At 46.5% G+C, this 72,089-nt stretch overlaps 1 long non-coding RNA gene across 1 annotated transcript; it reads left to right on the top strand.

Moving 5' to 3' along the window:
* The first annotated feature begins 37,709 nt into the window (after nt 1-37,709).
* On the top strand, nt 37,710-68,062 carry LOC144753780 (uncharacterized). Its single transcript, XR_013594529.1, has 3 exons — nt 37,710-37,820; nt 67,125-67,271; nt 67,896-68,062. It is a non-coding gene; the product is annotated as an uncharacterized LOC144753780 (long non-coding RNA).
* Nucleotides 68,063-72,089: the final 4,027 nt, after the last annotated feature.

Genomic DNA, 72,089 nt, shown 5'->3' with positions numbered 1-72,089 from the left:
TTCATTTGGCAAAAACAAACTTAACTTAAACTGTAACTTTCTATTCCCGCCCACGCATTAGACTTAGGTCAGGTACACGGGGTAGGCGTATTTAGAAACACCAGTTGAGTACGTTTAGTCAAAATGTATATGTGTATGTAAATATATTTTAATCATTTTAAACATCATATGGCTCAGAAACCATATCAATGTTTTTACAGTATTATTTTATACTATTGCTTCTAATGTATGCACTTTACTTAACTATAAGTATTGCAATAATATCGATCCATTTCTCTTGTACGAGAAAAGAGACTGATCAATAAATAACATCTTTTATTGAACACGCCCGTCTCTTCCTTTTCTCTACATTCTGATGAGACTAAGAATGCACGTACTGACTGAGTAAAATAATTGCCTTGTGCTCACACGACTCTCGAGATTGACTCTTGATTAGGGGAGAGCAAAGTTGTCATGTTCTATGGTTGTCAGAAACTAAATCCCTTCTTGTCTAATCAGGGGAGTTAATCCTTCCTTGAACATTCGAGAAAGTTTCTAGCGAACTCTGAGCTTAGCTGGCAAACCCAAAAATTAAGTCTAGTATCGACAGTAGTAGACCTAGTTAACGTCTGGCCTAGGCCTTTACTGCTGTAGGTACTATTCCAATGCGCAGAGCCTATTGGGAAAATAGGAGCTACACTACATGGCGCCCAACGTGTTTGGAAAGGGCGATAAAACTAACGTAAGACATTTAGAGTAACTCAGTCGTGCTTTCTCACTCAGACCCCTTTTCCCAAATACTCCAAAGACGTCTGGAGTGGGTGAAAGGTTATAATATCCTCCAAAACCTCGCAGGAGGGAACTCCTATGTATGGTTCTTGGTCTAGTCAACGTTGAAGGATAAAACAGTTCCAGAATATTGTGCACCTAATCTCTGTTTCCATAAAGAAACCTGATCTGCAAACAAAAATAATACCATCCTGTCAGTAAAATGGGAGACAGCGATGGAGAAAGAGAGGCAATTAGATTAGCTACTGAAATAGCAGCAGCTGATACTACAGCACTCGATGCAGACCCGGATATAATACACATCCAGGTCGCCAAAAGGAGAGCTATAACTCTAAAACTTATAGAAAATGGACTGACACCTAGAGGTGGTACAGTCATATTCGTAATCGAGGCACACGAATATCGGCAGACAGAGGTATACTATACATGGATACATTTTCCAGCAGCAAATGCTGTAACAAAGTACTTCCACTATTACAAAGTAGAGGAACCTCCTGAAACGTACACTCCTTTCGAGGAGGTGGAAGTACCACTCAAATTCCAAGAGCATTTGCTCTTATTTGATGGCGCCCTAATACATAACAATCACATTACAAGGCTCGGTCCTTTAGGAAGACCAGGAGCAACGTGGCCGGTCCTAGCCGGATACACACCACATCCAGACATCGAAAGAATGCCTGCAGCAGAGCTGTTAATACAGCTAAAACAACTACTAAAAATTCACAGACAATTAGTTCAGTATGTAATGCGGACTTCAACAATTCAGCCAGCGATTAAACTTCCACAGCTGACCCCTCACCAGGGGAACACAAATAAAATTACACCACAGAACATCCAATCCTGCCTAGGTAAAGTTCCAGCTAAACGGGAACAAATACCATTCTGGTTGGCACAGAAAATTACCCAAATAGAGGCGGTGTTTCCTGACACCACCCCGCTGGAAAAACACAGGATTCTGACTATATGTCTCCCAATGGGAATCGCACCACACATTGAGGACTGTGACACTTGGGGTACAGTCTTTGCTTCCATCTATACGAAAACGCACGGTGTTCCATCCATTTCGGTAATACCAGATGTGCTAAAACAAATTCAAGATGAATACGGTCCAGAACCTGCTTTAACTCTTGGTATGAAATTACTGAAAGACTTCAAGCAAGTCTCGGCTATATTACTAGCCAACATAAAAGGTGAAGCAGCAAACGTGGCGATCCGCCAGAGGTTAAAAGAGACAGATATAGCAGACCAACCAGCTGAAATTGCCAGAATCATAGAAAAATCCTATGAAGAACTAGGCAGAGATAGTCTAGGTGGAATACCAGTAAAACCGCAACTGACTACAAGTCCAGAAAAAATATTTTTTAATAATAATTCACCAAAAAAGAACTGGGATGGAAATAAACAATCCAATCCTAAAGAAAAGAAATTCCAGTCCAGAGGAAGGTCTCCTAGGCGAAGAGAGAAATCTCCAAACCCGAGACAAAGGTCACCTCAGAGTGAACCCTCTGGGAATAGATATAACCTTAGAAATAGGGATAATATTAAAAAACCTGATAGATATCAAGACATTGATACACGTCCCTCTCAATCTTTTCAGAATTCCTCGCAGAAATCGGAAAGAAGAGGACGATCAGAAGAGCACGCCAAGTCCAAAGACAAGGAACCTGCTCAACTGAAAAAGAAATCACAATTTCCAAAAAAGAAGGTAGCCAGTATCAAGGTAGTTAACAATGCCGAGAATACTGAGGACACAACTGAAAAACGGAGAATGGGCTCAGACAATGCTAGACAGCGCAGCAGAGGTGAGCATAGCTCGCAAAGTCCTTATGAATCATCTGGAGACAGTGGACACGAATGAATACCTTCAAGTGGAAACTGCAGATACCAGAGTTAGCAAGCCCCACAAAATATACGAGATAACATTACGTATAGAGGGAGATAAGACTAGGAAAATAAGGGGACTATTTTGGGATAACCTCTCCAAGGGTTATGACATCCTTCTAGCTGAAAAAGACTGGCCACCAGAGTTTGTCAGGGAGTGCCCTCATGGCGAAGAAGTAATTATGCCTGCCTTCTCGAATCAAATGCCGATTCATAAAAAATATACACTTGCTAGAAAGTGGGCAGTGGCCTTAGCACCTGCTTTATATAAAAATCATGTAGGATGGGATGAGGATTCTCCTCCTCACAAAATCCAGTTAAAATCACAACCAACTGCACAAAGGCAGTACCCAATTAAGCAAGAAGCTAAAAAACAAGTAAATGAAATACTAGATCAGCTAGAATACCAGGGGGTGATTGAAACTTGCACCTCACAAATGAACAATCCTTTGTTTCCGGTCTCCAAACCAGACAATTCATATCGCCTAGTTTTGGATTACCGACACCTTAACACATGTTGCAAAACTTTTGCAGTGCAAAACTCACACAGTGCTGCACTAATGAATAACATAGTGCGCAAAAAATACAAAACAACCTTGGACATCTCCAATGGATTCTTTTGTCAAAACATAGCACCAGAGAGCAGATATTTAACAGCTTTCTCAGTAAATGGCACTCAAAAACAATTCTGTCGGTTAGCCCAGGGGTACAAGAATAGCCCGGGGGTATTCTCAGCGAGAGTAACAGAATTACTACAACAATATGATGATGAAGCATTATCTTATGTCGATTACATTTACTTAACAGATGATGACTTGGAGACTCACTTGAAAAGAGTGAACACCATAATACTTGGTTTCGCTGCAGAGGGTTACAAATTCAACTTCAAAAAGTCCAGAATTGCCCATCTGAAAATCCAGTACGGAGGATATGAATTATCAAGTATTGCCTGGTTAACAGTCTTTTAAGAAACTAGAAGAATTAAAAAATCTAAAATATGAAAAAACGTATCCTCTGCCAATCGACATTCTGCCTCTACGACATTACGCCTGTGTAATCTATACAGACGGACATGCTCAACCCTCCGTTTGGGGAGAACATGCATACAATCCCACATGTGAGATTACAAAAGAAGTGTGGCACGGAGGTAAACTAAGACCTCTATTAACAAAATCACACTCAGTAGAAACTAATTCAGAACTACAAACTGAAATAATAGCTTTGAAAATGGCGCTAGATAATGCGGATCGCGAATTCCCGACACTTATAGTGTCAGATTCATATTTCTGCGTCAAAGCATATAACAAGGATTTGCAGACATGGATTCAGAACGGTTACAAAGATGACACAGATGCACCAATAAAGCAGAGATTGCTCTGGGAACAGGTAGCTCTTTTGAAAAAAGAACTACCAAAGACTCACGTGACACACTCACTGAGTCATCAGCGTGATGGCGTTCACGTTGTAGGGAATTCATTGGCTGAAACAGCCGCAGCGGCAGCCAGTAAACCGGCTCCCGTAGATCGAAAAAAGCGTACATTAAAATACATTGACGGCGAAACATTGCTGGCAGTAAAAACGTCATCAAAAGGCGACTGCTCGGCGTTACCGATCAACTATCCACTCAATTACACATACATCATAGATGCAAACTCCATTCCTTTTGCTCGAATCCCTGGAGTGGGGGATAGAGTGATTCCAAACATGGACAGGAGAAACTTGTTAATCGCAGACGCACACATGGGCGAGGGTCTCAGACACCTTAAATTAAAAGATTCTCTGGAAGAATTACAATCACGGTACTGGTGGCCAGGCATGAGCCTGCACTACACCATGTTTGTAAAAAACTGCCCAAACTGCAACAGAGATCGCAGTGGGGAGAGAAGCAGTTTAATACCTCGTCGTATCAAGGCAGATAACATCACCACTAAAAAGAATGGCTTGCGATTAACATATACAGGCTAGTTCCCACTTATAATGTAGATCCACAGCACTCGGCTGACGTCCGGACTGTTATACAAGATTTGCGAGTCTAATTGGCATATACGCTAAGAGCATGCTACGTTCGACCATTTTTTTTTTCCTTTTCTCAGGCAATCCAGCCTGGGGGGGGAAAGAATGGCCAAATGAGCACAGCCCAGCGGGAATCTTCTCACTTCCTTCCTGAGGGTATGGGATGGTGTAAAGAAAAAACCAAGACAGAAAGCAATCTATAATAGAAAGGATATTAGGTTCGGGAGCTGGGTGGGTCAAACATCTAATAAGTGTCCAACGTAGTCTAAATAACTTGCCAAGAAATTCTCTGAAGGGATTCAGTCCGTACGAATTATTATTCGGAACTAGGATGTTGATCTCTGACCTTGATAGTCAGACTTCAGTGGTAACAGAAAAAAGCTTTGATGTCAAAGACCGCTTGGCTATTTTGCAGGACTTAAACAAAACAAGAAAAGACCTGAGCAACATACAGTTGAAAGAACAGCCAACGACCACTGAAGAATCACCACCTGTCCCAGCAAGACCTGTCTGGATTCCAAAAGTCGGGGATCTAGTCAGGGAGAAGATCGCGGTAAAGAAGGAATTTGGGCCTTCTTACAGAAAAGCAGTTCCTGTATTGTCTGTCAACGGGACAAGATCAGTTGTACTACCGCCACTTGCTGGAAAAAAGGAGAACCGAGTTGTATCCATCGACCTGGTAAAACCACAACATGTGGCCGATAACCAACAGTAGGCCAAGTGGACTCCCAATAAGTAGCAGAACACCAAGGTTTGCTACCAGTACAGAGGTCCTATCAAAGAGGCTCATCACATTCGAAACGCCTACAGAAGAACAACAAGGACTATGCAACAATGCAATAGAACTTAGACCTCTGAAAACCCAAATAAAGACATTTAGCAGAGACACACCAATCTATACAGAAGTACCAAGTGAAAATGCGAGAAACAAAAATCCTGAACCAATTGGAACAATTGACAGAACTGCATCCGGTTACTTCATCAACTTCGATGATTCCTCTGAAGGCTTCAGCGAACAAAAGACACAGCCATCATCAAAATCCTTTAAAGACAAAGCTAAGGAACTTTTGAAACAACTGAAAGAAACATATCTAGTTTCTCCATGGATTGAATTTTGGGTGGGTTTTGGTGCATTTATCCTCATACTTTGGCTCATCATGGTATTTACCTTGGGACGCTTCATTGAGGGAAAATATGCTAAAATGGACACAGCAAGTCAGAACATCAACTTGGTCATCAAACCACACACATCTTCACACGTCGAGAAAAGAGAACTTTCTTCAGAACTTTCTTCAGCCAACTTCACAGCAATTCCAATATCTGGTGGGGTAGCCTGGGACAACACTGACTATGAAATTTATGGTCCGGTCGAGATCCTGAAATATCCACACCAAATCAAGATCTCCTTGAGTGACTTTGCAAAACCAAACTCATTTGCTGATGATTGGGACTTTGAAAGTATAAACAATATGATGTCTGACTTAGTAATGTCTGCTAAATTTACAAAACATGATTATTTGCAGGGTTCTACAAATTATGACAGCATGTACTGCTATAACCATTATGGTAACCATTTCTTGCATAAATCTGCACAACCTAGAAATGTTTTAAATTTTAATCAATGGGAACATTGTGCAACACCTCCAAAAGGGAGCCCTAGAACCTTGTATGGCAAATATTCATATTTTTCAGGTTTTAACATAACTAATGCTGAAACATTTTATTACAAACAGTCAAACAAGACAGGGATGAAAACCATGATAACCAACACAAAATTGATATATTCAGATTCTTTCTTTGAAAAAATGAATACTTTTGGATTTGATTATTGGGACAAACATGTTGATTTGAAAAGTGTTTGGGGTACAAAAGAATGGCAAGTACAGGGTATAGAAGCTTTGTTTAGAGCCTGCATGATCCCAGAACAAATGATATTTTTAAATGACACCGTTCAACAAACCACCTGTCTTGGCTTAGCCAAAATCAAAGATTTAAATAACCTGTCTATTCCAAAGCCAATAATGTTTAGCAATAACTCTGAAACAGATGAAGAAATAGACATAAACCATATACTTAACCAAAACAGAACACATCCTGATTGGAAACAATGGTTGATCTGGCCCACAGATACAAATAACTGTCAAGATAGATTCCTGAATAAAACACAGGGTTTCAAAATGACCAGGCCAGACCCTGGATATCCTCAAAGACATCACCCAGGGATAATAACAACCTACAGTGTGGGCAAATTATGCCTTCAATGGCTACAAACTTCCACACTGCCTGAAATTAAGCAACACCTAACTTTACTTACTGATGGTGCTGACTTGCGTGATTTCATAATGGGACCACGCAAACAGCGTCAAAAGCGTTTCATAGCAGCCTCTGTATATGCAGCATACAATGAGGCCTGGAAGGTTACTCAAATTGAGACAGCAGAGAGAATACGGGAAATTGACCGTATTAATTTGGAAAAATCACTTTCTGTAGTGGACAATGGGTTAATGACTCTGTCCTCCAGAATTTTTTCATTGGACAGCATTGTGTCTTCAGCAATCGATATATTATCGCAAGACTTACTGTTATTACAACATGGTCAGTCACAATTGCGTTCTATTGTACAGCTTGGCTGGACGTTACAAAATCTACGTTCAGGCTATGTGCCTTGGCGTTTAATCAACACAACGTCACTATTCCAAATCTTTAACCTTACTGATAGACAAATCGGTATGGCGCAGAAGGGTGCTGATTATACAATCTTGAGCATTGAAAAACTAGAAAGATTACCGTTGACAATGTCAGAACGACCTGTCAGTGAATGGATAATCCACGGAATCATAAATATTCCAATCTCAACCTTCAGGTTTCAATACTGCCAAAAATATATACAGGCTGGCATGTACGAGAAATTGGGAAAGGGGTACCTTAAAACAACATGGAACCTGCCCTATTCACATGCATGTGTCAGTAACAAAGGACAGAAAGTGTTTCTTAGTGGCAACAATTGTGCTATGTCACTAAGCGGCACGCTTCTGTGTAACGGTATTAGTTTGCACGGAGCCTGTGAAGGGAATTCATACAACCTTTCATGTCACCAGCAAGGCGCACCCGCAACTGAAATAGAACCATTCTTTCAAAGACTCTATAATGGGAGTTACATTCTTATTGTAGACCGCAGATGCTGTAGTCTTATGCCCGGGACTCCTTATCTCGTCACTACGACGGCGAAGGTCAAGTGCTGTGGACGTTCTTTGTTTCCCAGCTCCTTTCCAGACAGGGAGGCAAGGGCATGGCCCGGTTTGAAAATTACTTCTATTCGAATAGACACTTTAAGCAGAATGAAAACAGTGCTTCTTCAGACGCCTACAAGGCTCACGTCATCTAAAGAAACGTATGATCTACAAGTCGCAAGGACGACTGCAGAGATACATACATTATTATCAACTAATTCCCCCGTACATTTCGCGGAAATCCTGAGCGAAATCTTAAATATTTCTGATACCACTGGGGTCTCAAAGGTATTTAAGACAGTATTTTCGATGGCATTAACACCATTCAAAGCCATACTGGGTATTTTTCCAGATTTCGTCCATTCGATTTTTGGCGGACTTCCCTTGATCCTGGGACTAATTGCAGGAATCCTATTCCTAGTCCTTATTTTTCGTTATGGCAACCCATGTCACAGATCAAACTCTCGCGACAATGGATGATACGATCCTAGCCATTGGATACCGGGACCGGATATCAAAAATCCTGGGACTATCCCGGCTTAGAGACCTAAACATGACTTGGTTTCTATCATTTCGACCAATGTGGCAAAGGTGTGTTTTACCTGTACTAAGGTGTCTGCTATGCGGAGAAGAATGCGTGTTAGACACCTGTCTGACGCTACAATCGGATGCGCCGGTGGATGCAGATACACTGTTGGTTCCTACCAAGGTTCACGCACTGTGCTGCCCTCAAAGGCTGCCAATTCTGATGACGGCATTCCTGGAATCTTCACCACTGCGATTGAAGAGTAGTGAAGTTCAAGATGAAAGCAGCATCGAACAGGTACGACCTTCTGTCAGCAATGCAAATCAGAATGTCAATGGAGACAATCATGCGCATGAATGCATGGTTACCCCTATTTCCGACTTAGAGGAACTTTCCCATGAAGCTGTTGACAGTTTTTTCGAAAGCCTGAATGATATGATGTTCTCTCCGGAACAGAAATAGAGACTTTTGAGTAAACTCGCACACGGCGTTCCCTGAATTCGGCCTTCAACTTTAAAAATAAAGTCACATGAACAATTACAATCCAGTTCACGGACAGCAACTTTTTTCAGCAAGCCCCTAAAATATTTTTCTATATATTTTTTCCCGGGACACTGATTTTCTGCTTAAAGTAAGAGACTATTCCTAGAGAACTAAGATTTCTATTTTAGATACTTTATAGACTTTATAGACTTTAGCTGCCCGCTGGTATGTTCGCAATAGATTTTATGTGATGAAATGGTTTCGACTTTTTTTCTGTATAGCCATATTAAGAGCCATTTCATGTGTATTTCTCATATGCCAACAAGCAATAATGCATAACAATGCGTGTTTACTTTTGCATTTAATTCATAGCTTAAGTGCATACAATATATATGACTGCAATTTTTCAGTATATTTGAAAATTTCGAAATGCATTTATGTATTTTGGGGTGGTAAGGTATACACTATACTCTATAGTATGTTGTACTATGTTATACTATGCATAGATTAGTAGATATGACCATAGTTAGCGTGGAGTGGGTGTCGTGTATTTCTATAGGTTCTGATTCGATCCCCCTATTCCTGACCCTATTCTGGTTAAACTTACTAGCTAGTTAACTAACAGTCAGCCCATGAGGCAAGAAAACCCCCATGATGCAGATACCGTTATCTGACGCAGTCACACTACGGCACAGGAACGTGTTATCTGATTAGGTCATAACGCTTGAGATCTAATTAGACAAGCGACATTCCTCCAGCCCCTGATAAGACATACGACGTTCTCATAACAAATCAAACCTATGACAACCTGGATAATCCGTGCGGCCATTGTTTTGATTTCACAGAGAACTTTAGTAAAGAATGTGCTAACGAGCAAGTCGTATGACATCTTTATTGACGTACCTATGTCCATCCTTACGTCAATCTCGGCACCTTTAAGGTATAAATATTGCCGACCTTGCCCTATGCAAACACACGCGTGGTGACAAGACGGAGCAGCCATACTTGCCGAAGCCGAGAGCAGAAGCAGACCCCGCAGGCAGCAGCCCCGCCTTCCTGACGCGCTGAGAGACGCGCTGCTATCTCAAGCCGAGAGACCCAGCACCGGCGCTTCCGGGTAGCCCTCGCAGGCAGCCTGGAATATCGAGAGCAGAGAAAGAGATACCATTCCTCATTCATCCTAAATTCCAGGTACAGAACTGAATAACCCCTCCTAGAGAATTCTTTAGTTATTCATTTGGCAAAAACAAACTTAACTTAAACTGTAACTTTCTATTCCCGCCCACGCATTAGACTTAGGTCAGGTACACGGGGTAGGCGTATTTAGAAACACCAGTTGAGTACGTTTAGTCAAAATGTATATGTGTATGTAAATATATTTTAATCATTTTAAACATCATATGGCTCAGAAACCATATCAATGTTTTTACAGTATTATTTTATACTATTGCTTCTAATGTATGCACTTTACTTAACTATAAGTATTGCAATAATATCGATCCATTTCTCTTGTACGAGAAAAGAGACTGATCAATAAATAACATCTTTTATTGAACACGCCCGTCTCTTCCTTTTCTCTACATTCTGATGAGACTAAGAATGCACGTACTGACTGAGTAAAATAATTGCCTTGTGCTCACACGACTCTCGAGATTGACTCTTGATTAGGGGAGAGCAAAGTTGTCATGTTCTATGGTTGTCAGAAACTAAATCCCTTCTTGTCTAATCAGGGGAGTTAATCCTTCCTTGAACATTCGAGAAAGTTTCTAGCGAACTCTGAGCTTAGCTGGCAAACCCAAAAATTAAGTCTAGTATCGACAGTAGTAGACCTAGTTAACGTCTGGCCTAGGCCTTTACTGCTGTAGGTACTATTCCAATGCGCAGAGCCTATTGGGAAAATAGGAGCTACACTACAGTCCATCATCTGTCGGGGAGTGGAAATAAGACACTATGGGGTAACCTACAAGGAATCAAAAAGCCCCCTCCCTCCAACCGCCCAGGCAATGAAACCAGTCAGTTAGCTGGCCCTTCGTAGCTACAACGTTCAGCCTGGTTGGGATTTGGGACAGTTCCGCGGAGACAGTCTCAAGAGCTGACTGCTGACCCTACGTGATCTCTGTAGGAGGAGACCTTCTGGGCCGATGTCTTCGGCCCTGAGGGCGCCATCGAGGGTTAGTGTCATCCACATCCGTTTTCAGGTTCTCATCGCCGCTCTCCTCCGTGGGTTTCCCAGCAATCGGCAAGCCTCCGACAAGGAACTAAGCTGGTACCGTTTATTGCCCAAGCGAAACACCAGGCGGAATGGGTGGCCCCAACTATAGGGGATGTTGCATTTCTGTAGGTGAGCAGTGATGGGCTTGAAGGTTCCGCGCTTTTGGAGGGTGTGAGCTGAAAGATCCTGATACAGGACTGGCGTCCGGTGACAGAACTTCAGGGGGTGCATTTGGAGCGCTTTTTGGAGGATATCTTCTTTGGTGCTGTAGTCCTGGACGCAAACCAACATGTCCGACGGTGGAGCTGACGGGGCCCACGGAGGGCCCACTCTCTGTGCTCGTTACAGGCGTAGTTCTGTTTCGAGAGGTCTTGCCAAAATGTGGTTAAGAAGCTCCCTCGTGTACCTGAAGAGATCATTCATGTCGGCTTCTAACTTCACCCCTCTAATCCAGATATTGTGGCGCCAGGAGCGGTTTTATAGGATCTCGAGGTGCGTCTGAAGGTCTACCTGCTGGTCATGAATTCTCAGAACCTCCTGTTGCAACGCCGCAAATTCTGTGTCCCTCCCGTCGCTCTTCTCTTCTAAGTCAGCGCTCGTTTGCCTATGCCATCCATGTCTCTGCGGACATCCTTGATCTCCGCGGTGAACTCTCGTTTGAGTGTGTGGATGTCTTCTCTCAGCGCAACGAACATGGATTCTAGAAATGCTTTAGTAATCGGTTCCGTACCTTCATCCTCTCGGGCGTTGGGCGGTCTGCTGCCGCCGCCATGTAGCAGCCTTCTGGTTAGCCTGCACTTTCGCAAATAGGTCCTTCAGATTCTTATCTTTGCGCCCTCGGGAGGAGGACATGTCGTGCTCAGAATCGAGTTCAGAGGAGACCCTAAGTCGGCGGGGGAGAGTCCCGTCTTCTCCAGCGTTCTCCCTCAGTACACCACATACAGTACAATAGCTGGGCTTCTCTCTTCCCCCTGACACTGGGTGCCTATGTCTTGATAATGCCGCTACCAAGGCACTGAAGCCACTATCTCTGTGAGCGCCGGGTCCACGCTGACCAACTTCTCCCCAACGTACGGTGCTGTCGAACCTCGTGGCATGGAGACTGGAAGGTTAGGTCCTCTCGGCTATAAGGTCCACCGTGGGGTGCCCGAATAGGTCCCTTCAGTGTGAATCCGTACCGCAGCCTCGTGCTAGCAGGGGACCATGGCCCCTGGGCCCCTTGCAACTTTCTACTGCTGTCTCCCTCGCTGCCCCTCTCTGCCACGTACGCATGTTGTCCAGCAGCAAGAAAAAGAGGGGGGGACTTGCCTGAGGCAGTCCACTGGCTCTGTGGAACCACGTCGGGACCCGCAAAGCTGGTCTTCCCTCCACCGAGGCCTCGCAGGGGCGCTCCGCTAGGCCTCCGGGCCCTCAATCAGCAGCTGTCTTGTCCGTGACCCCCTTGTTCGCTCCTCTGCAGGTAATGGGCGGCACCCCCCCTGTGCCTCCGCCGGGTTCAGGGTCCCAAACCACACGGTGGTCTTACTGAAGGAAGCTGCTCACTATGTCTGTTTAGGGGGACAGCCAGCCACCAGGCCTGAACCAGGCCGCAGGTCTCTTCTCATGGCATGCCCTCACTCTATGCTCTTCATGTCAGCAGCTGCGCTGCGCCCCGATCCAGAGCGCCGTCCGTAGGGCACATCTTCCTCACTGCCGGTGGAGCAGGGGATCTCCCGTGCAGGCCGTGTCTCGGACCGGGCCTGGAAAGCAAGTTTGGCGTGCGTCACTCTCGGTCCCGAGTACCTTAAAGCCGGTAGGAAGCGGCCGCCCATCCCTTTGCCGTCTGTGTGGTGCACTCCAAGCTGTGGGCAGCACCGCCGATCTCCTCTACAGCCGCGCGCCACGGGAGGGCACAAGAAACGCTGACGGACCCTCTACCATTTGGCATGCGGCGGGAGCCCGCAGCTCTCACCCAAGATGGCGGACGGGGCGTTTGCTTCTCACTCTGCAGAAGGGTTCTGATTGGAGAACCTCCTCAGCCCCGTCCGCTGCTAACCCTCACTCCGGGGCCCTAAATCACTCCAGCCGGCTCTTCCTTTTGTCGGACCTCTCAGGAATCGCCCCTCCGACGCCTGGGACCCCTTCAGCGGCACTGCTTCTCTTCAGGCCCCTCTGCACGGCCTCTCTGGCATATCGCTCCCTCAGTTGCTCATCTTGCAATCAGCCAAGAGGGATGGTTGTTTCACCCAATTCTTCCTGCATCATTCCCTGGTCTGAGCCATTCAACAGACCCACCACCAGTGGAGTACTGTGTTGGTAAGTGAGGGATTTGCATTTAGAAGTTTCTATCAGAAGAACAAGTTACTTATCTTCGCTAACACCTTTTCTGGTAGAGGCTCAATTCTAACTGCAAATTGCTCCCCAACCCAGCCTCATCCCCGTTCTGTGGAATGAGATCTTATACAGTGGCCCTCGATGTAACATCTAGGGTGGGACGAATTTAATGTGAACCCTCACAACGCCACCTATTAACATACATGGGAACTGATATAAAAAAAAAAAAAACGGATCCAGTCTGGTGCCTGGAGAAATTCATAAGGTGAGGAATCTGCGTTAAATAGCGTCTGCCAGAATTTGTATGTCCAGGATAGGCCTAGATATCTGTGCACAGATTAGTGCAATACTAGGACCTCAAAATAAAAGTCAGGATAGTATATACAGGCAGTCGGTCACTCGGGGCAGGGGAACATGCCTGTACACTATTTAGGATACATTCCAGTCCCAACCAGTAGGTCGCATAATGCGCTTGTGCGCTTAAACAATATAGTTCGCAGTCTGGGGCCTCGAAGCCCCCTTGAGTGAACGTCAGTGTCAGGGTTTCCCACTTTACCCTGGGTTGTCGACCGCCCCAATGCCAGGCGTATCATCTGGGTTTTAAGAGCTCTGAAAAAGTAGGGCCCCAGCGAGAGGGGGATATTAATAAATAGGTACAATAACTTGGGTAGGATCACCATTTTCTTTAGGGGGATCCTTCCCGCCATGCATAAGGGTAATGCTATCCATCTCTCTACGGATTCTGTAATGTGTGCAATCACCCTGCCGTAATTGGCACGTAGAAGTTCTGGGCCATCTCTGGTCATCTTTATACCGAGATATCTAACTTCATGAGGGCACCATTCTATGGTATAATCTAAGGGGTAGGGACATACAGCTCCTGTAAGCGGAAACATTTGATATTTCTTCCAGTTTATTCTGATCCCTGATAGCTCACCAAACGCTATAGACTCTCGCAAGATGGGATTAAGACTGATCTGGAGTTTTCGTACGTAGAGCATGATGTCGTCCGCATATAACGAAACTAATACATGTCGGGTGGGAGATTCAAGGGCCCATTCACGGTGTAACTGCCTGAGTCGGGCTGCCAGGGATTCGACCACCAAAGCAAACAGCAGCGGCGACAGCGGGCAGCCCTGACGGGTACCCCTCGTGATCTGAATCCAGGGCAAGCTGGCGTTGTTTATTACAACCCTAGCGCATGGTTGCATATATAATAGCCGAATCCAGGCCAAGAAGCCCTTTGGCATCCCCATTTGTCCCAGTATGTCAAACAGGTAATCCAATTCTACTGAGTCGATCGCCTTGGTAGTGTCGAGAAATATCGCGGCCACCTCTAGGTCAGGATCCATATCCTGAATTGCAGCGAATAGGGTGCCCAGATTATGGGAGGTAGCGCACCCTGATACAAAACCTGCCTGATCAGGTAATACTAGCACCTGCATAAGGAGGCTCAGCCGATTTGCGATCATTTTAGCCAGTATTTTTACATCGCAGTTGATCACTACGGCCCCTCGCGGCGGGATGCCTGGCTTTCACCTTGTGAATACCCTGCCGGGGTATCTCACAGGGGAATACCAGGACGGGTTCCCTAAGCAAGCGCCTTGAGACCCCTGGGTGATTCGTGCGCTATATAAATCGAAATACATTTACATTTACATCATAGACAGAGGTCTGTATGAGTCGCATTTATCCACAGGCTTCCCAGGTTTAAGTATAGAGATTATGGTGGCCTCTCTCATAGATGCCGGCAGTTCCCCCAATTCCAGGGCTTCTTCATAGACTTGTTTGAGTATTGGTGCTAGGCACTCTATGTAAGTTTTGTAGAAAACGGTGGGCAGGCCGCCAGGCCCAGGATCCTTGCCAGATCGAAGCTGCATAATTGCAGCTCTGATTTCGTCTAGTTCAAACTCAGCGCACAGAAACTCTCTCTGCGACTCTCCCAACCATCCTAAGGCAATAGGCTCCAGGTAGGGCTGCAGGGATATCGGCTTTTGTCTGGCCGATGTATATAATGTGATGTAGAAACTTTTAAATGTTTGGAGAATGTCTGACGTGCCTTTTACACTCCCTCCGTCAGGAGTTTGTACATCCTAAGACTTAGCCCAAAAATCTGGGCTTTCGGATAGTTTCTGCGAGTGCCCTTCCTGGCCTCTCTCCCTCCCCATAGGGGTGAGCTTTAAAATATTTTCCTCTGAATCGGCATTTTCTGTCCGCTCCTTCTTGGTATTCAGTGATCTTTTCCCTGAGTGCTGCGTGGTTCTGCAGGGATGGCGATTGCGTTATGTCTTCTTTGACGCGTTTGAGTCGCCCTCTAATTTGGTGAGCGTCTGTCACAAATCCCAAAGCACCCCTCTTCCCTTTGCGATACTCTGTTCCTGGACCGTAACCTCAAGTGCCTCCCATACCGTTGTTACATGTTCAACCGAGCCAAGATTTCACTGGAAAAAGTCTTGTATCTCCTGCTCCCTCTCTGCTTGGAATACCGTGTCCAAGAGCATGGAGGGATTCATGCGCCAATTTATGGATGGGGTGTGTGTAATAGGTGGCGAGATACACTTATGCACAGGGGAGTGATCAGAGTAGGTGCGTGCTAGATGTTCCACCTCGGTCAGCCATACACGAAGTCCCCTAGTGATTACCCAGTAATCTAAGCACAACCAAGTCTTATGCGTGGCTGAGTGGCAGGTACCTTCCCTTCTGTCCGGGTGCATATATCTCCAGGCATCTAGCAACTCCCAGGCCGCAATAATGTCCCCCATTTGGCATTGGGAGTGGGTGTAGTGTTGTGGTTGTGGGTTGCATCTATCAAGAGTGGGGCTCATTGTGATATTTAAATCCCCTCCCCACAGTACATGTATAGACCCTATATCTACAATCTTCCCCCAAAGTGTAGCACAGAACACAGGGTCGTCACTATTAGGGCCATAGCAGCTGACCAACATCACTGAGTGAGATGCGAGCACTCCCCACGTTAGGCTAAACCGGTCCTGCGGGTCTGACAGTTCTCTCACGGGTACATATGGGGTGTTTTTGTGGACCAGTATGACAGAACCACGTGAGTAGGATGCAAAGCAGCCGTAACCCGCCCATCTAGCCGCGAATCTCTGTGGCTTCTTGGGGTCGAAATAGGTTTCCTGGAGCATTGCAATTTTGTATTGAATGCCTATCTAGGTACGCTATTATCTGTCTACGCTTCCTTGGGTCCCCCTGTCCCCAGATACTCCAAGTCAATAAGCGTATCTGGGTTCGCGCCGTGTTTATGCATCTGTGGAGGTCGGTTTGTCATGTATCGTCTGTCTAGTATCGGCGTGTTCTTCTCAGATGGTTGCGCAGCGAGCAGGTTTGAAAGTGTGTTTGAAAGTGTTGTGTAGAATGCCAGGAAGCCCATCTTGTACATCACCCTGGGATCCTACAACATCAATGTGTCGCCCTCAGAAATGTCTAACCAAAACTTTCCCCGGACCCGACCCCCCTCCCACATCGACATCCACAACCTGTTGTGAAAAAACAATCCTGCCCACCCCACCCAATTGAACTGTAAACCCATTTTCATGAATGTCTATACCTTAAACGTGGGGTTCAACCGGTGGGGTAGCATCAGGGGGCGCATCCACCCGCTGCCCCTCCTCTGTAGTGTTGAATTCAGAGAGGGCGGGTTGCCCGGTAAGCAGTATAGCTTGCTTACACATCATTATTAGCAATACTGTACATTCATATACATTGATGTGGTACGTGCTATTTGGAGGCAGTTCAGATGCAGTCATCAATCTGCTGGGCAAACACCATGTAGCAGTCCTTCCCTCTAGGTTTGAACTGTCGCAATGCCTTTCTCAGGAAGTCCAGTCAGTCATTGTCCAAGGTCTGAGATGATTGTCTTGCTTCCGGGTCATCTGCTTCCAGGTTCGATCTTGATTTCTTCACCTTCAGCAGGTAATCCTCCACCTGCTGTGGGTTAGTGTAGAAGTGCTGCCTCCCTTGGTGGGTAATCCCCAAGTGTGCAGGATACAGCATAGCATAGTCTATCTGTGCCTGGATGAGTTTCCGTTTCACCACCGTGAATTTCTTTCTGGCCTCCTGGACAGCCATGAAATTAAATAAGCATTTATATAGAGCATTGCTACCCGGAAGCATCCCAGTGATGAGCAAAACTAGAGACAGGTAGCAGAATCTAAGGAAAGAGAATGGTCTTTAATTGTTTACAAAAGCCAGGTGGTTGGATTCCTTTCGCAAGTACAAAGGCAGAGAGCTCCAAGGTTTAGCCGCATTATACAAAAACAACCGGGCTCCACTTCTGGCCTTGTTAATCCTTAGGACCTCCACTAACTGGAGCTCGTCAGATCGCAATTTCCTTTTGGATTTATATGGGCAGATCATCATTGAGTTTATTGGGGGCCCAGTCCCTTGCAGGGCTCTGTGGACCACGCAAAGGGCCTTAAAACTGATTCTCCCCTGCACTGGGAGACAATGGAGGGAGTGAAGTGCAGGTTTCGCTGACTGACAATTGGAAACTCCCATTAAAAGTCTGGCTGCACAGTTTTGAACCATTTGGAGCGTTGCCACTACTGCCATAGGAGCGCCCAAATGTAGGGCATTAGCAAAGTTAAAGTATAAGTGATTGGACTAAAACTTTTTTTTGCTTGAGAGGGAAGAAGGGGCAGCACTTTCCGGGCCATTCTAAGCAAGTTGTAGGACTCAAGAAAGCTGGACAAAGTCTGGTTTATATATTTCTCAGTGATCTTGCTGATCGTTGGGAGGAGAGAAATGGGCAGATAGTTGCCCAAATCTGCAGGATCAAGATTGGGGTTTTTAAGTAGGGTCTTCACCATGGCCCTTTTCCAAAGGCCATGGCCATGGTAAAATCCAGATACAGAGCTATAGTATGGCCATCGTACGTCAGGGGTGAATTTGAACTTGCCAGTCTCAGTGCCACATCCCCGTCTCTGTAGTTAAGTAGTTTGGCTATGATAGACCTGGCTAGGGCTCCCGGAGGGGGTGGGGGATGGTCCCAGAGATTAATGTGCACTCTCCACCACCAGCAGACCCGAGAAGGCCTCTGGGCTGAAGAGCCCCCGTAGCATCTCCTCCACATACTTCTCCATTTTACCAGTGTAGGCACTCTCTGATATTCCCAAAACATGGATATTATTGCGCCAGGATCACGCTTTGAGGGCTTCATTCTTAGCTGCTACGATCTTTAGTAGCTTATCCAAGTCAAGTTCAAAAGACCTTTATTCGAATTTCATAAAATTCATAAAAGTACCACATAAAAAACAATACATTGCATAACACATCATTACAAGAATGTCGAGAATAAAAATATAATATAATACAATACAATTCCAATGAGGCTAATTTCAAGGGTTTTCCATCATTTTACGCACTCGCGTTATCAGTCTCAGTAAAGTGCTAGTGCGAAAAATCAGTTCATCTGAGTCCAGGGAAACCAACATCAAATAAGACTTCTCCAGCGAGAGGGGTCTGTATTTCCTAAAATATGGAGTTAAAAGCCATTTAATGTATCTTAAATAAAATTTACAAAGGAATAGGAAGTGCAAATCATTCTGTGTACTGACACCGTCACACGGGCATGGGTTAAAGTCGGCACTATGTCGATAACCCAAAGGGAAAGACAACAAAAATGTCACTGTACCCGCTCTTAAACGGAACAAGAGTGATCTCTCCCAGTTGGTCATGGGTAGAGTAAGGTAGGGCGGGAGTGGATACCTGCACAATTCATTTCCCATATATTTTACAACAGTTGATTTTGTTGATTCTCTTCCCATCCTTTCAGATTCAAAAAGTGCATACAGTGCGTGTTTAACCTCGATTTTGTCCTTGAGCTCAATCTTGGTGGGGTATGAGAAAAGATCACCTTTATCCTTAGTGTTTTGGATACTCCTGAGAGCCATGGGATCTCCATGCCACGGTCACAGTTCAGGCAACCTTTTATGATATTTTGTGTGAGAGTGGCTGAATTGTTCCTCCAAACCCTAACCCAAAATAGTGCTGGTCTGGCTCTGATAAAATCACAAACATAGGGGAGGTTTATCCATTTGTGCCATCTGTTTCCCTGAAGATGTAGTTGTGTCCTCCAAATCTGAAATTCTGTGCTCTGCTTCCTCGATTCTCGCGTCATGCTTTTCAAGTTTTTGGGCCATAAAGTCTAGCCTGTTGCACATGTTGTTCATTTTGACTTCGATAGAGGCCAAGCTGTGTTTCACTGTCACAAGCATTGCTTTCATGTCTTCCTCAACGGGCTGCATGCTTTCGACGTGGTGTCCTGTGGGAGGCTGTTCGGGGTCGCTTGGCGCGGCATTCTGCGGCTTCAAAGGGTAGTTTCTGCTGCTTCGGGTCAGTTTCACCCATCTCGCTTATCCCCAGCCTGTCTCCTTCTCACTGTTGCAGTCCCTGTAGATTTGGGGGTCAGTGGATGCGTCACGAAACTGCCCCTGGCCTCGTAGCGCCTAGAAGGGTCAGTACGCCGAGTGCTCTCGTAACGTGGAGTCACTCTGCAGGCAAAGAAGGGCGCTGCAGGAGCTGTGGTGAAGAGGGCTGCTATGTTAGTAGGGTGCGTGCATCCAGCTCTGTCCAGTATCCTGTAGTGCTACAGGGATTCAGGCCGCGAGCGAAGTGACGCGAGGGCCGAGTGGCCACCCACCCTCCTCCAGGTGCAAGGGTTGTCATAGTGCTTAGTCGCCGCCTGCGTGTCTCCAGTCAGCTCCGGCAGGTGAATGTGTCCTGACCGGTCTTCTTTGTGAGTCCCAGGTGTGCGTATTCTTCCAGCGCAAGAGGGGAGCCCGGCCGGTTGCAGATGAGGGTGGGTATCTTCAGTGTGAGTGCAGTAATCGTGCAGGCACTGCCCAGTAATAAGGACAATTATTTCCTTTCCAGTTTTTAGGCATATTCTTTTTTTTGGGGGGGGGGAGTTCTCAGCCTCGCTGTGCAGTCCTCAGCGTACGTTTTCGGCCTGGTCGCTTAGACCATCGCAGTTCGGCATGCCTTCCCTGTGTCCAGTGTGGGTGCCGCTAGGCCATCTCCCTCCTGTAGCAAGTCCTCTCCCCGCCCAAGGTGATGCTTCTGCTGCATACACCGCATGCCATGTGCCCCTCCTCCCGTGCTGATGCTTCACAGCCCAGTTCAATGTCTCTGTCCCTCATGGTTGTGCGGCAGCCCCCAGGCTTTCCTCGCATCACGGGGGGCACGCATTGCATTTGTGTGGTCGCTGGTGCGCTAGGGAGAGAGCGAGCACTCACCGCCGCTCCGATCGCCGGCGCTGCCTGTCCATGAAGCGGCAGAGGTCACAGCCAGCACTCGCAGTGGGATGCACTTCGGTTCTCCGACGAGGAGGAGGAAGGATGTCCCGTGTCGCCCCAGTTGCTCGCTCCGGGGCCTCCAGTGATGCCCAATGGTGCTCAGCCACGCTTCTCTCACCGCGGCAGATCAGAGCCAGTCGTTTCTTGGCTTGCAGCGGGAGTACTCGGCAAATCAGGCACAGTTTCAGAGCCCAGATGCACTGCGATTGAAAGTTTCAGCAACCACTTCAAGTAGCTGATTGTAAAAGCAGGATGATTTCAAATATGTAGTCCCGGGCTGCCAGAGCCTCACACGGGTGCGGCCATCTTGGTTGTGCGCCAACTAGTGCCCCAAGCAATTTCTATCTTTAAATTAACTGTATATGTGCATTTAATTTCAGCCTAGATTATACAGTGTATAATGCAAGTTTAAAATAATGATGTGAAGAGTCGCAGTACTTTTAGGGACCTCCTAGCACTAAAAATAAACAAGTCGCTTGTCCGTGCTGCACAACACCGGATTCAATTCTGTGGGCCTCTAGCTGCACACATTTACATCTGTACTGATCACATTAACCGATAGATGTTTCGTGATATAAAATGGTTTATTTCGCACTGATTAGCTTAACCTTTATTTCTTTTTCCGTTAAGGTGTGCGTTACTATATATGTAGAAACCTGCTGGTGAGAGAACAACAAAATAGTTACAAAAGATTTTGCTCTTTTTAGCCACATCTTTGATTCCGCCTCCACGCTCACTGACCCAGTCCCCATTGCAGTATCCATACATTTTTTTATGCACTTCAACTGCTGCATTGAATAGCTTAGAATTGCGTGAGCCAACAAATTAACAAGGATAGCTTACCAAAGGTCTGGTTAGGATCTCAGAGCCCGTGCACGAACCTGATATTGTTTGCTGTGTAAATCATATTGCAAACATCATGTAAAATATGACATACATTAAGAGAAGTGAATTTCTTTAAGATGTGAAACATTGACATTAATAAGTCACATTAAAATCTATTAAATCAAATACAACAGCTTTTTTGTACAACAGGTATTCAGAAATCACATATTTGAAAGTGTTTTCATACGCATTAATGAAGGAAAAAGAGTTTTGGTGAAGTAAAATATTTGCTTAAGATCACACAATTTAAGCTAGGAAGCCACGATTTATCCCGGGTTTCTAATTTAACTATGTACAAATCAGCTAGGAAGTGGTATTGGTCTTGCCTTATGTCAAGGCTTTGTTTTGACTTCTTTGAGCATTTTCTTCAGTTTATATATAGTGTGAATACGACCCAAAGGTACTGGAGCACTTTACATGAGCACCACTTACATTACACAGGGTCACATTCATTGTTTATAGGCACGGGGAGATTAAGTGGTTTACCCAGAATCACAGGATGTTGAGCCGATGCTGAGCTTTAAACCTGGTTCCCCAGTTCCAAAGTCTGCAGGCCTGGCCCTAACGCCACATCCTGGATGTTAGAAATGGGGGTGTCTCTAGTTGGCAAGTTAGTACCCTGTCCAAGTAGGGACCGATCTTCCAAGTCAGGATAAGGGGATTACACATCTAAAATAACCCCTGTTCACCCCCTTGGTAGCTTGGCACAAGCAGCCAGGCTTGTCTTAGAGGCAGCGTGTAAAGCTTTTGCACATAATCAAAAGTAATACAGTGAAAACACTAAAAAAGGACACCACACCAGTTGTAGAGAAATAACCAATATTTTATCAGTGCAAACAAGACCAAAAACGATACAAATCCACCATATAGTTCTTAGAAATATCAATAAGCAAATATAGATTTAAAATATAGTTCCTTGAAGTCAATAACTGGGGCTGTCACAGTGTTGTGAACAACAATTCAAACAGTTCTGGCTGGTCGCAGCGTCGGGAAGACCCGGAAAACAGTACCTTTAGAAAGGCACTGCTTCCGCAACCTCTCGTGGAGCTCCGAAAAGCCTGTGTTGGCAAGCGTCCATCCCGGAGGTCGGTGCAGGAGTCATTGAGCCTTTGAAGTTACACACGTTGCAGAACGAACTCCTTACGGTTGAAGTCGGGAGCGCCAGAGTCAGCGGGCCTCAGGGCTGAGGTGCAAAGTGCAGCAGTTCGTCGTACACTACCCTCAGGTCATAGAGCAGGCAGCGGCTTGGTGACGGTCGTCCAGTGAAGGGCCCGACTGCCCGTAGCGGGCACCAGGCGTTTCCCCAGTGGGCCGCTAGGATGTGGGCCGGTTTTGGGCCACTGGGTGGCCGTTTTTGTTTCTGGGGTCAGCAATATCGGCCTCCTGTAACAAAATCGGCCGTAACTGACCCTCGCAAACTGCTCGGCTGCAGCCCCCCTCACCCCAGGGGGGAGGCAGCCGAGCAGGTTGCCAGGGTCAGTGTGGGTTCCCATTCCAGCCCTGGTCCAGTGGCAATCGTGAGACCAGGGCTGTGGTGCAGTGCTGGCAAGTCACGGTGCAGGCAGCATCGTCGGCATTGCTGAAGCACTGTTGTCTGCTGATGGACTGGAGTCGACGGCTGCGACGTCTGTAGGCCAGAGCTGTGGTGCGGAATGAGGGCGGTGCATCATGTAACTTATGAGAGGGGCCATCGAACTACGATTCAGGCAGCGGCATCGTCGTGGAGCGCATGAGCGGGGATGGTGGCATGAAGCAAGGCGATGCGGAGTGCTGTGTTCACAGGTAGCGGTGCAAGCAGCGGTTTGGTAGCGGAACCGGGCGTCGTCGTTGGTGAGACAACGGTTGCGGTGCAAAGTTTGGCCGTGCCCTCTGTGGTGCCCTCAGGACTCGAAGCTGGCAGCAGCGGTGTTGACGGGGTCCAGTTGCTTTTTCTTCTGTTGCAGCACAAAACACACACTTCCCAGTGCTGGTAGCAGATGAACTTGAAGTCTTTGCTGTTCCTGAGACTTCTTGAACAGGGGGCGAGTTCTACCTCAGGCCCTTGGAGAAACTCAACAAAGAAGCTGCAGAAAGTTCAGTCCAGTCCTTTCACTGTCCAAGACAGAACTATCTACTGCAGGCCAACACAGCAAAGCATACAGCAAAGTGGTAGTTACTCCTCACAGCTTTTCCACCTCTTCTTCTTGGCAGATTTTTGAGTCCAAAAGAGTTCTAAAATCCTGGGGTTTGGGCCCCAATATTATATCACATTTTCCTTTGTTCTCTTGTGGCAGAGAGTGTCTGTGCTCGGTCCGGACCAGTGCTGTCCTCTCTGGCTCAGCTTCCTGGCAGGAGGTGGAGACAGCATTGTCCAAGGCAGACCAGGCCTATTCAGGCACAAGGGAATCTCCTACCCCTACTCTAAATGCATCCCAGGTCTATTCAGCCCGGCCCTTACTCATCCAGTAGAAGCAGGACACACCTCAGGTCCCCCCCCAAGTGGCTTTCTGAAGAGAATGCACATCCCCAGCCCCTGTCACTCCAAAGCCAGACAGTCAATCCACAACCCAGCAAGGCACAAAATATGGCTAAGCAAGAAATACCCATTTTTTAAAAGTGGTATTTTCAAACACACAACATAAAAATCCTCTTTACTAAAAGATGCATTTTTACATTCGGAGTTCAGGCATACTAAACTCCATTTCTCCATCTTGTCCCAATGGGAAGTTATACTTGTAAGATGTTACAAAGTATCTCCCATTCTATCGTATGAGACAGATAGCCTTTCAATAGTGAAAAACGAAAGACACTGTATTTTACTATCAGGACATGTCGTACACAACAGTGGATGTCCTACCTTTCACATACACCGCACCCTCTCCATAGGGATACCTTGAGCCTACCTGAGGGGTGACTTGTGATAAAAGGGAAGGTTAGAGCGTGGCACGTGGGTGCTCTTGTCATGTTGCTCAAGTTTCCGCAGGAACGTCAGGCAAGGATGATAGGTCCAAACCTCCAGAGGCCACTGAATTGCGCAACAAAGCCAAAGCAAAACAGTGAAATCTGGGAAAGAAGGGAAATAGGGAAGAGACACAAATAAACGTCCCTCGTCGTAACCCCTTCAAGAAGAGGACCACACAATCGGGAAAGCCCTAAATAAAATAAGAAAAATCAGTGTAAGTACTAATTTTACACAGAAGCAATGTGTTGTTGCTATATCATGTTATAAAGGAATCGTAAGTAAGTATGCATTCCATTCGTCCGCTAAATGAAAATAACTAGTGTAAATGAAGCGCCAGTATAAATCTGAAATAACAACAGGAAACTAGGTAAGAGCGTAACCCTCTCTATAGGACCTAGTACTAAGTCAAGACAGGTCTCTTACCTAAGACTAATAGTCTTTAGTGTTACAATAACAAATGAAGATAATGCCCCCAAACACCTATGTAACTATAGGAACAAACTCTTTATCTCTTTCGATGCTGATGACGGAACCGCTCCGTCATCAGCTGCGGTGCCGCTGTGCTGATGACGGAGCGGTTCCGTCATGGCCCCCTCGCCGCGCCTGCGCTGGGTGTTCCATTGAGCGGGCGGGGCCATGACGGAACTGCTCCGTCATGAGCACAGCCCAACCGCGTCTGGTGACGGAGCGGTTCCGTCACCAGCATGCGGCCGCCGCGCGGCCGCCCCGCCCCCTTAGCGCTGCGGCGGAATAGCCGCCGCAGTGATGTGGTTAAAGCAAGGTGGTGTTTCTTGACGTCTGAAACACCATAGGGCAATCAAGAAACACCAATAAAGAAGGATGAATCTCCATGGACAAGTCGTCACACCAAATGAAAATGAGGAGCAATGGCACCGTGGGAATATGCCCAAAGGAACTGTCTCCAGGTAAAAAAAAAAAAAGCAGAAACGTTATATATCTGAGGCAAAAAGGAATGCACCTACTGAGGATTCCCTTTACCCCAGGACTGTGGGAAACCGACGCAATGCCAGTCGGAACCTCTGTGAATGGGGGAAGAGAAATGAGGACGCCAACAATCAGCGTGGCCTCGAACAGGAACAGTCTCAGTGAGAGAGAGAGAGAGAGAGATTTTATTGTACAGTTAATAAAAACTAACAATATAAAACATACAAATGTGTGTAAAAAGCAATCATGGTTACATTTAAAAATATAAAAAACAAGTAGGCTTGCTTATTGAGATCATAAAAAGTCGTAATTATATTGTTCAAAGCCATAGGAATTTAAGCAAACAAAGATGCTCCAAGGGCTTAACTCAGCATTACGTAGACTAGTGCTTAGTGTGAGCCAGTTGTCTGGATCATAATCCTTTTTGCCACTTTGTCAAAGAATTTAGTTAGTCTACAGTTTAACTGAGTCTCCTCAGGGTTAAAACACAGCATCACAGCCTGCCTGCAACTTGTTATGCCCTTCTGGTTCCATAGGGCACGGAGTAGGGATCGTCTTATGTCCATAAGTTTTGAACAAATGCAAATTATGTGGATTAAGTCCTCTTTTCCTGATAAACAAAGTCGGCAGCAGCTTGCTGAGCTTCCCCTTTTCCAAGGTGCCAAGTGCGGTAATATAGGAATAATGCCAAGGCGCATGTTTAAGAACTTGTTTTTAGTTGACTGCGTGAGGCCCTCTTTTAAATATTCTTGAGGTTTCAGGGCACTGTAGTCTTTCAACACGGCCCATCGTGGGCCCTTTTAGTCAGGGTGGCTTTACCCTCTATTGATGAGATCAACTTGGTTACTTTCGTTACCACTTTTTTGAAGGTTTTAAGATCGGTTGACGACTCCCAGAGGTTTGTTAGGTCCAGGATCTCCAATGAGTCTTGGAGGTATTTCCTTGCGGGTGAGTTACCTCTGGCGGATAATTCTTTCCAGAGATGGGCGTTAAGGGACCCGTGGTCGGCATCTCTGATTTTTCGCCACGTTTTAATATATGCCCCCCTACTCTCTACCGCTTGTTTCTGGAGCCCAAATTCCAGACGAATTTGAGCGGGCGAGGTGTATGTGGGTAGTTGGAATATTGCCCTATATGCGTGACTGATGGCGTTGTCTAATATCGTCCTTCCGCTTATGCCCAAACAGGTACCCAACTCAAAGCCCTGAAGAAGAGCCCGATAAATAAAATACGGACTCGGAAACGCGTCGGCTTCTCACACATTCGCTTGAATTTCAAATGTTTTTTTCTTTCATATAAGGCTTGTTTAATGTGTCATATGAAATAAACTGAACATAATATGAATCGCATGCCTGTATGATACCAGACCAGAGCGTTAATGAAAATTGTACTAGAGTGGTCTGGTTGTAATAGGTAGTAGGGTACTATCATAAGAAATGACTTTTCTGATCTGTTCGGTCAAAAGTGCTTAATGTTTTGTCTTTTTGTTTTGTAATAATTGTGTTTGACATCTGTAAATATATCGTTTTGAGTACTTGTAAATATATGCCTCGGTGCAGGACAACGAGTAAACCTCGGACTTTTTGCTAAATTAAAAAAAACTTCTATCTAATTTTTCATATTAAAAAAAAAGTGAAGCGCCCAAGGATTGAATCACTTAGGGTGCAATTCTGCTCTAAAAAATAAAGTTGCAGAATTGAAAAACAGTGACCGGGTCTCCTCTTTTCTTAAAAAATTGTATATGTTGTCCAACTCGGCCACAGTGCAGGACACAACCCCATGTGCTAAAAAAGTTGTCTAATATCGTGGCGTCTTTTCCTTGCAGGGATTCACTGCCGTACGTAAGCATGGGTTGCAGTTGTGCCCTTATCACCTGCAAAAGGGGGCCGAACAACCGGTCTGGGAGAACTTTCTTCAGGGGTTTAATTGACCAGTGGAAAGTCATGCCGTTCCGACGAATTGCCTCTAGTTGGGGCCTAAATGTGCCTTTGCTGTCAATGAGGACACCTAGGTATTTGTAGGTTGCTACCTGTTCTAACCTCTGTACGCCCAGAAACCAGGCACGTTTTCTTTTTTTGTTGTATTTCATTGTCATAACTTTTGTTTTGTTTAAGTTGATGTTTAGTGAGTTGTTTGTAGAAAATAAGCTGGTTGCATCCAGAAGATTATAGAGACCAATAGGGGACCGGCTGATAGGTCGTCGGCGTATAAGAGGTTTGAAAGTGTTGTATCGCCTATTCGCGGGGCATGGGATTTGGTTTTCTCTAGTTCGACCGGGAGATCAGACAGGAATAGGTTAAACAGCATTGGGGCTAGGACACAACCTTTTTCAGGCCTTTGGTGGTACTGATTTGCCTTCAGATGTGTGATCCGGAGCCCAATTTGATCCTAACCCAGGTGTTAGTATGTAGCATGATCAACTGCTGAAGGAGTGGGCTTGGTATTCCCCATCTTCCCGGCTTCTGCCAGAGTTTGCTCCGGTCTACGTGGTCAAATGCGGCGCTGTAGTCAATGTAGCATAGGTATAATGAGCTCTTCATGGATTTTGCTGCATCTATCAAAAGGGTTAGCGCCATGATATTGGTCGTTGTACCCTGACCCCTGCGGAATCCGGTTTGGGTGGCTGGAATGATGTGGTTTTTGTTTGCCCAAGATGTTAAGTCCTCCAGAACGAGAGCCGCATAGTACTTTGCCTCTATATCAACTAGCGATATTAGCCGATAGCTACTAGGGTTATTCCTTTCTCCCTTTTTATAAATCGGGCTTATAATTGAGCCTCTCCAGGTTTTTGGACATATTTCTGTTTCCCTTACTTCCTGGAAGACTGGTGCCATGATGTTACTCCAAAAGCCAGCGTCTTGTTTGTATATTATTGGCGGGATCCCGTTCGGGCCCGGAGCACCTTCAAGTTTGCCCTTGTTAATTTGTGAACTGATCCTGGCCGCTTTTTCCGAGTATGTGGGTTCCTATCTGCTTGTGATTGGTACGGGTCTTGTTGTTGCTTCCTCGTTCAATGTACCGATGTTGTGTGAGGATGGTATCCTTGTGTGGGCATTGATCAGTTCTTTTTTGTTTGTGCCTGTTTTATCGGGGGCCTGATCCAGACCAGTTTTCTGGGCTTTGCCACGGTGCCCCAATAGGGCTTCGGTATTGAAATGAGATGATAAGTAGTTTGCCCAGACTAATTCCGAGATGTTTGAATTGATTCCCTTATGATCTGGACATTGGAGGGAGTGGATTAGTTTCCAGAATCTAGAGCTGTTCTTTTCTTTAGAGTCGTGTAAGATTTTTACCCAGAGGTTATCGTTCAGCTGCCATTTCCTTTCCCATGTTTTTTTCCTCAGCTGTGCTTTTAGGGTGCCCAACGTCTTTTGCGGACTTTCGTTGTTTGGGTCTTTTCGGAGCTGTCTCAAAGTCTGGTTTATTCCACTTTTTAAGGTTTTTATCTCTGGTGTTATTACATTACCGACTATTATCCGTGATGTTTTACCTTTGACGATCTTTTGTTCTTTGGCGTGTTTCGCCCCGAGTTCCGCTATAAATTCACCCCAGGCATCTAGTGGCCTTTTGTCTGCGCTAGATATTTGGTGCATGATTGTTTTGGCGCTAGTTGATAGTTCCTCAGCTTCATCTATCATACACCTTATTCGCCTGTAGTTTGAGGTGAACTCTGTACAGATATTTATTCTTTCCGACACTTGATTCATACAGGACATGGCCAATTTCACTTCTAGCGGCAGATGGTCACTTTGGCCCCGGTCTCCCACTTTGAATGAACTAATTTTTTCAAACAGTGGTAAGGTCACGAGAGCAAAATCAAGGTGAGAGGAGGTGGTTGAAGACAGATATGTTGGAGCTGGTGGGGTGTCCTCTACAAATCGACCTTTAAGTACTCTCAAGTTTAACTGCTAGAGATCGATCAGTAGCTCGTTTGAGGTTTTTGTGTATTTGTTTAGTAAGGGAGTTACTTCATTCGGAACCTCCCATGCGAGGTCCATTATCTATGTCATCTCGTCGGCTGATTTCTTTCCGAAAAGATGAAGGTTGAAGTCGCCAGGTACGAGTATGTTGTCCATTTCCCTTTCCGCCATGAGTCTTACCAGTTCGCTGACTAGTTCTCTTCCTGCCGGTTTTCTGTGCTTTGGGTGTATGTATGTATTTATGACAAATAATAATTGAGTAGACTGATTAATTATGGTTGTTATAGCTAATCCCTGAGCTGCACTCGGGGGAATGATTTTTATCTCAATTTCTTCCATTGCTCCAGTGGTTGGTATATAGGCGAATGTCGCCAGGCCACCTGAGCAGTGGCCGTAATTGGAGCCTCTGGTAGCCGGGTGGATTAAGGTTGTGTAGTCTTGTAGTGAGATCTCCTGTTCTTCCCAAGTTTCTTGTAGCAAGATCAAATCAAAAGATTTTAAATAGGTTAATATTTCGGGGTCCTCTAGTTTGTCTGAGAGGCCATTGCTACTCCAAGTACATATACTGATTTTGTGGTTAGCAACTTTCTTGGAGGATGGTGATGTTGCTCTATGTCAGTTGGTGTCTCTTAAGGGTATACAGCCTGATTCATCAATCTCCCGTTTTGCGAGCCCCTAATAGCGAATCATAAGGAATCGCTATTAAGGACTTGCAAAACGGGATTCATGTAGGAATTTATTTATTTAGTTTGTATAGCGCAAACAGCTACCCAACAAAGGGTTTCCCGGCACTGTGATTCAGTAGTAGCTGACCGGACGACTGACTTAGATGTTGAATAGCCAGGTTTTCAAGGCCTTTCTGAATTTCATGTAGTTCACCTCAGAGCGCAAAGCTTGTGGCATAGCATTCCACAGTGAGGGGTCAAGGTAGGCGAAAGATTTGCCGCCCATACGTGAGAGTTTTATTTTAGGAACAACAAACTTATTGGCTGTTGCAGATCTAAGAGTCCTAGATGGATGGTAGCAATGTACCAGATTTTGTAGATACTTGGGGGCTTTATTTGTAGAGATCTTATGCATGAAGCATAGGGACTTAAATTTAATTCTATTTTCTATTTTTAGCCAGTGCAGTTCACGTATAAGTTTGGTGGTAGATGAAAAGATAGGAATTTTTCCTAACAGTCTCGCAGCTGCGTTCTGCACAGTTTGCAATCTGCGGACTGTGGCTTTATTTGCCCCCAAATATAACACATTAGCGTAATCTAACCTTGATGTTATTAAGGCATTGATGACCGTTTTTTTGTGTGTTCTGGTAGCATCCAACACATTTTCTTTAGCCACTTTAAGATGGCAAAGCAAGTGGCCGATGTTTTAACTGCTTGCTGGTGCGTACTCAGCGTGTCATTGACAATAAAGCCTAGATTACGGGCCTGTGTAGTAGGAGTTGGGGGAGTACCCATTACAGATGTCCAGTGTTGGGGTCCCCAACGTTCTTTATTTTTCCCCCAAACAATTAATTCGGTTTTTTCACCGTTTAATTTCAGGAAGTTTTTTTGCATCCACCCTGCAATTTTCACCAGTCCTAGATTTAATGCGGAGGGGTTGTCACTTCCTGATGATGAAAGGGAAAAAAGAAGCTGAGAATCATCAGCATAGGAAAACATCATCAAACCAGTCTCCTCAACTATTTTTGCAAGCAGACTCATATACAAATTAAAAAGTAGCGGACTTAAAATTGAGCCTTGTGGAACTCCGTGTTTAAAAGTAAGGATTTCAGAACATGCGGATTGGGAAAAAACTTGAAACGTTCTATTCTCAAGTAAAGATTTGATCCAGTTTAAGGCAGCGCCACAGATGCCAAATGAGTGGAGAGTCCTTATTAGTACCGCATGTGACACAGTATCAAATGCGGCACTAAGGTCAAGAAGCACGAGTGCCACCGTTTCACCTTTATCTATCATAGCACGGATATTCTCTGTCACACCTAACAGGGTGGTCTCAGTTGAGAAACCAGCCCGGAAGCCTGACTGATGGGGAGGCAGCAGGTCGTGTGTGGTTATAAAATCTGTGAGACAACGATGGACATGTTTCTCCAGAATTTTTGCAAAAATAGGGAGAAGGGAGATTGGCGGGAAATTAGAAGGCACATTTGGATCTGCATCAGCTTTTTTTTTAGTAATGGGTGAATCATTGCGTGTTTCCAGTCCTCTGGCACATGTTCTTCCTGCAAGGATATGTTTAAGAGATCAGTAATAATGGACATGGCTTTCCTACTGAGTAATTTTAAAATAGAACATGGTAAAGGGTCTCTTGGTGAACCAGATTTAATTGTATTTATTAGATCGATGACAGTATCAACATTAAGCATGGGCCAATTGTTTAATAGGAAGGTATGAGTATCACAAACATTGGCATCTAGAGTGTCATCTTGAATACTTGGTCTATTAGAAAGAGAATTTCGAGTATCTATGAGAACTTCGTTTTGTTTATTCTGGTCTTGTTCGATGCTCTGGTAAATTTTGTCTACTTTATTTACAAAAAAGGTAGCTAGTTGATCACATTGTGTTTTATTAAGGTCAGGTGGAGTTTGCGAGGTATTAGAGCCAGCCAGCTCTTTAACTATTTTGAAGAGAGTCTTGGATTGATTTAAGGCTGCAGTGATTTTAATGCAGACAAATTCGGCTTTGGCTTTACTACACATTTTTTGGTAATGTGTTAATTGTATTTTATATTCTTTTTTAGCTTCTATAGAATAGAACTTTCTCCACTGACGCTCAGCATTTTTGCATTTAGTCTTTTCTAGCTTTAAAGAGTGATTGAACCAGGGGGCAGGTAGACGCTGATTTTTTCCCTTTAACTTTGTTTTGGGCAGGCACGAGTCGATGGCTGTCAAAAGCCATGACTGAACCGATGCCGAGAGAATTTGCACTCTCGTTTTAGTGCACGGTGTTGTGTCTTCTAAAAAGGTATTCAGAATGTTAATATCTAGTTTTTTCCATTTCCTAACAGTAGAAGTTGAGACCAACGATGTGTCTTTATTTAAGAGTTGTGCTCGAAATGAAAATTTAATAGGGAAATGATCTGACCAGGGAATAGGCAAAGCGGGAAAGGTGTCCAGATTATCAATGTTGGAAAAAATTGGGTCTAATAGGTGACCTGCGGTATGTGTGGGGCCAGAGTTCTTCAAGCTTAGATTAAGAGACGCAAGATCGGCAATGAGTTCGGTGGCCTTTATACATTGGTCATTGTCCAAATGTAAGTTCAGATCGCCTATGACTGTGAAATTGGCAGCATTCATGGCGAGAGGGCCTAGAAGTTCTGAGATATTAGTTAGCCAATTTGATGCTGCTCCAGGCGGACGATAGATGAGTGCACCGGAAAAAGTAAAGTTTGGGGAAAGTATAATTTTAAAAGTGGCGCCTTCGCACCCAGGACAAGGAAATTTTTTAAGCTCACAAGTAAAAAAAATTTTAAAAATCACAGCGATGCCTCCTCCTACTTTGTTAATCCTATCAAGGCGTGTAATCGCATATGAGTCAGGGAGGGCCATGGCAACATCAGGTCCAGAGCTTGCATGAAGCCATGTTTCAGTAATAAACAAAGCGTCAGGGGCCTCATCTAATAATAAATTGAAAATTTCTGTTTTATGTTTGGGTAGGGAGCGGCAATTTAAGCTGAGAAAAGTAAATAGCTTAGAATCAGAATTAGAGCATGTCGTATTGGTTCGATTCTCTATTTGTTTTGTCCCAACAGAGTTTGTTGCAAGAAAGCAGTTATGACAGATATTTATCTTTCTATCCAACTCGAAAAGACCGCAACACGGCTGTCTAGGTGCTTTTAGAGCTAATAATTGTTCAGAACTGTATTGTATAGAGGGAGTGATAATAGTAGCAGTGTTTATAGGGCATCTAAAACATACCAGCGAAGGGGATAAAGGCGAAAGAGGGATATGAGCCATGGCCGTCGGGCTCGTCCGAGGCGCGGACGGCCGCAGACGGGCTGACTCAGGCGTGACTCCGGCGCTGATGCAGGCGCGTCCACGATTCGCGTCCGCTATCGCGGAGTATTACCGTTTCCTTAAGTAGGGATGGCTAGAGCGCTGTTGAAGTTCACGCCTCCCACCTAAGATGTCCGCCGTTTCCGAATCAAATGCCAAAAAAAAATCGGTATTCAGCCCGCAAATCGGCTGTTACCGTCTATGTGCTGGGTCTAGATCTAGTGATGACAGGATTTTGGCAAGTGCAGTAAATAAATGAAATATTTAAAAAGTCGCCGTTTAAAATGCTCGCATTCAGCAATTAAACATAAACATAAAAGTGCAATTCAGAAGGCAGTCTACCTCCTGGCTAGTCGCCTCAGGAGGGGTCCAATGCTTAAACAAACATACGAATCTCGCGATGTTCAGCAGAGGGCTCCTTAAGTAGGGATGGCTAGAGCGCTGTTGAAGCTCACGCCTCCCACCTAAGATGTCCGCCGTTTCCGATTCAAATGCCAACAAAATCGGTATTCAGCCCGCAAATCGGCTGTTACCGTCTATGTGCTGGGTCTAGATCTAGTGATGACAGGATTTTGGCAAGTGCAGTAAATAAATTAAATATTTAAAAAGTCGCCGTTTAAAATGCTCGCATTCAGCAATTAAACATAAACATAAAAGTGCAATTCAGAAGGCAGTCTACCTCCCGGCTAGTCGCCTCAGGAGGGGTCCAATGCTTAAACAAACATACGAATCAAATTGCAAAAAATATTGCGATTCCTACATGTTCCTTATTTGCGATTAGCAAATTGCTAATCGCAAATAAGGAATAACTCCCCATGCATTCTCCCCATGCATTCCTATGGGCCTACAGGCATGGGACACGTTGTGTGCCCCAGGCAGTGTCTAGTTTCATTCAGCCCTCCCTGCCCCAATTCACTATCTCCTGTCTGGGGTGGTGCTAGCACCTCCCTGTGACAGGAAACCTATTGTCCAGGCTTCCCCTGCCGGAGTTTCGTCCAGCAGCAGGAGGCCAGACTTGTGTCTGTGGCAGCAGCATCCATTTAGTGATGCTGAGGCTCTGGTTAACTTTAACAGGGATTAAGGTTAGTAACATGTCTTCTCCCTCTAGAAGGGTGGAATGCTACCCCCGTCACCAGAACTTGCGAGGGGGTAGTATTCCAAAGCGTATGACACCTTACACGACATGTTTTGATAAAGCCAAACAAAAGAAAGCATCTATTCGCGGGATTATAATGCACTTAAGAGTATATGGTATGGCGATATCCCAGAACAGCTAAAAGGACATGGTTCCGAAAGCTGCAGACAGGCTCAGCTCATGCTAGAGCAACATCTCACATAAAACCAAGCACTCTGCCTCCAGGATTGTTAAAGCCTGCCATAGGAGTGACTTATAGGTGTATATGTGTCCAGATATAAGGCTAGACATAGGTATACTATATCTAAGCAAGGGGTGATTACACGACCTTGCCCCAGCTGAGTGATCAGCCAGTTGTGTTAGTTTGGATGGCCAGCCAGGGGTGGCAAAAGATATGCTGCAGCCCCTGGTAGGCCTTGGATGCACCTATGCCCTGGGTACCTATAGTACTCTGTACAGGGGCTCATAAGGTGACCCAATCCCAATTGGTTATGTACCTAAAGTACATGGTTGTGAATTTAGAGAGAGAACAACAGGGCTGTTGGTCTGATTAGCAGGCCCACAGCCACATTAAGTCGAATCAGTGAAGCAAAAAGCAAAAAATGGGGTGACCATAGGATAGCAGACCCTACTCTCCTACAGTAATTTTGTGTGTTCTGTTCCTGGCTGGTCACTACTCCATGGTGTCAGTTGGTCATTCTCGTCTGTGCAGTCTGCCCCTGCCGACTTTCGATTCCTACCCTTTCTTTTTTGTTTGCAGCGTGCGCGCACATTCGCTGGACTGGATGGGTCCCTCCTTTTTTTGAGTGAGATATTCTGGGGGGGCTCTTCTGGGGAAACTTTTAATATGCATAGTTGTTGCCCTTGCGTAGTTGTTGCTTGAGCGTCGTTACTGGATCTTATTGGGCTGTTGTTGGGGGTTGGTCTGCTGGGCATTGCCTTTATTGTAGGTGATGGTATAATGTTTAACCTTAAGTCCCCCAAAAGGTTTCCCAGCATCATGGGGAGTGTAGCTAGTTTGTCAATTATTGGTGAGCAGACACATTTTGTTGTTTCTAATTGTACTAGTTTTGCTGCCTCCTGTCCTCTTTTTATGAGGCCGTTAAGATCTGCGAGTTTCCTTTCTATCCCCACAGTAGCCTCTGCTAGAGTTTGTAGAACAGTTAGCTGTAGGTCTAGTTTGTCCGATTGGTACTGTAGTGCTGTTGACGACAGCTGAATAGTAGTGAGTAGAGTTGCCCAGAAGGATTCAGTAGGGCTTCTGCTCGCCTCAGTTGGTTGGTGCGAGCTCTCTGTACTGATGCTATTTGGGGATGACTTAGAATTGTATGAAGCCACTAGGTCGTTCCATTCTTGCGATGCCAAGAAAGTCATGTCCCTATCCGATAAGTTTAGGTCCCCGCATTCCTTGCTAGGTGGGGAGTTTTGGGGATCATTTACTGCATCCTTTGTTGGTAAGGTCTCCTCTTGGATTTTTGTTTCTACATGTTTGTTATTGTTATATGCGTGTGGTTTAAAGCTCTCTTGTTTGTTTGAGACTTGTATCTGCTCGCTAGAAGGAGGGGTATGAATGGGGGAAGACAGGCATCTTGAGGTATTGGTAATATGGTGCTCCAGGAGCCCCTCGGCTCGTGGCCGTTTTTACTCTGTTTATCTGATTCAAGCACCGATCCCGTTAAGTTTAGATCATGGTCGACTTCCCTTGCTGGTAAGGTAATTTGGCTGACGTCATCCTCTGTTGATGCGGATCTTCTTAATTCTTGTACTCGGTCCTCGTCCGTCCCAACGGTGCTTCTTGTGTGGGCCGAGCTCTCTGGTAAGGTGGGTGATGTGTGTATCTCTGCAACTGTGTAAGTCCGTTCCTGAGGAAGCAAGCAGTTTGCGCCAGTGGGGCGCAGTGGAGGCTGTAGGCCAGTGATGAGGTTGGTAGTAGAGTATATGGCTTTGCCAGGATCTTTACAAAAAGTACATTTAGAATAAATTTTTGGTTGGAAATAGCTTTTTGTTTTCCTTATAGGCTGATCTTCTATGCTGATTAGTTCATAGGGGTTTTTCCTTTTTTCGTTCCTAGGCGTTAGTGTTTGCGCTTTTGCATTGCCTTGCTGTGGTAATGTTGCTGGGCTTTGGGCTTTGCTTATTTGTTCACTTTGGTCAGTGATTTTGTCAGTTTCTGCCGGATTCGTTTTTCGTGCAATGATGTTGTCGCAAACTTTTTTGTTACTGTTGCTTGCATGATTTTTATCGGTGATCTCTGGGCTTGTGGCCGTTTCGTTTCTTTTCCGTTTGGATGGGAGTCTTATTGGGGGGTTTCTTTCTCTTCCCGATCTCATTATGACCTACTTGTTCCTTCTCCTGTGTCTCCTGTGTTGCTGGTATCTCACCCAATGACCACTCGGCTGACCCGGAGAAGAAATAAGGGTATGACAATGAACTGAGCCTGAGAGAAGTATAGGAGCAATTTGTACTGGTCTGGTCTGGATTGGTCACGGGGTCAGCAAGCACAGGGACACTATCCCCCACTCGTTTCCCTTCCCTTGTGTGGTTTAAAAAGGGCTAAACAACTCCACTCGTCCAGCCTATCTATCCCAATGGTGAGTGAAAGTGTTAAGGGGGGCTGGATAGGACGCCTGAGTTGGGGACTGAAGAGAGAACAGGGCAGTCAGGAGCAGGGCACACAAGGACACCGCAGCCGCACCCAACCTAGTTGAGCCGCTTTACGCGGGCTGCACAACACTCTGCAGCCTCTGAAAGCAGAGGCCGCGCTCCAGACCCTGCGCTCGCCCCGCCCAGATGTGGCGCAGGCTCCTTGCTGGTTACTCGCTCCTTACCGCAGGCTGCCAGTGTTGTGATGGGGCAGTGGCATCGGTCAGCAGATCATAGTCCTCTGGGTGCAGGCCATGTGGAAAACCGGGTCTCTACCGCGATTTGCCGCTATTTACCGACTCTCCGCGGTCCTGGATCCATGGGGGGGGGGCCAAGGGGGGCCGGCATCCTCATGCGGCAACGGCAGCAACAGCCTTCTCCTCGCCTTCTTCTCGCTCGCCTCGCTTGCCTCGCTTGCCTCTCCTCGCAATCCTGCACTGCCACCTAGTGTCCAATCTCCAGTCTCAGGGGAATGAGAACCTCTAGAGCAGGGACCTCGAGCAGGAACTTGAGCAGGGAGACAAGGACATCAGGAGCAATACGGGCCGAAGCGATTCAGGAACAGGAAGCCCGACGGTGAACCGGACGTTATACGAGGGACCCGGAAGTGAGGTAATGACCTACTCGCTAGAACGCGAAGCGGTCTAATGCGGAGTCAGAGGGACTTTATAGTCCTCCATCTCTGTTTGCACCTGTGAACTCCGACAGACCTGACAGCTCTTGCCTAGTCAACATGGCAGTAAAAAACTACACACAGACACTGCAGTGACAGGTGTGAGATAACTTTACAGGGCTACTCATTTGGGTGGCATAATCAGTGCTGCAAGACCACCAGTGGCATTTGATTTCCAGGCCCTGGCACACCTTGTGCACTTTACTAGGGAAATACCAGTAATTCAAATAAGCCAAAAATGGAAACACCAATCCACAAACACAATTTACATGGAGAGCATATGCACTGAATAGCGGTGGCAAAGTGCCCAAAGTCCTAAAACCAACAAAAACAGGGTCAAAAACAGGAGGCCCAAAAGCAAAATGTCAAACCCGCTGAAAAAGCCAAGTCTAACACTGGATAAAGGGAAGGAGGCAAGCAGAAGCCACATGAATGCTTCACTTATTATGGGCGCGAGTTTCCAACAGGTCCTTGAGCTGAGCCAAAGCCACCTAGCTCATGTTTTCAGTGGTTCGACCACTTCTAGAATAGCTATATAATGTCTAAAAAGGCATGATTTTAGCATATGGCGTCCTGCCTTCCATTACTTATGAACCTTTTTTTTATTTTTATTTTTTAGATATTTTGTCAGATTAGTTTGTTATCTGTATTTCTGGTTTTAAAGGAAATTGAAAAAAAAATTGAATCTAGTAAGAGGCTTAAGTGCGCTACAGAAACCCTGGGTTCAAATCCTGGATTTCCTGCATGGCTAAATTGTTTGATCTTAGTCAAATCAATTTACTTCATGTGTCTGATTTCCTTCATAGAAATATTTGAGAGCACTTTCAAGTCATTCAGTTGAAGACTGACTGTATACAAAAACATTACTTGGATGTTTTATTAGCCTGGAATATTCCTCTGTTGTAGGTAATGTAAAATCTGAACACACCACAGAAAATATAAAACACACAGAAAATGTAAAACACAAGAATGTAATGTAACAACAAACACAAGTAGAAAACTCACAGCTGTACATGTTTAAAAAACAGTTTAGGTCCAAGTTATGCGATGACAAGTTGAAAAGACACACTGGAATAAGTAACTTGAAAAGATTTCAGTTAAAAGCCAACTCATGTTTAGCATGAATAAAAAAATAATGGTTTTAGCAAACAGGATCATCTGAATGCACTTCGTGCTTCCTAATAGATTGTAACTTGATTAGACAATGGGTGCATGACATCCAATTGGCCTAGAGCACATAGAGGTCTTAGACACACATTGATACCAGCACACACTCCACTAAAATTACATCAACGACAAATACACATGCATTCACAGGTAGAAGAATGCTTCAATTTCCAGCATTGTTGAAAGTGCAATAAAGAATGTGTAGAGGATTAGGTCAGAATTTGGAGTTATGGCTCACAGGTATTTGAGTATTTTTCCATCTTTAATCTGTAACCTGCAAGTCAATTATTTGCCGTTTTTCAATAACCCATTTTGTAAATTGTGTATGACGAGAGCAGCCTGTGAGCAGCAATTTGAGAAAGAGACCAGCAACCTGCTTGTGTGTAAGGAGGGTCTTTTTCGCTGTCGTGACACTCAGTAAAGAACCGTCTTTGCATTGCCAAAAAGAGTCTGTGTTATTTTTCATTGTAACGGTTTCAAGTCACCCGGCTATAGTTGGCGAGTCAGCTAGGAGATTGCTTTTTGCCCCCACTTGACTGCTGGCACCAGAAGACCACCTTACCCCCGCTGCATAGATCATTGCATACTTTTTGAAGAGGTAAGCAGACACTGTTTTCCACTGAAGTTCTGCCTGTGCTTGGGGGTTGGGGAGGATCCGGGTACTGCAATCTTTTAAAGGTGAGGACAGAGTGGATCACGATCCTTGTTTGTGTATTGACATGTTTTTCTTGGCAATGCTAACACAGATGTAAATATAATGTAAATATGAGGTTGTAAAAAGGTTAGGGTACCGCATGAAAGATTGTGTATTGTGTACACGTGTTGCACAACAATTAAGGTGCCTACATAACCAGTTAACCTGAGATTTCCACTATAACATTGGAAGTGGTCAGTTTGGGTAGTCTGAAATTAGAAGGAGGCGTGGTTCAAATTACCGTAATGGACCTATTCTACAGCTGTAATTCCATGGTTGCAAAAACAAATGATTTGAAAGGAATCTCCTCCCAAGCACGGAGGCAAGTGGCAAGGGGTTGCTACTTGCACTGCATTTACAGCAGTAAAATAGAAAACATTGATTAAGGTGCCGACATAATTGGTTAACTCTATATCCCAATAATAACATTGGAAGTGGTCAGTTTGGGTAATTTGAAATTGGAAGGAGCCAATATGTGTTCCAGTACCTGACACAGAGGGGCAGCTGAAAAGCTGGTGTCGCTAAACTTTACCTCCTGAAACGATCTGAACACTTAAATTATTGCCCTGAACCTGATGTCCAGAAAGTCACTCCATGTTCTCAAAAACGCATACTTTCTGTTCTGTTGTGAGACAAGGTCTGTGTTTATGTGTGCAGACATAAGGGTGCTGAATTCGTGTTTTAGGGTGCAGCTACTCGTTATGTTATATGTATTGGTCATATGTGTTCCAATGGCGCTCTACACTGAAACGCAAAGACCAGCACAGAGAACTTATGAGCAGACCAACGTAACCGCGGAATGTCTATTTGTTATATGTACACCTGTATGGAAAATCAATAAAAATATATTTTAACAAAAAAAACAACAAAAGAAAACGCATAGTTTGAAAGGAATTTTCTCTCGGGCATGGAGGGAAGTGGCCAGTATTTGTCCTGTTGAAACTTACAGAAAGTAGAATAGAGATGTTGATTACCACCTAGAATAAGTAAATGTTTTCATATTTTTTGCTGGTGCTGTGTGCGTGTATGAGAAAACGTGGCCACAGTATGATGTTGGTGTGTAATATCGTATAATTTGCAAGTATTATCGGAATGTGCACTGTATAACCAAAACGTTGATATTGTAATGCACCTTGCATAATTGGTGAAACTGAATGTGATATTTTAATGCACATCGCATAAGTGATGACTTAGAAAATAGATACGTTTTCCTGCTTTTTAAGATTCATGCGAGCCTTCTAAAAAGAAGTCAAATTTGATTCGATAGAAAAAGGTTACATTAAAAAAATATTAGAAATCCTAGTAGTCATGGAGACTCAGCGCATATGCAGAACGTTTTTCCAACTAATAAGAAAATATTACAAAAATATAGCCTAGAGTGGTTTGAAACAACTCAAATGCATACATATCCTTGGCCAAAAGAAGGAACATTTGATGATAAAAGAATTGAAGATGTTATCAAATACCTCAGAAGTAAATATGCAAGAACCAAGTTAAGGAAGAGTCTTTTGCAAAAGGTCAAAGGACTCATCAAAAGAAGATTCTCCTAGTACCCAGTCTGTTCCCCTAAACCCATATTGTGAGAAGTTGGCCTGGTAGGGGATGTTTCCAATTCTGGAACCACCTACTACCTGACCAAACAATCCCTTATGGTGTCTGGTTGTAAGTCAACCTTATTAGACAAGCTATCCTAGGGGTAGCATGGACTAAGCAGCCTAAAGGCTTAACTTAAGAGGTCGTGTTAAGCGAGCTGTTTTACCACATACAATCCTGTAATATCAAATGAAAGGACACCACACAAGTATATATTATAAAAATATATGTGTTTATTACTAAAAACAATCCCCAGTATTCTTTATGAATAAAGGGGCACAAGCGTTAAATCAAAAGCACTGTTTAAACATACAAGTTGCACAATTATGGATGAGGGCGGGTGGCCACTCAAACCATATACTAAACAAGTGGTATAAGAGAGGCCACTCGAACAGTGGTTAGGCCTAGGGCCTAGGGAATCGCTGGGAGCAGTCAGGACAAGCAATGCTGAAGTCGGGAATGGCCCTCGGGATTCGGGAGATGTGCGGAAAGCGCACGCATGCACCAATGTTAACCAATGGTGCGTAAAAGTCATAGAGTTAAAGTTTAAGGACACTTCCGCTGAACCTAGAGGAACAAAACTTAACACACAGACCCTAGAGGTGTGCACCAGTGTGGGAACACCGGCGGAGCAAAGTTACCTCACCCACAGGAAGTGGGTGCACAGGGTCGAAGTGGCGTCGGGTTTTGACACGCAGGCTCTTGGTGCTTGGAGCTGAAAGGGCTGCAGGCAGGTTGAAGATGAAGTGTCCGGTGGAGTCCAAGGGTGGACTCAAGTTGTAGAGTACCTGAAAGCAGAGGGGACAGAGTCTGGGTCACTCAGCAGTGACCAGGGTGGAACCAGGACGGAACCAGGCAATGTTGGGCGCAATCAGGTGGTCGTCGAGGAGCTTCTCTCCGCTGTCACGTGGGCTCTGGGGCATCTGCGACGTCCAGGAGCAGGTCACGATCTGTCCCACGCAGGCTCTCACCGTCGGTGCAGTCGGCTTCAAGTTTGGAGCAAACAAGCCTTGGCAAGAGCAATCCACGCGGGATCGGAAGATTGCTTCTCACTCGGACCAGGAAGGTCAGAGTCGGGGCTCCTTTTCAGGGGAGCTGGTGTGGATCTGGAGCAACCAGATTCACGAGTCTTCTTTGTAGTTTCGTCGGCACAGGGACCACTAGCCAGCTGGCAAGTGACCGGGCCAACGCGTTGAGCCAAATAGAGCCAAAGGGCCCCACGCAGCACTCGTCGAGTGTGGAGGGCTGAACTTCGGCTCAGGAGCAGCTCAGGGTGGGGGCTTCTCAAACCCCGGTGCACAGCTTCGAGGGTCACTCGTGGGCTGCACGGTCAGCGTCTCGTGGTCAATTCAAGATGGCGTGCCCCACGCTTCCGGTCGCCTCCACGGGTCTCAGCTCTGCAGGGACTGTGGATCGGGCTGTTGGAAGGCAGGCAAGCTTGATCTCGTTGATCTCAGTCGCTCGAGTTCCGGCGGGAACTGCAACTAAGTAGACGTCGAGGGCTGGATGGTGCCTGCTGCTGCAGGGTGGTCACTCCTTGACCACAAGGGAGATTCTTCGGGCTTCCACGTTGAGATGGAGGTCCAAGGGTCCAGAGTTTCGTTTCTAATGTTTCTTCCAGGAAATCTGATGTGCATTGGCACTGCTCCCACTCTTATTCCAATCTGGGGGGCGTGATTACCTGCTAGGTCCCTCCCTATGGGTGGGACCCAGGAAGGGGGTGGATACACCCCTTTCCTTTGATCCAGGCCGCCCTGGCACGAGGGCTGGAGTGCCCCAGAACCGGTTTGGCCGGATTATGCAAGGGGCAGCCTTGTGCGCCCCAGGCAGTGTCTGGTTTCTTTCAAACCTCCCTGCTACAATCCACTATCTCCTGTCTGGAGGGTGGTGACACCCTCCTGTGACAGGAAACCCTTTGTCCAGGCCCCATCTGCTGAGTTTCGGTCAACTGCAGGGGTCCAGACATTTGTCTGTGGCAGAGGCATCCATTTTGTGGATCTTAAGGTCTTTGGAGAAATTAACCGCATTTAGCAAAGTAACATGTCTTACCCCTCTAGAGGGGTGGAATGCTATCCCCGTCGCCAGAACTGGCGAGGGGATAGTATTCCAAATCGTATGACACCTTACACGACATGTTTTGATAAAGCCAAACCAAAGTTGCTATATAACCGCGAGGATTATAAGGCACTTAAGAGTATATGGTATGGCATTATCCTGAAACAGCTTAGGGAGTTGTTCCCGACAGCTGCAGACAGGCTCAGCTCATGCTAGAGCTCCATCTCACATGAAACCACGCACTCTGCCTCCAGGATTGATGAGGCCTTCCATAGGAGTGGCTCACAGGTTAATATGTGTCCAGATATAGGTTTAGATATAGGTATACTACATCTAAGCAAGGGGTGATTACACCACCTTACCCCAGCTGAGTGATCAGCCAGTTGTGTCAATTTAAGAACCAGCCAGGGGTGGCAAAAGATATGCTACAGCCCCTGGTAGGCCTTGGTGGCCCCTATGCCCTGGGCACCTATAGTGCATTATACAGGGGCTGACAAGGGGTCCATTTCCAATTGGGGTATGTACCTAGGGTACATGGAATCCATTTTACAGAGAGAGCAGATGGCCTGGGGCCCTGATTAGCAGGGAACCAGGTCAACTAAGTCAAAAAACCAGCTAAACACAGGCAAAAAATCCGGGGTAACCATAGTCAGGTAGCTACCTTCCTACATAACCCCCCCCCCAAACGAAAGGAGATAAGGCTATCCTTGGCCAGGTAAGCCTATATTGCCTGAGTGGCCATATAAGGAAGTACCTGCACTAGCATGGGTACCCCCTGTCTCATGGTCCACTAAGCAGTCCCTCACCCTTTGGGTATTAGAGGGTCTCCACCATAGGGAATTACTACCTTGGGTGTGTTTATGCAAAGTTAAAGGCTGGTTTGGATATGGAGTATTGAAGTGAGGCTCTACTAAGTTAGGGCTTGGCTTCCTCCAATTATCTTCCACCATGTGTGCCTTTCTTTCTTTAACTGAGTTGCACTGTGCTCTCAGGGTCAACCTCTGGCTACCTAAAGCTGGAGGCTGGGTCCCTCTGTTTGGCTTGCTGGAGGGACAGTTCAGGTTTGGGCCCTTTGGGTCCCAGGTTTGGCTGTGCCCAACAGAATCCATCTGTGGGAGGTCCCTAACTGTTTTTAAGGGGGCTCCCTCAGGAGTTTTTAAAGTTTTCACCTCACTAGGGCTACTAGTTTTGGTGCACCTAATCTGTTGATGGGGGTGCTTTATTTGACAGGGGTCCCTCTGGGTCTCACTGTCCTTCTTGTCCTCTGCAGCCCTGGGCTGGCTAAGGCAATGGAGAGAGGGGCAGGTTACCTGCTCCAGACTGGGTCCCACCTGAGAAGGGTCCACCGCCATCAGAGGCTCTGTCAGGCCAGGCCTAACAACCTCTGGGGCAGTTCCTTCATCAGGGGTAAGATCAGTTCCCTGAGGAGGCTGATCCTGTCCTAAAGTCTGGTGAGGGGGAGATTTCTCTTCCTCCTCCATGCTCTCAGTTTGTGTGGAGTTATCCATCATTTCAGGTTTCACAACACACATCTCAGTTTGAGTTTGGGCTGTGGCCATCACAGCCCCACCAACCTTTTCAGGAGGAGACTCAGTTTGGGTTCCTGCTGTTACTATAACAGCTTTGCTATTCTGTTCAGGAAGAGCTTTTGCTAGAGATGGGGCAGAGAGTTTCTCAGCCCTACCAACCTTTTCAGGAAGGACATCTTGCATTGGGGCTGTAGCCATTACAGCCCCACTAACCTTTCCATTGGAATTTACCATTCTAGAATGGGTTTCCTGTTCAACCTCAGGCCAGGCTGAGATCTCCAAATCATTACCAAGTAGGCAGTCTACAGGCAAGTTTGGTGACACTGCCACTCTCTTTGGGCCAATGACACCTCCCCAGCTGAGACTTACTACTGCCATGGGATGATTTGTTTGGATTCCATCAATGTTTGTAACCTGGTATGTGGCACCAGGTAAAAGTTGCTTAGAGGGGACTATGCCATCAGCCACCATGGTGATGCTAGCCCCTGTGTCTCTAAAAGCTTCAACTTTCAAACCATTGATGATGGGTTCTTGTCTATACTTGCTCAAAGTATTTGGGCAAGCAGAGAAGTTGGCAAACCCCATGCCAGTCTCATAAACAAGATCATTGGGTGATGGGGACCTGGATAGGCCAGGGTCCACCTGAGCGCCAACAGTAAACCCACCCAGATTCCTGGGTGTGCTTCCACTTCCTGGGGGATTACTGCTGACAGTAACAGGAGGTGTTGAAGCTGGCTTTGGAGGTATATTTTCTTTATTGTTATTCTTGGGACAACAGCTGTCTGTTTTGTAATGCCCCACCTGTTTACAGGCATAACAATAAGGCTTTTTCTCAGTTGAAGAAGTGTCTTGGGACCCACCCCCATTCTTGGAGTTTTGGGGCCCTGGGGAAGTCTTATCTTTACTTTTATCCCCACCCTTATCTTGAGGCTTGGTAGACTCCTTCTTCTGGTTACTGTCCTGATTCTTAGGCCTAATCCTGGTTCTGACCCATTTGTCTGCCTTCTTTCCCAATTCTTGGGGAGAGGTCAGATCAGAGTCCACCAGGTGCTGGTGTAAGAGCTGGTTCTGACAATTACTTAGGATCTGCTCCCTCATAATCAAATTATACAATCCTGTAAAGTCATGTACTTTGCTGCCATGTAGCCAACCCTCCAGAGCCTTAGTTGCACAATCAACAAAATCAGTCCAGTCCTGAGTCTGTGTCTTCTGGGTGTCTCTGAACTTCAACCTGTACTGTTCAGTGGTTAAGCCAAACCCATCTATCAGAACACTCTTCAGGACTTTGTAATTGTTTGCATCCTCATGTCTAACAGTGAGGAGCTTATCTCTCCCTTTCTCTGAAAAGGAGTACCATAAGATTGCTGCCCACTGTTCCTCAGGAACCTGCTGTACCATGCAGGCTCTCTCAAGAGCAGTCATCCATTTGTGGATGTCATCCCCTTCTTTGAAGGGGGGCACAATCTTTGTCAGGTTTCTACTATCATAGGACCTGGGTTTCTCTTTAGGAATATTGCTGCCACCAGTGGCATCTAAGCCACTTAATTTCTGCTCTCTTGCCAAGGCAAGTCTAGCTTGAGCCAAGGCTACCTCCTCCCTCTCTATCTGGAGTTTGACAGCCCTCATTCTGGCCCTATGCTCTAGCTTTTGAGAAGCACTCATACCTCTCTGTGATTCTCTGGAGGCACTAGAAACATGAGAGTCCCCTGAGGGAGATCTCACTCTTCTGTTGCCTGGGAGAATAACATGTTGGGTTCTGGGGAGGTGCTGGCCCTCTCCATTCCCCAGTAGGTCCAAGTTGGCCTGGCTAAGCCTGGCAACTGGAACCTGGCTACCCTGATCCTGAACTTCTAAGTCCTCAACATCTGAGTCCTCATCTAAGTCATCATCATCCTCCTCCTCCTGAGGGGGATCAGTTTCAGGGGGGTTCCCTCCATTTCCTGTGTCTAGGGAAGCTGCCTTTGCCTTCTCTAAGTCATCCTGTTCTAGGATTTCTACCAGGATTTGGCAGGTGGGGCTTCTGCCCCTTTTTAACCCTCTTGCTTTGCACAAGGCAATCAAGTCTCTACGGGTTAACTTGTCATATCCAAAAGTTGCCTGGGTAGGGTCAACTGTCACAGGAGTAGACCCTGAGGCTTTTCCTGTGTCAGACATGGTTACTAGTGAGGTGTAAGTGGTGCACTTACCTACACTAAGTGTTTTCCTACTGTACCTTGCTAGTGAGTTGTAGTCAGGGTGTGCTAATCCCTTCAACCTACAACTACTAAGTTCAGTAGAACTTAATATGCTAAGCTTTTGATTTATATGTACCTAGAGGTACTTGATGTGATCTTTCAATTTGATATAAAGATTGCAATGGTAAAACAACAGCAAGCTCAAATCCGCACCGCTGCTCACCAATGTGAGAAGTTGGCCTGGTAGGGGATGTTTCCAATTCTGGAACCACCTACTACCTGACCAAACAATCCCTTATGGTGTCTGGTTGTAAGTCAACCTTATTAGACAAGCTATCCTAGGGGTAGCATGGACTAAGCAGCCTAAAGGCTTAACTTAAGAGGTCGTGTTAAGCGAGCTGTTTTACCACATACAATCCTGTAATATCAAATGAAAGGACACCACACAAGTATATATTATAAAAATATATGTGTTTATTACTAAAAACAATCCCCAGTATTCTTTATGAATAAAGGGGCACAAGCGTTAAATCAAAAGCACTGTTTAAACATACAAGTTGCACAATTATGGATGAGGGCGGGTGGCCACTCAAACCATATACTAAACAAGTGGTATAAGAGAGGCCACTCGAACAGTGGTTAGGCCTAGGGCCTAGGGAATCGCTGGGAGCAGTCAGGACAAGCAATGCTGAAGTCGGGAATGGCCCTCGGGATTCGGGAGATGTGCGGAAAGCGCACGCATGCACCAATGTTAACCAATGGTGCGTAAAAGTCATAGAGTTAAAGTTTAAGGACACTTCCGCTGAACCTAGAGGAACAAAACTTAACACACAGACCCTAGAGGTGTGCACCAGTGTGGGAACACCGGCGGAGCAAAGTTACCTCACCCACAGGAAGTGGGTGCACAGGGTCGAAGTGGCGTCGGGTTTTGACACGCAGGCTCTTGGTGCTTGGAGCTGAAAGGGCTGCAGGCAGGTTGAAGATGAAGTGTCCGGTGGAGTCCAAGGGTGGACTCAAGTTGTAGAGTACCTGAAAGCAGAGGGGACAGAGTCTGGGTCACTCAGCAGTGACCAGGGTGGAACCAGGACGGAACCAGGCAATGTCGGGCGCAATCAGGTGGTCGTTGAGGAGCTTCTCTCCGCTGTCACGTGGGCTCTGGGGCATCTGCGACGTCCAGGAGCAGGTCACGATCTGTCCCACGCAGGCTCTCACCGTCGGTGCAGTCGGCTTCAAGTTTGGAGCAAACAAGCCTTGGCAAGAGCAATCCACGCGGGATCGGAAGATTGCTTCTCACTCGGACCAGGAAGGTCAGAGTCGGGGCTCCTTTTCAGGGGAGCTGGTGTGGATCTGGAGCAACCAGATTCACGAGTCTTCTTTGTAGTTTCGTCGGCACAGGGACCACTAGCCAGCTGGCAAGTGACCGGGCCAACGCGTTGAGCCAAATAGAGCCAAAGGGCCCCACGCAGCACTCGTCGAGTGTGGAGGGCTGAACTTCGGCTCAGGAGCAGCTCAGGGTGGGGGCTTCTCAAACCCCGGTGCACAGCTTCGAGGGTCACTCGTGGGCTGCACGGTCAGCGTCTCGTGGTCAATTCAAGATGGCGTGCCCCACGCTTCCGGTCGCCTCCACGGGTCTCAGCTCTGCAGGGACTGTGGATCGGGCTGTTGGAAGGCAGGCAAGCTTGATCTCGTCGATCTCAGTTGCTCGAGTTCCGGCGGGAACTGCAACTAAGTAGACGTCGAGGGTTGGATGGTGCCTGCTGCTGCAGGGTGGTCACTCCTTGACCACAAGGGAGATTCTTCGGGCTTCCACGTTGAGATGGAGGTCCAAGGGTCCAGAGTTTCGTTTCTAATGTTTCTTCCAGGAAATCTGATGTGCATTGGCACTGCTCCCACTCTTATTCCAATCTGGGGGGCGTGATTACCTGCTAGGTCCCTCCCTATGGGTGGGACCCAGGAAGGGGGTGGATACACCCCTTTCCTTTGATCCAGGCCGCCCTGGCACGAGGGCTGGAGTGCCCCAGAACCGGTTTGGCCGGATTATGCAAGGGGCAGCCTTGTGCGCCCCAGGCAGTGTCTGGTTTCTTTCAAACCTCCCTGCTACAATCCACTATCTCCTGTCTGGAGGGTGGTGACACCCTCCTGTGACAGGAAACCCTTTGTCCAGGCCCCATCTGCTGAGTTTCGGTCAACTGCAGGGGTCCAGACATTTGTCTGTGGCAGAGGCATCCATTTTGTGGATCTTAAGGTCTTTGGAGAAATTAACCGCATTTAGCAAAGTAACATGTCTTACCCCTCTAGAGGGGTGGAATGCTATCCCCGTCGCCAGAACTGGCGAGGGGATAGTATTCCAAATCGTATGACACCTTACACGACATGTTTTGATAAAGCCAAACCAAAGTTGCTATATAACCGCGAGGATTATAAGGCACTTAAGAGTATATGGTATGGCATTATCCTGAAACAGCTTAGGGAGTTGTTCCCGACAGCTGCAGACAGGCTCAGCTCATGCTAGAGCTCCATCTCACATGAAACCACGCACTCTGCCTCCAGGATTGACGAGGCCTTCCATAGGAGTGGCTCACAGGTTAATATGTGTCCAGATATAGGTTTAGATATAGGTATACTACATCTAAGCAAGGGGTGATTACACCACCTTACCCCAGCTGAGTGATCAGCCAGTTGTGTCAATTTAAGAACCAGCCAGGGGTGGCAAAAGATATGCTACAGCCCCTGGTAGGCCTTGGTGGCCCCTATGCCCTGGGCACCTATAGTGCATTATACAGGGGCTGACAAGGGGTCCATTTCCAATTGGGGTATGTACCTAGGGTACATGGAATCCATTTTACAGAGAGAGCAGATGGCCTGGGGCCCTGATTAGCAGGGAACCAGGTCAACTAAGTCAAAAAACCAGCTAAACACAGGCAAAAAATCCGGGGTAACCATAGTCAGGTAGCCACCTTCCTACACATATGATCCTATGAGCCTCTCTCTCATGGTACCTAGTATCTATCCACTGGTGTAGCTACAAGAAGGCATGGTGGAATTTGAGAACCCTGAAATTGAAACCCCTCCACACACTCCAAAAGCTACCCCCAATGTCACCCCATGCTCGCCAAAGCCAAAACATGCGAGTATACCTAGGCAGCAAACAAGGGTAGGTAACCTCCAGTTCTCAGGACAACTAAAGGCACAGTTTTTGCTGCATCTACATCCAGCCTCTTCCCAGAGGGATAAAAGCAAAGAGCAAAGTCCTGAAAATAGTGATGACCAGTCACATATATTGGCATCGTTGTGCTTGCTGCAGAGAAGGGACACAACAGGAAGGGTAACTAGAAAGCTAGTTTCCACCCCACAGCGAAGGAATGTATATGTTGGAAGGTGGAGTGACTATGTGGATAGGGCTGTAGGTATTGCACAATGGCCTGTATCTCAAGGAGGAGAAGAGGCGTGTTGAAGGACTGAAGACAGTTTACCACCTCTGCAAAAAGAAAAAGGGAACATAATTGTTTCATCAGAGAATGTTCAAGAATGCTATATCGCAGTGAGGGTAGGAGATATGGAAGTGAAGTGAGGAGAGAGGGGTATTACGAGGACTTTTTAGGACAAACCCAGGGAGGTTTTGGGAGATTAACAAATAGGATAGAATTTATATATAAGCATGTGAGATTATGAGTGAAATACTTCAAACCCCAGAGGCTAGGCACCCTATTTACAATGTTGAGATTCAAGAAAGACCCTTTATAGATTTTGGCCACACAAAAAGTGCAAGGAGATTGCCTAAACATATTGATACTAGAGAAAGAGAGTATGATATGCTTTCTAGAGCTAGGAAAACCCGAGCGACAGAGCTTGAGCAGTTGCGATTTCAAACATCCCATTGCTAGCCAGAGAGGATCCAGTGAGGCTATAGTTGGATTGACACTCCTTGATAGAACGGTGCAGCAAATAAGTGTTCAATCAATTTTGCGCAGAGCAGATCTCAGTCCTAGTGAGATTGTAGTTGAAGGACAGCATAGCCGGTACAGTGTTGTAACATATGTAGATAATCTAATATAGTGGACTGAGTGGTAGAAAGAACACAAGGGACGGTGGACTGTTTCTCCTGCATCTCTAAACCTGTTTCATTGCATATAATAGTCTAGCGCGACAAAACCCAGACACCAACCGTCCTATGGTGTCACTGTGTCCCAGATCCTAGAGCAAAAACTTGATCAAACAAAGGTTTCTGGCATCTCGGACGCCGTCGGTACACTCACTTCGGACGCCGTCTTTATTGATACAGGCCGGATTGTGGCCTTGGGTTAATGCCCACCTTATTTTGAAGACGTACCGATTTAAAGGCTTGTGACTTCTTTCTTCGCCAGACCATTTCGGGACACCAGAGAATATCTCTTTTATGAAAACCATTACTCCTCAAAGGCAGATTTGTCCATACTTGCCCCAGATCTTAATAACGCTGGATTCCATCTTCATGTGGCTCGGATTGTGACCTCTCTACCGATATTATTTAACTCAGAAATATCATCCCCAGACATTTGAGGGAACGTCCTTGGACCCATTGAGATTATTGGAATTTGGACCACATTAGGAGTGTCTTTTCAGACCTAATTTTCTGATAATTTATTATTTTCGAATTCGGATTTCTTTGGTGCACGAGGTAGCAGCTGTACTTACAGCATAAGAGAACGTAACAGATTTCTCTCCTTCAACATGGGTATTACCCTGAGAAGCCCTGATGAAGTTTTAAATGAGAACGAAACGCGTTGGCTGAGCTGTATGTTATTTATGAACGATATTCAATAAAGAACTCTTTTTGGAATACTACAGAGCAAATCCCTGGATATTATTTCATTCCTGCGCACACCATTCAAGCTTTTGGACTTAGTGGTAAGCTCCACAAATTAGCCTATGGTCACAAGAAGGGACTTTTGACCCACACGATATGGCGAATGCTGAAGATTATATTCTGTATGGGGAGGGAGATCCAGACTGGTATTACCCCTACATGCGAAAATGTTTACGTGTATTGTAGTAATACACCAGGCAGTACCATTCCCAGCGTTCTACCACCCCCTTACATCAGATGCCCCTGGTATGCAAGGGACACCACATTACGTTCCTTGGCTATAGATGGACAAGAACATCTTTCACTTCTTTAGGGAACACTCTTCCCTTTCACAAGCTTTCTTTTCTTTTCCTCCCTCACCCTAAAAAAACAGTGCTCCGTCCAGTGCGTTGGTCTGCGCCTGGACGTCTGCAGCGGCCCTATGATGAAGCATGCCACTGCATAGTGGGTGAGAGCAGTATTATAAAATCTTTTGATTTTCCTTCTTCTTCTGTTTCTCACTAATTAACTATTCCCACATAGTAGAGGGGTCAGGAACAGAAGAACTTTTCAATTCAAATTAGGTTAACATCCCTGGCCCTGTTTTTCTTAATACGTCAATGCAGCCACAACCAAATTCAAAAATAATATATGTGCCTCAGACACCCTCAAAAAGTACGCAGTCACCAGCACTGCCTCAGTAAACCTACCTAGGACCCTAAATGGCGACTCCACTTCAAAGTGCACAAGTAGGTGTAGGTGTGAGGGGAGTAAATCCTTTCCAGATTAATTCTGTGGTAGGATATATATACAATGAAGGTGCCCACAGAGTATGCTTATGTGTCAAGTCTTGTCAGTAAAGCACTGTCCAGATGAGGAACCCACTGTGACGGTAGCTTACAATGACAAAAGTTATGCATTCCTCATAGAAACAGGAGCAACTAAATTCTGTATTAGAGAGTGAGACCTCCCAATTTCTAACAGATCAGTGTACATATAAGGATTCTCTTGGGAAGGGATAAGGGACCCTTTTACCAAACTAGTGATCTGCACCCGCTGGTCTGTTGGGAAGAGATTTGATGACCAAATGAAATACGACTATTCATTTTGAATCTGATGATACCATAATTTCTTCCACCCTCTGGAGTTTTAGCTTCCATAATCATGCCATTTTCCTCCACCAGAGACCAGGTTAGAGCATGACCTGCTGAAATGGAGGTATTCACTACAGCAATATGTACAATTATAGCGGAGACACCAGAATTACTGGGAACTGAGGTCCAGTTACCCAGCAGCAAGGGCAATACTCTGATGCTAAATTAATATTCCAAATAGAAACTTTAGAGGTAACACCAACCTATGGGGCTTAGAAAGCTAGTGTCAGGATTTAGCCAGTTGCGCCTACATGACTATTTAGAACTACAGCTCCCAAGATCCTTATTCAGCTAACACCTTAAAAAGGAGGGCGGGCTGCAGGACCCTGTGCGTGATTTTGGATTTGCTTGTTCTGTTTCCTACTTCGTTTCCGCATCCTGTTTGCCAAAAAAACGAAGTTCGAGTGGAGTCCCTATCGGAGCGTTCAGATTTGCTCAGTAAGCAGCGCTGGATTCCGGTACCATTACCGTTAGCGCTTCGCTCCTTGTGGGCGTTTTCAGTTATCGTTTGTTTTCTTTCCTGGAGTTCCCCGCACTGTTCGCGGTGGCTGCTGCATTGCTCATCATTGAGGCCGAGCGAGGCGAAGGAGCAGTTTTACACTCGGTGAGTCAGTCCAGTCGGGTGTTACTTATCAATGACTTATTAGAGGCCCTGCAGCTATCGGGCACATATATGTACTTTGAGTTTCCTGGGTTACAGCGAGAGCGGAGTGTTGTGGATGGTTTCTACACACTACTGTTACGAATTGACAGGAGGAGGTGGCTACATTTAAGTGCCAAAGCGGAAAGTAGTGGTGGATAAACCACGCTTTGCCGTATTTGGAGTATTGGGATTTTGATTTGGATTGTGACATTAGTGCTATCTTAAAAGCGGAAGATTGTGGTAGGTCGCCACATCTTACCGTATTTTGGAACATTACCTGGAGTATTCAGCGGAGTGAAGGAACTTCCTGGATATTATTTGATTCACTTGTATTCTTTGGATGAGATAATCCAGCACAGGATATATACAAAGAGTTGGCTCTACTCTTTTTCTAGTTTGGAACTATCAAGAGTTATTGACAGTTTGTTTAAAGGAGAATTTCTAGTCCACGTGCCCTATCTTACAACTGTAGGTGCGTTTGTAGCAAATCTGATTTTATTGCACACCATACCATTTGCTCAGTATGATGGGGTGTTAATGTGTTTTTTATGTTGTTTAGGGAATAGGGAACGATCTGAGTTCATACACAACCTCTGCCGAAGCAGGAGTGATTTGGAGACCCTGAGCCAGGTGAATGGTGGAGAATAACATTAGCGAGAATGAAATGAGAGTAGCATATACCTGTGTGTGTTCTAAAACTGGTGTGTTTTCTTTTTCAGCTTCCCTTTCCCTGCAGTTCCCTTCCTTCCTTTCCCTCGCCCGATCACTCGAACACCCTGTGTATTTTTTGTATATCAGTGTGTTGGTGAGGTCCGGAGGTGGAACATATTTGCTACGATTGGATCCTGCGGAGTGCAACCTGACAGCTAGTGACCACAAGCATGATTTATGGGCATGTGTCATCTTCATTGAGCCTGGAAAATGGTTAGGGAGATATTGGATGCCCAACTGTTTGATGATCCCAAGCAAACGGTTGTAGTTTTCCAAGATGACATACTATTGAGGACTGTGTTAGAAGTAAGGGTGCCCACACCAGGTAGTTTTTAACGCTGTAAGGTAAGCAGATCTGTCACAAGTACCAGCCACTTTCTACTAATGACAATGACACGCCTCATTATGCTGAGACAGTGCAGTTACATCTGCAGAATTACAGGAAACTGCTACATTCCACATTCATGAAGTAATTCCACATTGGGGAATTCCAGAAGTGATCAGATCTGACAATGGCAACCATTTGTGAACACCATATTTGTGCATATCACAACACAGAGATAAAACATAAAGGGAAGGCTATGCGGACGTTGTTAATGGCTGGCGGTAGGACTCTGTGTCCCAGTATTCATTGACTGCAGGAGGAGCAGGAGCCCTGTTCACCCACTCCGCGTCGTACTTTGAAAAGCGCTGTTGCTCCACGGGGTGCAAAGCCCCGGCCAAAGGTGGGCCCATCCGCACCCATCAGAGACCAGAAGAGGCAGGCCTGGGCCCTCCCTGTTGGTGTCTCGGTCAAATCCTTCCACGCCTTCATTGAAATAGTCACAGAAGAGTCTGGAAAGATGCCATGGTATTAGTTCATCATCCTTTTATGGGCACAAGGTACTCCAAGCTGCGTTTCCTGCTATAGGACCAAGCATCTAGCATTTTTTCATTGTCCATGCTGTGTATTGTCCCCTCCTGCACCACATTGTCCTGGTGAAGTTCAGCTAAGCTATAAAAAAAAACATAGATCGGAGGTTGAGCTTGTGGTGCGCCAGCTCTCTCGTTCTCCGGAAAACCAATTGCTCTCCTGCCTATCCAGTCCACCAGAGCGGGCAGACTCTATTCTGACCAGCTCAGAGCTGGTGGGCTCGGTGGCGCCAGCTGAGGGGTCTCCTCATGTATCAACTATTGGGAAAGAATTATTTGATGCCCCTAATACCATGGACAGGGACACAAAGGCGAAAACAGTATTAGTGCCCGTAACTGACTGCACAATAAGACCATTTATTGACCATTTTTTGAAAACCCTTGATTAACAACTTGGAATCCTTTGTGAAGGATACTGCTAATTTATCGCCAAAGTTGAGGGAACCCCGTACCAGGATGACAGAGAGCTCTTGGTAACATTGAACCTTGAGTCTTTGTATACAAACATATCGCAGAGAGGAGCCTGGAGGGTCATGGAGGAGATCCTGTCATCTGAGCCCAAGATCAGCAATGCCCTTTTATCATTCAGTGTCTCGAAGTGGTCCTCAGTGAGAACTACTTTGAGTTTAATAACTGCTACTTTCAGCAAATCCAGGGAGTAAGCATGGGGGCTTTGTGTGCCCCGAGTATAGCTTGTCTATACATGGGGACTTTCGAACAGGTCAACATCTGTAATGAGATGGCCCCTTCCATGAAAACGTTTGAGCTTGGTCTCGATTTATTGATGACATCTTTTTCATATGGAAGGGGGACCAGGACTCTCTGAATGAGTTCATCCTCTGGATCAACGCGGCTGATTGCAACCGGAAGTTCACTGCCCACTCTAGCAATCTCAGAGTGGAGTTTCTCGACATCTGGGTTGAACACCGACAGAATGAGATTTACGTTTCCGTATTTACCAAACCGACTGCGAGGAACACCTTATTGCAGTACGACAGCTTTCACCCTCGCTGCGGATTCGAAGGAACTGTTCTGACATGAAAGACTTTCTCATTCAAGCGGATATACTTAAAGAAAAACTTGCGCACCGCGGCTACCCCCACAAACTGATAAAGGAATCATTTAAACGGGCTAGATACTTCAACCGTGAGACTATGTTCATGCCCAGGGAGAAGGAATCCCTGAATAAACTTGTCTGTGTGACCAGGCACTCCAACCTTAACCATAAACTAAGACAGGCCATAAACTCCTGCTGGCACCTTCTCAATTTGGGCAATGGTGAAGAACATTTCCCTAAACAAATGTTTGCCATTAAGAGAAATAAAATCTTGAAGAACCATCTTGTCAGAGGGAAGTTGCAGGACCTTCCTGCCTCGCTACAGAAAGCCATATGCGGCCCTGGCCCCATGTGAGCAAATAGAGGACGAGCGGGACTCACCCCTACCTTTTACAGTCGATCCCGCCAGTAATGGAGGTAAAGAGTTAACTTCCTCACCTCCCTCCGTCCCACAGGAAACAACGTCAGACGCCATTGGGCCGGACGAATGAGAACGGAGGAGAAGACTGGAAGAGGCAGGACAGCCGGCCTTTAGAAGACTGACGCAAGAGGAGGGTGGGGGCTCGAGGAAGAACGAGGAAGATGCTGAAAACCACGAGGGGGAGACGGAATACCGACCGGAGTCTGCAGGAAACGGGAGGACCGAAGACGTCGCGTAGAGTGAAGAAGAAGGGGAGGACGTGGACCGCTGGTGTGAAGACTGGTGGACGCCCCCAGAGGATGCTGAAAGGCTGCCGCAACGATGCTGTGAGTCAACTGGGGGAGGGGGGCTGGAAAGGGAGGGCACGCAATCTCTGAATTTGCACAACCCTAGAAACCTCCTTTAACCCCTTCACGGTTTTCCTTTTGTTTTGTCATTGAGAACCAGTATTTGAATAATGCTCGCAACTGCAATCTTGAGTTTGTTTATTGTTGGGCACGAGAATTAGAACTTTAGGCCCTAGGATTTTGGGGGCAACTGCTCTTTTATCATTTTGGCCCGAGAATTAGAACTGTGTGCCCTAGGAGTTTGGGGGCAACTGCTCTTGTATAATTTTGACTGAATCCTAACTATCCCTGATTAGAAGGCAAGGGGAACATACACCCCGTTCAGGAACAGAGAGCCTAGGGCCATATGTATCATACTACCGTTTTGCGAATCCAAATAGCGAATTTTAAGGAATCGCTATTTGGAATTCGCAAAACGGTATGTATGTACAAAATCGCTTTTCAATAGCGATTCCTTAGCATTCCTAATTTGCGATTAGCAAATTGCTAATCGCAAATTACCCATTCATTTCCATGGGCCAGGAGGCCCATAGGAATGAAAGTGCAATTTGCGATTAGCAATTTGCTAATCGCAAATTAGGAATTTTTTCAAGGGTGCAGGGGTGTCTCAAGAACACCCTGCTGCACCCCTGAAAAAGACAGTTGGGGGCATATGGCGCACATACATGCCCTAAGGGCATGTATGGGCGTCATATGGCACCTTTGTTTTTTTGTAAAAAAGCTTTTTGAAAAGAATTCGCAACTTACCACCAACTAGAAGTTGGTGGTAATTTGCGAATCCTTAATGGCAATTTTTGAATATTTTTTGTTTGATACATTGCATTTAAGGAATCGCAAAATTTGCGATTCCTTAAGTGCAATCGCAAAATAAGGAATAGCAAATTTTGCAATTCCTTATTTTGCATCAAACATGTTTGATACATACCATTTATCTAATTAGCATTCGCAAAGGCCGAAATTCGCAGAATTTCGTCCTTTGCGAATGCTAATTAGCTTGATACATATGGCCCTAAGTCTTTTCCTTTCAAATAAGAAGGGAGATAGATTCCCTCCAACTTGTTCGTTTTCTTTGCACTTTGGGTGTGGTGACGGCAATATAATTACAGACAGGACAGACTACTGACCGCTCTTTCTTTCTTTTGGAGACACTCTGGGAGGCAACCCAGACCCCGAAATCCGCAAGAAGACGAAAAGAGGACCGGACATCTCCTCACCCAGAGAACATCCCATTCATACAACAACCCAATAACATCCTGACTTTCTTGTCTCCTCTCTGTAAATCTCAATAAACCTACACCATTCAACCACCACGACGGCCTCAGAGTTTCTATTTCCACCCATCCCTCCGACACCCCATTAAAGACAACTATCGATGTGGCAACTGTCAGGCCTGCCCCAATAATGCCTTAGCTGGAGACACGATCCAAACCCCCTGAATGGACTGTTTCCTTGGCAAAAATGACCAACGGTCGCACTTCCAACACTTCCCCCCTCACCGGACTCCATGAATATCTGGAACTTACCTTCAGTTCCCTGATCTGTACCCAAAACTGGAGGAGCCATAGACCCTAGGGCTATGGATAATTGATGGAGAATGCCGGGACCTATGGACTGGTCCAGGCGCTTCATCCTTTTCCTGTTATACTTTTTTGAAAAATTATTGCTGCATTATTTTTTCGTATTTTCTATTTTTTATTTATTATTTTTTTCTGATTAAGCTCTACTCGTTTGAGGCCGTTTGAGCTTAGTTGCTGTCCTTTAAGATGCCCGCTGTGCTAATGAAAAATTTCCTAGCTATCGTAACGGAAAGTTTCAATTCTATTAAGGACAAGGAGGCGAGGATTATGCAGTCCTTTCTTCTCTTTATTAAAATAGCAAATTTAAAGTGGACCAATAAGAAAACTTTATAGAAACTTCAACTCCCATGAGCACATGGGCCACAGTGTCCATAACAACTGCCATCCAATCACGGGGCTGTCCACTGTATAACCGGTCCTGACGTCCCTTCCGCTTCCTCTTCTTCTCTGCGAGGAAAGATTCCCAGGGCGTACATCATTCCTTCTGGTCTTGTCCTAAACCAATATAAGACAAACCGTTATCTTGATTCCTTTCCGTATACGGAAGCAGAGAATGCGGTATACAGAGCTGCATAACCAGGTAACATTTGAAAATGTGTCATAAACAAGCTTAGAATAGTCACATATGCCAACAATCCTGATAATGAAAATTCCAATAGTCTCACAATCAACTTGAAAAACAAATACAGTTGCATTAACATCGTCAAACCCATTCGAAAGGTTACTTACTGAGATTACGGAGACTCCGGGTGGGGGAAACCATCAAGTCTCGAGAGGGATAATCCTCGCCTCCTTGTCCTTAATGTTATGTTATGTTATGTTATTTTTATTTTATATAGCGCGCGGATGCCGCAGCCAAGTGGCGTCCCGGCGCTTTGGAGGATTGAATAACACAACACATCAGAGAAGATCAGAGAAAAACAGGGTCTAAACTGTGGAAAAGAGGAAGGTTTTTAAAGCCCTCCTGAAAGGGAGCAAGTCAGGGATGGAGCGGAGAGGAGCCGGCAGAGAGTTCCAAAGGACTGCCGCCTGCACGGAAAACGAACGTCCACCCATTCTAGCTTTTTTTAAACGTGGCACAATGGCAAGATTTAATCCAGCAGAGCGAAGGGCTCTGGCAGGGACATAGTGAAGAATCGTCTGTGAAAGGATAGGAGGGGAGGCTAATTTAAGAATTTTAAAAGTCAAGCATAAAGCTTTAAACTTAATACGTTGCCCTACCGGTAGCCAGTGGAGATCTTGAATAGTTCGACGAGCCGAGACAAACTTTGGGAGGCCGACTAGCATCCTGGCCGCCGCGTTTTGGACCCTCTGAAGGCGGGAAAGCTCGGCCTGATTTAGGCCCAAAAACAGAGAGCTGGCATAGTCCAGTCTGGTAAGAACCAGAGCTTGGACTATAATCTGTCTAGTCTCCGCATCGAAGAACTTAAAAATAGGCCGAAGACACTGCAGAGTACCTAAGCATGTACCAGCCACACGTTTAGTGTGGGAGGTAAACGAAAGCTTATCGTCAAACCACACCCCGAGGTTTCTGACTTCAGTCACGGGGGTGGGGACAGGGCCTAATTCAGAGGGCCACCATTGATCTCCCCATAATCCGCTTTCCCTACCAAAAATAATGACCTCAGTCTTGGAGGCATTAAGTTGGAGTCGATTGTTCGCCATCCAGCCAGCCACGGCTTTTAGAGCTGACTGAAAGGTGGGGGCATCCATGTTGGAATCGCCGTTGAGTGCCACCGCCAGCTGCGTGTCATCGGCGTATGACACCAAGGAGAGACCAAAGCGCTGGACTACCTCCGCCAATGGCTGAACATACAAATTAAATAAGGTAGGGCTAAGAGCCGATCCTTGGGGGACACCCTGAAGTATGGGGCGAGGAGCAGAGACAAAAGGGGGTGTAGATACTTTGAAGCCCCGATCCTTAAGAAAGGAACGAAACCACTCAAGTGCCACCTCACCAACTCCAGCCTCCACCAGACGATGTAAAAGAATCTGGTGGGACACCGTATCAAAGGCGGCACTGAGATCCAAAAGGATCAGTGCCGCCGTCTGCCCCTGGTCCAACAGCTTCCTGATGTGCTCCACCACAGCCAAGAGAGCAGTCTCGGTGCTATGACCTGCACGGAATCCGTTCTGGGAGTTGTCCAGTATATTCGACTCCTGCAGGTGAGATGATAAGATATAATTAGCATGCGCTTCTGCTAACTTGGCTGACCAGGGGAGTAGGGAAATGGGTCGATAGTGTTCTGGCTTAGTAGGATCCAAGGCGGGTTTTTTAAGAATAGGAATAACCGTCGCCTGTTTCCAAGCCTTAGGAACACTGCCCGTGCTGAAGGACATATTAATGAGATTATGCAAGGCAGGATAGCAACATTCAGCAAGTTCCCGGAATTGAATAGGTCTCATGGGGTCATCCGGGGAACCGGATTTGACTTTAATCGTCAAGGCTTTAAACTCATCCAAAGTCGGGCTGGGAATAATCAGCAATGGTTTGGAAACCAATGATGTAGGCATATTCTCCCTGATGGAAAGATGAGAGAATGACCTATAAATGGTCTCCACCTTTTCGACAAAGAACGAGGCCAGATCCTCGCAGTGTGCCATGGAGGGTTCGAGAGTAGCAGAGTTAATCCTTTTGCTTGTAAGGTCCCTACACACCCTGAAGATGACCTTGGTGGGATTAGTGCTGTTCTTTATCTCCTGGGAGTAAAGAATTGTAATAGAATTGAAACTTTCCGTTACGATAGCTAGGAAATTTTTCATTCTATGTCAGGACGGAGGCGAGGATTATGCAGGTTTAAAGCCTGTCCATCACCAATTCTGCTGCACCATAGATGGGTTTGAAGTAAAATTTCTTGAATATGGACTCGGAAGACCAGTCCGCTGCGGCCATAATATCCTCTAAGCGGCCGCCAACCTGAATAGCCTTAGAAGCCATTGCTCCTCTCGTGGAGTGAGCTCCGAATCTGGTCACGTCCACCCCTGCCTCAGTCATGATCCAACGGACCCACCTGGCGATGGTTGGAGAGGAAACCGCCTTGAACGGCTTTTGCAAAGCAATGAGGAGTTGACGTTCTCCCGGGAGGCGGTATTCTGACGTCAAGTCCTCATACGCCTTGAGGCATCGTACCACACAGAGTTTGGGTTGATCTGGAAAAATAGGGTAAGATACCGACCTGATATTAGTCTTGTTTCTTCTAGCCACCGTAAAGGTGACTCCTTGCGGGGTGAACGCCCGTGCAGTAATGTCCAAGGCTCTGACATCTGAGACACGCTTGCACGAGACCAAACAGAGCAAGATTGCCAACTTGGCAGATAACTTCTTTCTGGAGAGATATTGATTGTCCCTCCAAGAACAGAGGAAACGGATAACGATATTGACGTCCCAGAGGGAGTCATATCTGGGCTCCGGGGGTTTAGACAATCTAGCACCCTTCATCAACTTACAAACCCAAGGGTGCTCTCCTGCCGGTCTCCCATCGATATGGGCATGCCCAGCCGAAATGGCTGATCGGAAAGAATTGATAGACCGATAGGCCAGTCCTGATTGGGCTAATTCAGCTAGAAAATTCAAGATGTGGCTAACATCCGCCCCCACGGGATCGGTATGTCTTCCCAAACACCAATGACGCCACCGCTGCCAAGCCGAGCGGTACCTCTTGACCGTCCCAGGAGCCCAGGCTCTACGGATGAGGTCCTCAGCGTCTGCCGAAAGGCGTCCGTCCTGCCAGTGTCCCCTGAAATCCTCCATGCCATGAGTCGCAAGGCCACCTGGGTCACCAGAGGATGAGGTTCCCCATGAGGGCCCGAGAGCAACGAAGGGAACAAGGGCAGTAAAATGAGACAATCCCATGACAGTTCCAACAGAGAGGGGAACCATGCCTGAGCCCTCCTGAAGGGCGTCACCAGGATCATGGAAGCTTGTTGACGGCGAACCTGAGCTGCCACCCGTGGAATCATGAGAAAGGGGGGAAACGCATACGTTTGTTCCTGAGCCCAATCCTGCAAGAACGCGTCGACTGCCGACGCTTCCGGATCCGGTCTCCAACTCACGAATCTCGGGAGTTGTCGATTGAGCCGGGATGCAAACAGGTCCATCGAACATGGACCCCACCTGACCATCAAAGCCAGGAAGACCGATCGCTCCAGTCGCCAGTCGCTGAAATCTTGGAAGTACCTGGATTGCCAGTCCGCAATGGAGTTCTGCCTGCCCGGCAAATACTCTGCCGTCACTGAGATCTGTTTCTCCAGACAATAATGCCAAAAATCCTTCGCCAGGTTCGCCAAGGCCCGAGATCGTGGGCCGCCCAGGCGATTGATATACTGTACTGCTGACACATTGTCCATGCGTAGCAGAATGCAGCACGATACCTGGTTCCGTGTAAGGGATCTCACCGCGAAGGAACCCGCCAGGAGTTCCAGACAATTGATGTGGAGGTGAAGCTCCTCCTCCGACCACCGACCTCCCATCGTGATGTCGCCACAGCGAGCACCCCAGCCCGATCTGCTGGCATCCACCTCGATGACCAGATCCGGGCTGGAACCGAAAATCGCTCTCCCATTCCACGCACTCATGTGCTCTATCCACTACGGCAATTCCGTTCTCGTTTCCTCCGTGAGGGAGATGAGTTCGGAGTACGTGAGCCCCTTCCTGAGGTGCAGCGCCTTCAATCGCTGCAGGGCCCTGTAGTGAAGAGGGCCCGGGAAGATCGCTTGGATCGAGGAGGAGAGGAGACCCACGATTCGAGCCAACTGGCGTAGAGAAATTCTGTCCTTCCGGAGGACGCGGGAGAGCTCTTTGCGGATTTTGGTTACTTTCTGAGAGGGGAGGCTGAGGGAGGCCGATACCGAGTCTATCTGGAATCCCAGAAACGTAATCCGAGTCGACGGTCGGAGTTCGGACTTCTGGACGTTTATCACAAAGCCCAAGTCCTGAAGTAATGCAATAGTCAATCGAATGCCCCTCTCGCGAAGGGTCTCCACCACCGGTCGAAGGAGTTTCGTAAAGCACCATGGGGCCGACGATAGGCCGAAGGGCAGAGCTTGAAACTCGAAGATCGTGTCGTTCCAAAGAAACTGGAGGAATCTCCGGTGTGGTGGGAAGATCGGAACCGTTAGGTAGGCGTCCTTCAAGTCCAGACGCACCATCCAGTCCCCTTGGAGGAGAAGATCGCGAAGCAGCTGGATCCCCTCCATCTTGAAGTGGCGGTACACCTGCCACTCGTTGAATTCCCGCAAGTTTATTACCGGGCGAAAACCTATGTCCTTCTTTTGGACTAGGAAGATGTTGCTTAAGAAGCCCGCAGGGTGTAACTGTGATATGCGGATCGCCCCTTTCCTGAGGAGATCTGCTACTTCGTTGTTGATCAGGACCCTGTCTTCCGAAGAAAAGACGAGGGGGCGAGGGCGAACCCCCTGACGAGGAGTTCCGTAGAATTCTATCTGGAAACCTCGCACCGTTTGGAGAACCCAAGGGTCTGAAGTGATCTTGCACCAGTTGTGAAAGTGGTCCTGTAACCTCCCCCCCAAAATGGACGGGGAAAAAAGGGTAACACTCACCGGATGGATCTCCAGGTGCATTGGCTCCGCCACGGTAGCCTCTGCCGTGCCCTTTGCCGGCGCCTCTACTGGGGTAGCAATTTCCCTGTCGGCCGTCGTTCCATCCATTGTTACGACGCTGCTGGTTTTTATTGTTGGGGCCTTGCTGAAATTGTCGGCCGGAGGAGCGACCCCTACCTCTTCCGGCCCCTCCAAAAACCCGCCCGGGAAAAATCTTTTTAATTGACGTTTGTGCCCTATCTAAGGCAGAAAAAGTAGTGACGAACTTGTTCAATTCTTTGATAAATGGCTCGCCAAACAGTTTACCCTGTGCAATGGGTCCCGCTTCTGAGGTGGCCGGGTCTCCGAGCTTAGGGTCAATTTTAATGAGGAGAGACCGCCTCCGCTCCGCCGCTAATGCACAATTCGCGTTGCCCAAAAAGCATAGGGCTCGATGGGCCCAACCTGCCACGATCTCCGTGGACATCGCAGTCCCCGACTCCTTGGCCCTCTCGGCCAGCTGGATGATCTGAGTTACAGGTCCCACTGCGTCCAGGAGCTTATCCTGGCAGTTGCGCCAGGAGCGGTCTATACCCTTCTTGGGGTCTCTCATGAATTTGACAAAAAACGCGCAGAGCTTTTCATCAATATCCGGGGTGACCGCCACCCTGCCTTCTAATTTCGGGCGAGGGCACTCGCCCCGCATGCGGGTTCTAACTTCCCTTTCAAGGGGTTGGCGAACTTTGCTCGCAACATATTTCGCCACCTTAGGATCAGGAATCCACTCCGATGATCTAGGATGGTAAATTCTGGTTGGATCAAACATGTCAGAGTATTTATCTTCACCCTCCTGGGATTCTGAGGAATGAGACGCCGGGCGCCAAGGTCGACCCGAGTAATCATGCTCATCCCCCGAGGAGGCGTCGTCATCAGAAACACCCTCTCCCTCCACGGGGAAACCATCCTCCTGGTCTGTGTCTGGGGCGACCTCGTCGCCATCCTCTCCGGGGTAAAATCCCACCCGGCAGGGTATATTCTTTAACGTCCGCGCACTCTTACGTAAAGAGTCTCTGAGACGATCAAACTCTTCCAGGTGCCCCGCGTGACGTTTAACTGAGACTTTGCCCCCACCCTGCCCTCCTTTGGGGCCACGGTCGACAGGCGCTGAGCCCCCAAACACCCCGGGGATGCTCTGGGCGAGTGCGTCCACTCTCTCCCTCAGCGGCGCCAGGACAGAGTCCAGCGCCTGCGAAAGCGCGCGACCAACCGCAGGCGGCAAGGGTTGGGAGACGCAAATCTCCTCCGCCTCCTGAATGGAGGTATTTAACTGCTCACTAGACTGCATATTGGAGGGTGTGAGCACTTAACACCTCTTAACTTTAATGAGGTAGCCCCCTCGCCGGTGCTCAGGACGTAATTTGCCTGGAAAAACCTGTCAAAGCAGGTGCGGTACTACTGAGTGGCCACTAGGTGGCGTAGCGCCGAAGCGCGCGTTAAAATCACCGAAGCCGAAGCCGGTGTCTGGCGAGGGTTGGTGAGGCGGAGAGCACTCCTGCCTCAGCGCGCCTGTGATCCGAGCGAAGACCGCGAGCGCAGCCGTTCACCAGAGGCGGGCGCCCTACAGAGCCAGGGAAGCGCTGAAGCGCGCTCCACACGCTCCACGATTCAGCGGCAGAGACGGCGCAAGCAGCGCCTGTCGCTCGTCACGCTGCCACTAAAACGCTGACACGCAGCGATAACAATTAGCACAATATGGCAAAACCACAGAAGCAGAATACTGCACAGGATAAACTCGATTATAAAACAGCACAATACGTCAGAAAAAAATGTGAAATGACTTATCTGACGAGCAAAGAAGAAAGAGGAAGAGGAAGGGACGTCAGGACCGGTTATACAGTGGACAGCCCCGTGATTGGATGGCAGTTGTTATGGACACTGTGGCCCATGTGCTCATGGGAGTTGAAGTTTCTATAAAGTTTTCTTATTGGTCCACTTTAAATTTGCTATTTTAATAAAGAGAAGAAAGGACTGCATAATCCTCGCCTCTGTCCTGACATAGAATTGTACCCTCCCTGAGGCCGTTGGTAGTCTGCTTTCCTTGTTTATTAACCTGACGCCTCCGCACGTAATGAGGCTGATGCACTAGCGTTTAAAATGGGCTGGACGCACCGATAGTACCACGCTCTTTTCAGAACGTCTGGCGAGCAAGGAGGCTTGTTTTTGAGCCCCTGCTGTATTTGGAAAGACGAATACCTATCGATAAGTGGGCCACTGATTTGAGTTGGCTGTGACCTGGTACCCGGGCTATAGGAATGCCGCTTACGGCCGGGTTAAGCTGCCCCATTACATATCTATGGGCAGCCACTTTGTTATCCTTTGTAAACTCAACCCACTAATGTGCGGTGCACCTTTGTTAGTGCTTTGATTGCGGTGGGACTGTCCTGTTTCCCAGCACTCTAGGTGCCTATCCCTGCTTATAAGAACAGCGATATTTGTCACGCTCTTAACTTCTGGCGTTCTACCGAACGCAAAAAGTTTTTCTTTCTTTCCTTTATAAATTGCCTACAGGGGCTCCACTGCCTGAAGTGTTTAGGGGGGAGCCTGGACATTTGGATACCTAGCCGCATTTATAATTTGTTTTATCGTTCAAGTCTTGGCCTCCACTGTAGAAGTGGGCACCCTGCCATCGTAGAAGGAATTGCATTGGTCTGCGCGCCCGTTAACACCCTTAAAAACTTATCTCTGGCTAGTTGGTCCGAAGCCTGGGTCATGGGGGGCTTTTCTTGATAAACATCCAAGGCCTCCCTGAGCTTTACATTTCTGCGCTTTCTTTCTGTGCCTTTCAGATTCACTCCATGTTATTCAGCCGATGAATCTCCCGACTACCTGAAATAGCCGGATCCGCCCTACCACTGACACCTTTCCGTTCTCTTCGGCCTTGAGAAAGAAGCCTTGTCAATATTGTGGAAAAGAACCCACCGTGATTTTACCTGGTAGGTTCTTCCTTTTCCCACCTTTAGGCAGAGGGTTGTAGCGATTGTATGCAGGATGTGCTTACCTCTTTGGCACCCTTTAGAGAGAGTTTTAAACATGTTTCCTTTTATTCATTATGTTTTCTCTTTAGAACCTTGTTGAGAAGCCTCATTTGCTGGGTTTTTCCTACGTCGCCCTCGTTCTAGAAATAACCTATGGCGATTGGCGCTTTCCTAATTATGGGAATGCGACCTGAGATTATATACAAATCTTATTGATCAACTGTGGGATTGGTATAGATCTTTAACCTATAGCCTGCTATCTGTTCTTAATTTTGGATTTTTGTTTTTTGACACTGGCATCGACACAGCACTTTTTCTTTACTTATGACCCTCTGTCTGAAATGTGTCTTTTATGTCTCTCCCTATGAGTGTTGGATAATGGCTATTTTGTGCACTTTGTTGTTTCATATGTGTCATTTTAAAACACTCTATTCCAGTTTGATATTATGTGTATATATGAATTGTTGTTTTCCCGGAGCCTATCAAGGAGCATTTTGTGATTAATGATCTAAGTAAGAATCTATAGTCTGTTAGCATTAGTAATTATCCTGAAATGTGTGTTCCTTCTTCTCATATCTGCAGGTGCTTTGTCCCACTACCTATTGTCCATCTCCGCCCTGATGAAGGTGTAGCCCCGGCTGGGGCAACACATCGAAACGCACGTTGGCGTTGTTCGTGTGGGGGCAGCTGGATTGTATCTGCCCCTCTGATGATTTTATTCCACTCTGTCATCTGACCATCTTGTGGCTGTTATGCACAATTTTTAATATCATTTGTGCCTTGAATTGTGTGAGTGATGTGTGAGTTATTATGATGAATCTTAGGAATGCATGATGGTATGAGTGTGATGTGTGAATCAGGTGTGTGGGACTTGATTTATTGATTTTTGTCTTATTAAATGATGGCGTGGTTTGATAACCATGTTGTGTATTTATAAATTGATGACATATTTCTTTAAGAATAAATAACATTATTATATATTTTGTAAAACCTGATGTGATCATTTTTCCCTGCCCTTGATCTGCTCCGGTGATAGTGGATTAATCTAAGGACCCTGCTCTAGGGCCTTGTTTGAACGTACGGGGCAGGTCGTTTCTTACCTTTGGTGTTCTTTATTTCCCCTGCTTACCTGCCTCTATCTCGTCAGGGGTCCCCCTTCTTATTAGTATTTGCAGTATAAGTACTTTCAAGCTAGTGGCACCTCGCCCTCCTGTTCAGGTGTGGAGCACTAGCGAGGTTACCGGGAATGAGACTAAACGAAAGTGTTCCCTGACAGAGGGTAAGGCAAAGTGTCCTAGAGCAGAGGCCCTGATGTCTACCTCTTCGGGCACCCAGTTTCTTTTGAAAGTTGATCTGGCATCCTTGTTGGAGGCATCTGTGGGGTCTCTACTGGCAGGGCTAGATTTTAAGTTGGAACCAATTAAGCTTTGCTTGGACTCCATCGAGAAGGAACGTTTTAAGCTGGCCCAGCACAACATAATGGGTAGCAATCCAGATAACAATCCTCCTTTGGCCCCATTGGGACATTTTTGCTATAGAGATCATAGCCAACCAGATCCACATATCATAAACCAGGAGACCCCACCGTCTTGCACTCACTTGCATGAGCATTCCTGTTGACTCAAACGGTTACCCCCACCTCTGATCACAAAGGAAGGGTCAAAGGAGGATGTATGTTCCCTGGAGAACTCTAGGATGAAGACTCGACCTGGTTGCAACAGGGATACCAGGAGGAAATCTGGCTTAGAAGGGGGCACCCACCCCACAGACCTGAGTATCAGGCATGTACACCCAGGGCCCTACCACCCGCCATTTACCCCAAGAAGCTACACCGTATGTTGTAATCTTGGGCAACGTACCCGTGTTAAAGTCAGGTGCCACTGAAGACTTCCAGCAGCTAAAGAATAAAGCACCGCATTGGTTGAATTAAAACACAACCTGGTGTAGAGAGAGTTGCATGGGTTGGAGGGTCCAATAAGAGTTATGGGGGTGACTCTGTTATAATTAGGGCTCCCACTTGTATGGTGTTTATTTTTTCAACATTTTCTTCTGTATGTATCCATATTTCTTTTTTGCTTGTTTTTCTGTATTTATCCATTTTTATTTTATGTTTTCTATATAAATGAAGCGATACCAAAGGGGATGATGGACGGAGCATTGGAGCAAATCAAACACTCACCCCCAGTTAACTGATCTGGGTTTAATCCATCATCATTCTTTAGCTCACTCCACCACCCCAGTTCAGACATGGCCATATGCAAATCAGTCTGACCCTGTGCCTCATGGGAACAGTCCAGCCCGAACTGCCAAGCCATGTCTTCCCTGGACCGGAAACAAGCATCCTGGGTGAGCATCCTGGTGAGTAAAAAACAATGGATTTAGGCCCAGATCTCAGTACAGGGGTGAATGTATGACGTTGTAGCACACAGCAGGACATTGCTATCGCGCCGTGAGGGGAACGGCAAAACTACAATTCCCAGCAGCCCCGGGTCCGGCGCAGCGGCAGCAACGTCATCAACACGCCCGGAGGCGCATTAAGAGAAGGGCGCGCCGAACACGCTCGGGGGCACACAGCAGGACATTGCTATCGCGCCGTGAGGGGAACGGCTGATATACCTGCTCTCCTTTTCCTGCCGTGAGGGCAACGGCATCTCCTCCTTCTCCCTGCATCGCGCCGTGAGGTAAACAGCTTCAGGGCGAGCACGCCGGACCCACTAACAGCGGGCAAAACTACAATGCCCAGCAGCCCCGGGTCCGGCGCAGCGGCAGCAACGTCATCAACGCGCCCGGAGGCGCATTAAGAGAAGGGAACGCCTCCCGCCCCGTGGGACGCGCGCGGGCAGCGCCGGGAGAAGCCCGGGACTATGGCCGGACAGTCTGTGGCAGTCTGTGGCAGTCCGGGGCAGGTCGAGGCTGGGCTGGGCCACGGACCCTGGCCTTGCCACTGAGCCCTTTCATCTCCCGCAAGTGAAACTTTTATTTCTGGGTTCATGGACTTTGTTTAGTCGTATCTACTGTACCTGGCCTTTAGCCTTAAGTCTTAGGTCTGGGTGCTGATTTTAGTACTATTATATCTGGATATTCATGATAGCTTTTGTTCTCTTAAATTTATTTTAATACCCTAAGGATATTCCGCTAGATTTGACAATGTCTAAACAGAAGTCCGACAAAAGCACCCCTGTTTTAGCTACTTTAGACAACTACCTAGTGAAAGTCGTCAATAAAATCAATAATGACCGGAGAGCTTCTTTAGGACGGGGGAGCCCTTCTGCTATATATCCAGCACCTCTCTCTCCCACCTCACCGGCTCCATTAGTAATTGATGACTGTATAGAACTGGATAATAGGTTAGTTGTCACGACCAAAGCTCAGGTCCACCCCGACTCCCATCTGGATACTATGGATGTATCAACTGAGGCAATTGAGCAAAGCCCACTGGCCCCAAGAGCTATGAGGGCATGTAGGAAGCTGCAAACTAAACGTGGGGGAAATCGTTCTAAACAAAGAGTCTAAACACCCCCCAAAAGCCCCAAAAGCCCTCAGGGTGATGTCCCTGAACTAACGGAAAGTAAAGATGCAGCCAAAATTAGTTCTGAGCAACTTGACTTTCTAGTTAGTCATCGAAACTAAGATGGAAGAGATTATTAAACCTCTGGTACTTAAATTGGATATTATCTCACTAGAAGTCAAAAGATTAGAGGGGCTTTTGGGAACACATCTGGCCGTGGCCAAAACATCCAAGGCTGCTATTGTGGGCCCAGTCTTAGAGGGTAATGGAACCTGTAATGCAAATGGTAATGGAACTAGTAAAAGCGTATCTAATCCAACTAGAGGGAGAATTAGTGTTACCCAAACTGTTATGCCTGATCCAACACCAACTAACTGTCAGAATAACCAGGCTACAGCTTTACCTGTGAGTAATTCGGGTTTTAGAGAAGTAAAGAAAAGTTGTTTCATTAACCTCCCCCCTGATTGTGCGCCCTATGTGGTCGTTTTGACCAATGTTCCACCTAATGAACCCCATAATAATCAGTCCCACCAGGAATCCCATGAATCGCTAAAAATCAAAGCAGTTTCTTGGCTAAATAAGCATTGTGGCTTCCCAACTGCCTATTCTGACCAAATATTATCTACCAGAAGGGTAAATTGGATTGGCCCGTCTAGAAAGTCCTGTAGGGGTGACTGTGTTATCATTAATTTTAAACACCCCCAACACGTTGCCACATCCCTGTTAAGAGCAGCCTCCCTAGTATTCAATGCGAATAGCGTCTATGTGCGATCACTTGGCTACTTTTATAGTCATCTCACTGTAGCATCCTCTTAAACTAGCGTAAGGAGACCCTTCTTCCCTAATGTCCGTCCAGTTTTTGAATTAACTATGCAAAATAGATACCAAGCTTTAAGTTCCATGGACACAAATGACTGACATTTACAGGGATGTGGGTCACCTGTAAGTACGATCATAAATAGCCAGATCACTGAACCAATCACCCTGTACTCTGACCCAGAGCAAATTCTGACGGGTGGCCCAATAGCGAATAATGACAGTGGGGATGTATTAAATGTTAATATAAAGGTGGGGGACAGTCTACACACTTTTGTCCCCTCGGATGTTAAGAGTGTCATGCAAGCTAATGGTATTTCTATTGTTAGCTGGAATATCGCTGGTCTAAAATCCAAGGGGAATGTCCTGGGCTGGCAAGATTTTATTAATAGTCATGATATTCTTTGCTTCCAGGAAACTTGGTGTAGGGAAGATGTAAACTATGAGGGGTT

This window comes from Lissotriton helveticus, chromosome 5_1 (genome assembly GCF_964261635.1).
Source record: "Lissotriton helveticus chromosome 5_1, aLisHel1.1, whole genome shotgun sequence".
Lineage (NCBI taxonomy): Eukaryota > Metazoa > Chordata > Amphibia > Caudata > Salamandridae > Lissotriton > Lissotriton helveticus.
Note: the sequence above shows the minus strand (reverse complement) of the source record. Positions and strands in the feature narration are given on the sequence as shown.